The sequence below is a fragment of the Nicotiana tabacum genome, chromosome 10, assembly GCF_000715075.1.
Source record: "Nicotiana tabacum cultivar K326 chromosome 10, ASM71507v2, whole genome shotgun sequence".
NCBI lineage: Eukaryota > Viridiplantae > Streptophyta > Magnoliopsida > Solanales > Solanaceae > Nicotiana > Nicotiana tabacum.
The window spans coordinates 133,614,196-133,686,284 of record NC_134089.1 but is presented as its reverse complement, the minus strand read 5'-3'; the positions used below and the strand labels follow the sequence as shown (position 1 = coordinate 133,686,284).

General features: G+C 35.8%; 2 protein-coding genes and 1 long non-coding RNA gene across 6 annotated transcripts; 1 reads left to right on the top strand and 2 right to left on the bottom strand.

The window, feature by feature from the left end:
• Nucleotides 1-33,783: 33,783 nt before the first annotated feature.
• LOC107806833 (putative galacturonosyltransferase 15) lies at nucleotides 33,784-40,063 on the top strand. 3 transcript variants are annotated; one of them, XM_075223318.1, is made up of 7 exons: nucleotides 33,784-33,967; nucleotides 34,232-34,606; nucleotides 34,708-34,751; nucleotides 36,244-36,414; nucleotides 38,163-38,744; nucleotides 38,845-39,147; nucleotides 39,504-40,063. In XM_075223318.1, the coding sequence occupies exons 2-7, from the start codon at nucleotides 34,348-34,350 to the stop codon at nucleotides 39,789-39,791; spliced, it is 1,647 nt and encodes a 548-aa protein (XP_075079419.1). In that variant the 5' UTR covers nucleotides 33,784-33,967; nucleotides 34,232-34,347; the 3' UTR covers nucleotides 39,792-40,063. The 3 variants fall into 3 exon arrangements, with proteins under 3 accessions (XP_075079419.1, XP_075079421.1, XP_075079420.1); XM_075223320.1 differs by having other exon boundaries at nucleotides 33,786-33,967; nucleotides 36,249-36,414; XM_075223319.1 differs by lacking the exon at nucleotides 33,784-33,967 and having other exon boundaries at nucleotides 33,974-34,606.
• Nucleotides 40,064-40,518: 455 nt separating this feature from the next.
• LOC107806821 (agamous-like MADS-box protein MADS1) lies at nucleotides 40,519-52,701 on the bottom strand. Of its 2 annotated transcripts, none has more exons than XM_016631071.2 (9): nucleotides 52,356-52,701; nucleotides 51,900-52,142; nucleotides 45,498-45,579; nucleotides 44,694-44,755; nucleotides 44,509-44,608; nucleotides 44,389-44,430; nucleotides 44,114-44,155; nucleotides 42,233-42,429; nucleotides 40,519-40,929 (listed from the first exon to the last, which is right to left on the bottom strand). In XM_016631071.2, the coding sequence occupies exons 2-9, from the start codon at nucleotides 52,127-52,129 to the stop codon at nucleotides 40,926-40,928; spliced, it is 759 nt and encodes a 252-aa protein (XP_016486557.1). In that variant the 5' UTR covers nucleotides 52,130-52,142; nucleotides 52,356-52,701; the 3' UTR covers nucleotides 40,519-40,925. The 2 variants fall into 2 exon arrangements, with proteins under 2 accessions (XP_016486557.1, XP_016486565.1); XM_016631079.2 differs by having other exon boundaries at nucleotides 42,233-42,420; nucleotides 52,356-52,700.
• Nucleotides 52,702-53,852: 1,151 nt separating this feature from the next.
• LOC142164913 (uncharacterized) lies at nucleotides 53,853-54,783 on the bottom strand. Its single transcript, XR_012696000.1, has 3 exons — nucleotides 54,318-54,783; nucleotides 54,188-54,222; nucleotides 53,853-54,055 (listed from the first exon to the last, which is right to left on the bottom strand). It is a non-coding gene; the product is annotated as an uncharacterized LOC142164913 (long non-coding RNA).
• Between the last annotated feature and the right edge of the window lie 17,306 nt (nucleotides 54,784-72,089).

Genomic DNA, 72,089 nt, shown 5'->3' with positions numbered 1-72,089 from the left:
GCATCAGATTCTGACATTTGTTTGATAAGTAATATCTTAAAAGGGCTTAATTAGTTGCCTAATCATCACAATCGTGGCATGGTCACGAGGTGGATGTAGATCCGAAGATAGTTGGTGGTATTAGAGATAATGTGGTTTGTATGGGATTTCTATTTGGCGGAGGGTACATATTATCAAGCCAAGACACTGGAGGAAGCGAGTTTAATTGTCACGAGGATGACATGCGCCAAATAAATAGCTTGAGGTGTCGTATGACCGGTGTCGTACGAGCGATAAAGGTTAGTATTGTGAATCATCGGAATGTTTCATATGGCCTCGTGCTAAGTGAAGGGAGTCCACTATCAACGATCAAATTGTGGGGGTCATGTGTCATATCAGTTTTGGCCTGAGATGTATTTAGGTGGTATTCAAAGGTTCTCTGAAACTTGTATATGAGTAAGAGCTGAGATTTGTATAGGAAGATGTTGGGACTTTCGATATTCCTGTGTCCATAATAATTCTACATTTCGGTATTAGCAGGGACATGGAAACAATTTCAGAATACTCGTAGTGCTCCAATTAATCAGGGCACTCTCATGGGACAGTCATCTTTTAATGCACCACTGGCATATGATTCCTTCAATGGTTATCCTAGTTATCCGACACAGACTCAGAATGAGCAGCCGAACTGTAGATGAGTTGTTATGAATGTGGTGATACTAGGAACATCATGAAAAGTTGTCCCAGACTTAGGAGAAACCTACTTTAGTAGAACAGTCAATCCACACACTCCATTATAGTTATTAATCTACATACACTACAAGTTAGAGATAGAGGACGAGCGGGTAGATGGCGCCTAAGAGGTGGAGGCTCGACCCATTGATATAATTGCTATGGTGTGGCTGAGGCCACTACACCAGATGGTGTCGTTACAGGTACGATTCCGATTGTTATAAAAAGTATATTTTTCCTTAATTTGATTTGGTTATAAAAATTGAGGCGAGTCCTCCTATTATGCTCCGTTTATGGGTGAGCTTCATAATTTTGTGACTCACCTTTAAGTTTATCCCTATTGGGAGATTTGATGATGTTGGCACGTGTATATCATTTTATTTTGTACACTATTAAGGGCTATAAGTCCAAAAAAAAAATTACATTCTATTACTCACTACAGTGGATTTGATGTGATTTCGGAATAATTGATTTCAATTTTTATGAATTGTATGCCCTATTGGTATGGGGGTTCATTATGTATTGTGATGTTTGTCGGAATTTATGAGAGGAAAGAAAAGAAATGGAAAGAATTCAGTTGGCACAATGTGCAATTACTCGTGTTGCAGAGTTGAGGACGAGATCCTCACAATTTTTTTTATGATGTGAAATATTTAAAACGGGCTACAAGCCACGGTGGAAGTTATATAAGGACGAGGTCCTTGTGGTGAACAATTTATATGTTTAAATTCTCCCTTTGTGAAATTTAAATTTGTACTATAGTATTAACAGGTAGTCATGCCTGTTAGGCTTATTTGATAAATTTTTCTTATGTGATTCTGTGCATATTTAGCCATATTTGTGTTGTAACTATTGAGTTTTGACCTACGAGGTGAGTGCCCAGGTGGCGTTAAATGTGATTCGTTGATTTGGGTAAATAATGATGAGGTTTTCATGCCTCGTGGTTGGTTGTCAGTGTTGTGGAAAAAAAATGAAATGAGATTTTGGTTAACATGAGGTTAATTGACGATTTTGTAATTGATTGTGAAAAACTAATGAGATCAGAGATGTGGTTAAGGTCATACATATGATGCGTTTTATGTCAAGATATCATTGTGATAATGTCATGTTTGTAATGCTGAGATTAGTGTTATTGATATATACATTGTGGTGCCTTGTTGGGTTGTAGATGTATTGTTAGGAGTTGTTTTGGTGTTACTCTGACAGGTGGATATGCCCAATTATAGGGGAGGCTCTGCCAAAATTTCTGAAAATTTTGGGAGTTAGAAACATTTGGGACATTAAGATATGCGAAGAAAGGGATAAGTTACATTATGTGTTTGAGAGCGGACTCTACTTCTTATTTGAGGGTGAATGACCCGAAGTGGGGGAGTGTGGAACAACCGTTAAGTGCTATTAAAAGGTTGATGCGTGCGTAGGCACGAGTTGCTATAGCCAGGTGAGACTAAGATCATGTGATGATGTGAAAAAAAATCGGACCTTTTTGGAAATGTTCGGAAGGTAAGAAATTTGCTCTTAAATTTTACAAATACGGGTAAGAGAAATAGCCTCAATTGAAATGGTATTGTCAAACTTATTTGAATGTGGTAATGTGGTATCAACAACGAGCATATGTGTAAAAGTAGAAACATCAATTTAATGTCCTCAGAATAATTCTTGGCACGTTCGAGGACGAACGGTTGTTTTAAAGGTGGAGAACCCGAAGGGTCATCACCGTAGTTCTTCCTTGTTCCGCGCTTTCGAGGCCTTGAAAACCTCGCTTTTAGTTGCCTCGATTGGCGTGCATAGTTCGGGCGCGTAGCCGGAAAGTTTTTTTATGTTAGAATATGTGAATTATGTGAAACATTTGATGAATTTTGGTATTAATATGCATAATGTTGACATCAGTCAACATTTTGGGTAAACGGACCCGGACCTGTGATTCGACGATCCCGGAGGGTCCATAGAAAAATATGGGACTTGGGCATGTGCCCGGAATCAAATTCTGAGGTACCAAGCCCGAGAAATGAATTTTTGAAAGAAATTGTTTTTCTGAAATTTGATATGAAAATTTGAAATGAAAAGGAGTTAGAAAATACATAAATATGTGTTAAGCACTATCTGTAAAGTTTGGCTAAAAACGGACGTCATATGACGTGTTTCGGACTAAAAATGGAGAATTTGAGTTATGAAAGTTGAAGAAAAGAAAATCATGTGTTTGAGGCTTGATCCTATGTATATGATGATATTTTGGCGACTTGATCGCACGAGTAAGTCCGAAAGATATTTTTAAGGTTGTGTGCATGTTTGGTTTGGAGCCCCGAGGGCTCGGGTGAGTTTTGAATGGGGCCCAGGAGGTCTTGGACTTAAGAAAATGCAGGTTTAGGTGTTGCAGACACCAGCGCGGCCGCGGTCATTTCCGCGCAGTCCGCGCTGGAGACGCGCGGCCGCGATGCCTTTCTGTGCGGTCCGCGTGGCTGAGTCTGAGGGCTAGGGTTTCAGGTCAACCAGCGCGGCCGCACACCAAAATAGTGCGGTCCGCGCTGGAAGGGTTCAGAGAAGCCCCAATTTTTCTCCCACTAGGCGCGGCCGCAACACATTTTTGTGCGGTCCGCGCCAGGTCCTCAGAAAGGTATACAAGTTCGGAAATCTCAGTCATTTTTCACTTTTCAAAAACCCAAAACCTAAGAGGCGATTTTCCAAACAACTTTTCTTCTCCAAAACGATTGGTAAGTGATTTCTAACTTAATTTCTTTATCCCTTAACATCTTTTAATATAATTTCAACTTCAAATCAAAGATTTTCATGGGGAAAATTGGGTGTTTTGGGTAAAACCTAGGTTTTCTACAAATTGAGAAGTTGGACCTCAATTTGGGGTCCGATTTAAAAACAAATCATATATTTGGATTCATGGGGGAATGGGTAACCGGGTTTTGGTCCGAACCTCGAGTTTTGACCACGTGGGTCCGGGGGTATTTTTGACCTTTTTGGGAAAAACCTTGAAAAAATCTATTTTCATGCATTGGGGATGATTCATTTAGTAATTATTAATGTGATTAAGTAACTTATGACTAGATCCGAGCGGATTGGTGGTGGAATCAAGAGGTAAAGCTATACTAGAAGCGTGAGTTGAGTTTGGAGCATTCGAGGTAAGTGTTTGGTCTACCCTAGCTTGAGGGAATAGGAGTTGAGTATATTTGCTACTTGTTATGTGATGTGTCCGACGTATAGGCATGGTGACGAGTATTTATACGTTGGGTGTCGAACATGCCCGTGAGTCTTGTATTATAATTGTTGTGACTCTGTTATAGTTTATTGCGCTTCATGTGTTATTATTATTATTGTTCCCTTGTTGGAATGTTTGTTTTGATAGTATTGTTCCCTTGTCGAGATGTTTGTTTTGATAAGTATTGTTCCCTTGTTGGGATGGTTGTTTTGATAGTATTGTTCCCTTGCCGGGAAAGTTAATGAAGTAATTGTGGTTCTTGAACTTCGAGGAGCAATGACTCAAGTTATAATACGAATTGTGAAAGTTTATGAGATAATTGCATACTTTGGAGCATTGGCTCAAGTGGTAGAGTGAGTTATGAAATGAAAGTGAAAGAAAGAGAAAGAGGCATCAATTGTTCTGTTGCCGGGAAATTTATATTATTAATGTTGTCCCCTTGCCGGGATCTAAATTGTTTACTAATTGTTGCCTTGCCGGGATTCCTATTTTAGCCTTGTCTATTCCCTCGCCCCGTTGTTTGTGATTGTTGCTTGGGTGAGGAAGAGTGATAAAAGCACGAAGGGTGATGCCGTGTATTGTTGTTTGTGAGGAAAGAGTGTAAAGCACGAAGGGTCATTCCGTGCCATGATATAAATGTTAATGCACGAAGGGTCATTCCGTGCCATGATATAAATGTTAATGCACGAAGGGTCATTCCGTGCCATGATATAAATGTTAATGCACGAAGGATCATTCCGTACCATCGTTATGTGAGGTAAAGCACGAAGGAAAATGTCGTGTACTTTATATGATTGATTTGGTGAGAACGAGAGTAAAAGCACGAAGGATGATGTCGTGCAACTGTTGTTTTCCTACTCACTGTTGATGTGTTTACTTGTTATTAACAATTCAAGTGTATTAACTAGTTAGGTCCCTTTACTGTTGTGACCCATTGTGTTCGAATCTATAGTGTTTACGATACCTCGCCTTATTTATTTGTTTGTGTTCAAAACTCCAAATTTCAAAAAAATTGTCACATTTTTAACTCAATTGATTTCTCGTATTAAAGGTACTAATTCATTCGATATTGTACAGTAATTGAAAAGGGTATTTTCTTTATCAAATGATTTCAGAAATAAATAAATAATAACGTCATCTTTTCTTGTTGATTTCCTAATTGGGTTGGGAGATGTACTCTACTTTATGTTAAGTGAATGAGGCTCCTTGAACATTCTTAATTGTATTAGGTTATGGAACCTATGAGCTGAGTAACATGAGAATATTGTTGTGCAATGTGAGACAGAAATATGTGGGCACAAGGTGCCGGGGAAAATATTATGGTTTTATTTAATGGCACGTGAGTTGTCCGTGCGGTTGTGACATAAATGTGGGCACGAGGTGCTGTGAATTTTCGAAAGTGGGCTGAGACCTATATTATTTATGATTATGATATGAGGTGTCACAAGGTGACCTTTACTCGAAGGAATTATATTCGAAAGATGCTTATATGAAAGATATCTATTTGAAGAAAATATATTCAAAATATATTTATTGAAAAACATATTATCTTAGAGATTATTACTTGAAGGATTTATGAGCGAAAGATTATATTTGAAAGACTTGATTAATTGATTGCACTTGTATTTGTTATTTGTTGAGAAGCAATTTTGGTATTCTGGTTGCCAGCTATTTATATCATTGGTTGATCATCGTTGCCATTATTATTATTTGCTTCATATTATTTTGTACACTATAAACTGCACAGGTTTATGTGAGTGTCTGGTCCTAGCCTTGTCACTACTTCGCCGGGGTAGGCTAGACACTTACAAGCACATGGGGTCGGTTGTGCTGATACTACACTTCTGTACATTTTTGTGTACAGATCCATGCCTTTGATCGACGGTAGCTATTCGTTGCGGTGGAGACTCAAGGTAAACCTGCTATAGCATTCGCAGTTCTCAGAGTCACCTTCAATTGTACTTAATTCTATTTGTTCCCTTTGCTTCGGAACAGTGATGTAATCATATTGTATAACTACTCTTAGAAAGGCTTGTGACTTGTACTACCGATTTTGGGAATTGTATTTTGTTCAGATTAATTTAATTTAAAGTTAGTGAATACCCATATTATTACAGTAAATCTTAGGCTTACCTAGTTTAGAAACTAGGTGCCACCACGACTTCTTTGGAGGGATTTTTGGGTCGTGACAAGGTTGATAAAGATGTTGTGGAGGAACCTAGTTCCTTAGTGAAAAGATCTACAAAAGGTTGTGGCTAAGAAAGATTTGTTTGAGGGTGACATTGTGGCTGTTGCAAGCAGGAATGGGAAGTTTATTGAAATATTTAAAAAAAAAAGTGGCAAACTGTGGGAGGACCTGGTTCAATGAAGACCATTCTAAATGTCAGTGGCCTTGGGCAGAAAAGTTAACTTAGAAAAAGTCTTGTGGAGTCGCACGCTTGCCCGACAATCTAGGAGATGGCAGGTATGAGACAAGTTCTGGACTTAGGCAACTAGTGGAGAACCTGCGGGAGAAACTGCTTGACTAATAGTTGTCTGCAACTACCCGCATGGACCTAGCTCTCAAAACCATTGCTGCCTCCTCTTCCAAGCCCCCCCCCCCCTTCTAGTGCCCCTAGGATCCTCTCTGTGGCCAGTTATCTTTTGCTCTGATAATTTTATTGCTGTTGTTTTTCTTTTTGTTTGTCTTTTTGTGATGGCATGTTGGATTTCACCGTGCTGCTCCTGTTGAAACAGCCAAATTTCTTATCAATAAAACAGCTCTTCTTTTGCTTGTACAATGCTTGTTTTCCCTTTTGCGTCTATTTTCTATCATGATTGTGTACACATATGTGGCATGAGTTAGCTTTGTTGGACTTCTTTATGCCTTTTTTGTCTGACTGTGTCTTTTTGTTGATGCCAAAAGGGAGAAGAATAGAGTCAAGGGGAACATATGTCAGGGAGAAAAATAGAATCAGGGGAACATATGTAGACATATATCAAGGGGAATAATGGAGTCAGGGGGAACATATGTAATTGCTGGTACCTTATCTGGTTAAGTCAAATAGTCATCAATATTAAAAGTTTGTCATTATCAAAAAGGGGGAAATTGATGAGTTTAAGGTCTTTTAATCTATGTTTTGATGATCTAACAAACTTTTTGTATGGAACGAAATAAAAGACCAAGAACGATAGTAAAAAGTCAGGGGGAACATTGGGGAAACATGTGTAAGTAAGGGCATAAAGTCAGGGGGAACCTGTGGTCTCCTGTTATTCAATCTGGTTCTCTAAACTCTAACTCCTCGTTTTCAATGCTAAATTTGTAATCATCAAAAAGGGGAAAATTGATAGGTTTTCAATATCTTTGCCTTGTGTTTTGATGATCTAACAAACTTAATGTCAAGAACCAGATAGGGAACCTGACTCACTTGGATTACATTGCATCTAATGGATTCTAGCCAAATGTGAACTTGCTATAGCTTCAGGAGGTAGGAACCCAGACAAGGACCTGATACTCTTGTGGGTTCCTCACGGTAGTACAAAGTCAATTGGACATAGCTGGAAATGAAGATTCTGCTGCACTACACTGTTTCCACGCCCACTCATTCACTGATCAACTAAAGTACAATGATTCAAGTTACTCAACTCAAGACAATCTGGGCAGTGTGCACAAGTACCAGATCAGGAACCTGATCTCCTAGTGCTCCCCTGACAGAAGTACAAGTCAACTATACAGCTGGATCGCAACTGCAGAAAGTGATTGTCCGTAACTGTACAAAGAGGAACACAATAGGGACTTGATCCCTTAGGGTTCTCTAATAGAAGTACAAGTCAAGTATACAGCTGGAACACAACTAAGTGACTGTCCGCAACTGTACAAAGAGGAACACAATAGGGCCCTGGTCCCTTAGGGTTCTCTTATAGAAGTACAAAGTCAACTACAGCTGGAAAACAATTGCAGAAAGTGACTGCCTGCAACAGTACATCAGACAATGCATCGGTCACTTTCCATTGAGATTGGACATCACCATTGTGAATTGACATCACTAAGGTAATGTCTTGTGTAGTATAAACCTCATGCAAGACACAAGATTCTGGTTCAAGACTTGCAAATACAAAAATGAAAATTCTCTCAAGTGCTTAAGAACCTCTCTCAAGAACAAAGCTGCTTCAACTTTAAGGACCTGATCCAAGATCGAAGACATCTTAAGTCCTTAGGTTGTTGAGTCTTTGTTATGTGTTCTTCATTGTAACTCCTATCCGACTTTCTAAGAAACGTTGATTAGGTTGAGTCATAAACAAAATCCTTTGTTACCATAGTGTGACAAAGTGGCTTGTGGTGAAAACATCACAAGTTAGTCAAAGCCTTTGTAACCGTAGTGTGACAAAGTGGCTTGTGGTGGAAATACCACAAGTTAGTCAAATTCTTTGTAACTATGATAGTTATAGAGTGGCTTGTGATGAGAGTATCACAAGTTAGTTGAAGTCTTTGCAATAGGTTTATTGTAAAGTGGCTTGTAATAGGGAGATTGCAGGTTAGTGAAGTTAAAAGCCTACAGGTGTAGGTCATGGTTTTTTGATCCCCTTGTGTGGGATTTTTCCACGTAAAAATCCTCGGCCTTATTTACATACAGCTTTACTAGCATTTACAGCAGAACCCTACAAAGGACCAGGCACTCTACTATTTGGTGGACTCACAGAAACTTAGCACTGTACCAAACTGATATAGGACCAGATCCCTATACAGTTTGGTTCATCAATACTTTCAGAGGAAATACATAGAGAACCTGATTCTCTATACAGTCTGGTGATTTGGCCCGGGAAATATCCCACTAGCACATATGGGACGATTTGGCCCGTGATTTCGTCAGACAGTTTCAGTATAATGTTGACATAGCCTTGGACATGAACTCCTTTTCTAACTTGAAGAAAAAAACCACTAAGAGCTTTCGCGAATATGCTATTACATCATACGAGCAGACTGCCAGAGTAAAGCCACCCATGGACGAGACCGAAATGGTTACGGTCTTCTTGCAAGCCCAAGAGGCTGATTATTTTCAGAATATGATGTCCGTCATGGGCAAAACTTTTACAGAGGCAATAAAAATCAGAGAAATGGTAGAAAATGGTCTGAAAACTAGCCGAATATTAAGTTAATCTGCTTTGAGAGCCACCTCCCAAGCCATCCAGAACGACTCGGGGGGTTTGGCCAATCGAAAGAAGATGGAGGAAGGAGCCATGATGGCTTCAGGTTCAAGAGGGCCCTATCGATCATATGATCACTCCTACATGATGCCCAGACCCCCGCAACACTACTATCCCCAAAACGATGCAGGCTATGCCGTGGCACCGCCTCATTATGCGGTGATGAATGCCCAACCCTATGCACGGCAACAACAACACTATAACCAAGCCCGATCTCCACCTCCTAGAAATAACCATCCTCACCAAGCTCCATATAACCCCCTTCCACCACAAAACAACTACCAACATAATTCACACCCTCGTGAGCCTCCAAGAGAAATAATTTCAACCGTATTAGTGCATCCTACTCCAGCCTTTTTCCGAAGCTAATCCAGATGGGTCTTTTGCAACATGTACCCCCAAATCGGCAAAATCCTGAATCCTCATCATACTGGCCCGGTACCAGGTGTGCCTACCATTCGGGAGCAGAGGGTCATGATATGGAGGACTGTTGGACCCTGAAGAGGGAAGTTGAAAAATAGAACAAAAATGAGTGGTGTTGAAGGACGAGAAAGTCCCTAATGTGACTAACATTCTATTACCGGCTCACAACAATGGGCTAGTCATTGGAATGATTTGTGATAACAAGGAATTTAATCCAGCCTTGAAAGCCATTATCGCCATTGCCAATCCAGAAGTAAGGCCCAAAGCGGTGGTAAAACAATTCAGAACTGAGAAGAAAATCACTCCAATTCCTCAAGCTGTAGAAAAAGTTATAGAAACAAAAACTAGGGTAGAATCTGCTAAGAATGAGATTTTTTATGTCCCTAAGGCCCCAAGAAAAGAATAGCTCATTTTGAACACTCCCAAAAGATTCGAGCAAAGGAAAGTCGCATTGAATATGCTGAAGTTATATGTGCCAAAAGGGACCTATGTGGCGCGGGGGGCGGTAATTCCATCAAGGCTGACTGAGCCCGTGGTTATCATCCGCGCACTACAAAGCTCTATGAGAGACTCCACCACAGTCCCGTGGAATTACAACAAAATAGTAGTTACTTACAAGGGGAAAGAGGTCATATGAGAGGTGAATGAAATGAATCAATCTGGGAAGTATCACAACCCAGAAGAGTTACAGTAATCAAAACTGAACAAGGAGAAATGGTTTCCACCCAAGAAGCATGTGAGCGTTCAGGAAGAAGAAGAGTACTTCCGAAAAATCAAAACTTCGGAATATGCAATAGTTGACCAACTCCGGAAGACTCCTTCCCAGGTCTCGCTCTTATCTCTATTGTTGAGCTTGAATGAACATCAGAAGGTACTATTGAAAACATTGAATGAGGCATATGTCCTGGTTGACACTTCAGTTGAACAATTGGAAAGAATGGTTGAATGATTCTTCGATGTCAATAGGATTTCTTTCAGCCGCGACGATTTGCCCCCAGAGGGAGCTGCCCACAACAAAGCCCTTCACCTGACTGTTGAATGTGAGGGCTATTATGTAAAGAGAGTCATGCTAGATGGTGGTTCCGTTGTCAAAATTTATCCTCTCTCAATGCTCCAGAGGATGGAGATTGGAACAGAAAAAATCCGACCAAACAATGTCTATGTGCGCGCTTTTGATGGAGTCAAGAGATACACAATAGGGGAAATCGATTTGATTTTGACCATTGGACCCGTGGATTTAGAAGTGACTTTCTAGGTTCTGGATATGGATACCTCATACAATTTTCTCCTAGGAAGACCATGGATTCATGCTGCAGGAGTTATGCCCTCCACTCTCCACCAAATGGTCAAATTTGAATATGAAAACCAAGAAATTGTTGTCCATAGGTAGGATGAATAGTCCATTTATAGGGACCCTTCAGTCCCGTGTCTCGAAGCTAGGGAAGGAAGAGAGCACATTGTATACCAAGCCTTCAAAATTGTGGTCGCCGACCAATGCGAAGAAGGGACCCCGTTCCCTCAACCTTTCCTATCTAATGCCTCTGTCATCATTGCCACTGAAATGATTAGACATGGGTACAAGCCCGAAAAGGGGCTCAAGGTATCTTTACAAGGCATCACAGAGCCTATCACTTCGATCGCCAATGAGAAGTTCTTCGGCGTAGATTTCCAAGCTACAAAGGCCAATAGAAAATGGCTGATGAGCACAAAGAAAATGGGTGGGTCCTTCCCCAGTCCATTCCACATCTCGCCCGGTCATTTGTCAAACCCACATATGCGGAAGAACAAGAAGAAGAGGATGTCTTCACGGCCGAAGAGATTGATGATATTTGTGAAGCCATGAAACAAATGTTATATGAGTCTCACATGGTTCAGCCCGGGGAAGGCACGAGTAGTGCCGAGGTTCTGTACATGGGACTAGATGCCAATCTTCAGAATTGGAAAGCTACCCCATTCCCTATCAGACGGGAGTCCCGGTAGTCCAGTCTTGCCAACTCTTCTACATTACGAGTTATTCCAGGGTGTAACTTGAATGTTTTTTTATTGTCTTTGATTTTGATGTAAACCCTCATATTTTCAAATTCAATAAAATGGAATCAATATTTCATTGTCAATGGATTGTCTCCTTTTTCTTTATTCTGATTTTTGCTATTTTTCTTATCTTTTTCTTTTCAGTTCTAATAATGCAGACTTAAATAACATGACATGCTTGCAGACTTCATGCCCAAATCCTAAAATACTGTCTAACTGTGAAGTAATGAATCAAGAACCACACTATGATGAAGATGAGAATTTTAAGGAAATAAATCAAGAATTGGAACAATTTGAGAATAAGCCTAAGCCAAACTTAAATGAAATCGAGCCAGTTAATTTGGGTAGTCCAGAAGAGGTCCGGGAAACCATGATAAGCATTCACGTCGATGAAAAAACTAGAGATGCATTGATCCAACTTTTGTTTGAATTCAAAGACGTGTTTACATGGTCTTATGATGATATGTTAGGGATGAGCGTTGATTTGGTGGTACATAAATTTACAACTTATCCCGGTTATCCACCCCTCCAACAAAAGCAGAGAAAGTTTAAAATGGATATTAGCGATAAGATCAAAGAAGAAGTCATCAAAGAAGAAGTCACCAAACAATTGAAAGCTAGTGTGATCCAAGTGGTCCGATACACCACATGGTTGGCTAATATGGTCATAGTGCTGAAGAAAGACGGGAAAACTCGAGTGTATGTTGATTATCGGGATTTGAACAAAGCAAGCACCAAGGATAATTTTCCGTTGCCAAGCATCCACATTCTCGTTGACAACTATGCCAAACATGAGATACAATCTTTCTTGGATTGTTATGCTAGGTATTACCAGGTCCTGATAGATAAAGAAGACACAAAAAAGACGGCTTTCACCACACCGTGGGGCACTTAATGTTATAAGGTCATGCCATTCAGTCTGAAAAATACCGGGGCAACCTATATGAGAGTTATGACTGCCATCTTCCATGACATGATGCACCAGGAAATTGAGGTGTATGTGGATGATGTGAACATTAAATCCAGAACGCAAGAAAACCATGTGTAAGATCTGAGGAAGTTCCTTGAGCGTCTGTACATGTATGATTTAAAATTAAATCCAGCTAAATGTGCATTCGGAGTTCCATCTGGGAAACTTCTGGGGTTTATAGTCAGTTGGAGGGGTATCGAGTTAGATCCAACAAAGATAAAGTCTATTCGGAATTTGCCACCTCCGAGAACCAAGAAAGAGGTCATGAGTTTGTTAGGGAGGTTGAATTACATCAGCAGATTCATTGTTCAGCTTACTACCATGTGCGAGACCATATTTAAGTTGCTGAAGAAAGACGCGGAGATCAAATGGACATATGAGTGTCAAGAAGTTTTTGATAAAATCAAAGAATATCTATCGAATCCGCCAGTGTTGGTTCCACCTGAGCCGGGGAGACCTTTGTTCTTGTACTTAACAGTCTTGGAAAATTCTTTTGGCTATGTCCTAGGGAAATAAGACGTGAATGGGAAGAGATAGCAAGCCATATACTACCTGAGCAAGAAGTTCACTAGTTATGTAGCCAAATACACTCTGCTAGAAAGAACTTGTTGCGCCCTAACTTGGGTCGCCTAGAAGCTCAAACATTATCTTTTGGCCTACACCACATATCTCATAACCAGAATGGATCCTCTGAAATACATATTCCAAAAACCAATGCCCATGGGAAGGTTAGCAAAATGGCAACTCCTTCTCACTGAGTTCAATATTATCTATGTCACTCACACGATGATGAAAGCCCAAGCCTTTGCGGATCATCTGGGGGGAAACCCGGTCGATGAGGAATATCAACCCCTAAGCACTTATTTCCCAGACGAGGAAGTAAATTCAGTTAAAGTAATTCTAGAGGACCCCAATGCTTGGAAAATATTCTTTAATGGAGCTATAAATGCAAAAGATGTCGGGATTAGATCAATTCTGATTTCGCCCATAAGTCAACATTATCCAGCCACAGCCTAGCTTCGGTTCTTCTATACAAACAAAACCGCTGAGTATGAAGCCTGTTTTATGGGCATGAATATGGAGTTGATATGGATGTGGAGAATTGTTAATCATGGGAGATTCTGATTTGATCATTTGGCAAGCCTAAGGTGAATGGGAAACTCGAGCCATCAAACTCATCCCATACAGGCAACATGTGGAAGATCTTAGCAAACGGTTCAAGTCAGTCGAGTTCAGGTATATTTCTCGATTCCACAATGAGCTAGCTGATGCACTAGCTACTTTGGCCTCAATGTTGCCGTATCTGGGCAATGTCCATATTGACCCGCTAGAAATCTAAATTCGAGAAAGGCATGGTTATTGTAATGCAATTGAAATAGATCCAGATGTTCAGCCATGGTAGCATGATATCAAAAGGTTTTTGAAAATAAAGGAATATCCCAAGCAGGCCAGTGGAGATCATAAGAGAACGATCAGAAGACTTGCCAGCAGTTTCTTTTTGAGTGGAGAGGTCTTGTACAAAGTAACTCCAGATTTGAATCTTTTGAGGTGCGTAAATGCCCGAGAAGCTAAAAAGATCATGAACAAATTCCATTCGCGAGTATATGGGCCTCACATGAACGGATATGTCCTTGCAAAGAAAATCCTCCGGGCAGGTTATTACTGGATGACCATGGAAAAGGATTGCTTCAATTTCGTCCGGAAGTGCCATCAGTGCCTGATACACGGTGACCTGATCCATGCACTACCTTCAGAGTTACATCTTATGTTAGCACCTTGGACATTCGTTTCCTAGGGTATGGATGTTATTGGTCTGATTGAGCCGAAAGCTTCAAATGGGCACAAATTCATCCTAGTTTCTATTGATTATTTCACAAAGTGGATTGAAGCAGTCACTTTCAAAGTCGTCACTAAGAAAGCAGTGGTGGACTTTGTGCATTCCAACATTACTTTTTCATTTTGGTATTCCTAAGACTATCACTACGGACAATGCTACAAATCTGAACAACCACTTGATGAGGGAGATATGCGAATAGTTTAAAATTACACATCATAACTCTACCCCTTATCGGCCTAAAGCTAATGGCGATGTTGAAGATGCAAACAAGAATATCAAGAAGATCCTCAGGAAAATAATTCAAAGTTCTAGACAATGGCATAAAAAGTTGTCTTTTGCACTACTGGGATATCACACAACCGTGTGCACATCAGTTGGGGCCATGCACTATTTATTGGTTTATGGCACGGAAGCTATAATACTTGTAGAAGTTGAGATTCCCTCTCTTCGAATCATTTTTGAAGCCGAGATCAAAGATAATGAATGGGTCAAGATCCAGGTGGAACAATTAACTATGAGTGATGAAAAGCGGACGACCGCAGTTTGCCACGGGCAGTTGTACCAACAAAGCATGGCCCGTGCCTACAACAAGAAGGTGCAGCCTAGAAAATTTGAAGTGGGGCAACCCGTTCTGAGATTACTCTCCCGCATCATGAAGAAGCCAAAGGAAAATTTGTTTCAAATTGGAAAGGTCCTTACATTGTAAGAAGAGTATTGCCAAAGGGAGCACTATATTTGGGAGATGTCGAAGGAAATGATCCCGAGACACTTGTCAATGTAGATGCGGTCAAAAGGTATTACATTTGACTACTTTCACAGCTTTTAACATGCTTCAATTGGGATGACTAAGTCTTTCTTTATCACTATCCAAACACTACCAATCCTTTGTAAACCCTATGAGCCGGTTCCCTTTTTTTTGATTACCCTCTTTGGAACCTGGAAGTTATTATGGAAAAAAAAAAGAAAATGATGATGAAAAATGAATGAACAAAAAAAGACGAAAAAGGAAAGGAAAAAAGAAAGACCAAAGCAGAAGAAAAAGAAAACTAAAGAAAATAAAAAACAAAGTTCCTTGAACTACGTTCGACTTAATTCCGAAAGGATACGTAGGCAGCCTCTCTCCGGGGTTCAGTCACACCAAAACAAAAATCCAAATTCCCCCAAAAAGTAAAATCGGGGCAGATGTTATAATGGTTTGGTGATGGTTTCGCCTAAAAGGTTCCAAAGTTGTAATTCAATCCAAATCCTTTTCAAGTCCTTCCGATCAATCGGCGAGAATGTTCAAAAAGTGGAGGATATGATTACTTGGATGTGATACAACCAAAATGAAAGAAATGAAATGAGAGAGTCATATTGGTGAAACACTCACGGGCACCATAAGACGATGGTAAATAGAGAAATTGAAAATGAGAGAGTCTATTAGTGAAAACTCACGAAGAGCACTATAAAGCGAAGGTGAGAAGAGAAACGAGAGAGGTCAGATGGTGAAAACTCGCAAACGGCACCATTGATCAAAAAGAGGATTCTCATATCCAATGGCCCAACACGACCTTAGGCAAGGTTTCTCGGTTTCGAGGTAAAAGTTGTGGTGAATTTCTGAGAGTCAGACGATTTACATAGATAAGGAATTAAGTCCAAAAGGCATGTCATGTTCATTGAAGCCCGCATGTATTCCAGATAAGTCCTTCTTTCCTTTCCCCGAAAGGGACACTTCTTGTTTAAACTCATTCTCCATCACACTGTTTGTTTTCTTTGAACCCCTTTCGGTCTAACTTTGTTCCAAAGACTAAGACAAAGAAGGGATGGCAAGACTGATTTACAGGATTCTCGCTTGATACGAGCTAATATGCAAAGAAGTCACCCAACCTCGGTAGTGGTATTAAGACATAGTGGCTGATGCTTCAAAGTCAAAAACTCTTGAAAGAAGAAAATCAGAGTCAAATGCCCATAAAGGCAAAGATAAATTTGAAAAGGTTAAGTCCCACGTGACTAACTATCATGGTAAAGTTTTGGAAAAGCCAAGGGTTCTCCGAGGCCAGAAATCGACATTCAGGACACAAGCAGTTGCAAATGAAAGTATCATCAAAGAAGCCGTCCAAGATCAAGTGACTGAAACACTCAAGGCCACAAAACAAACCATCGTTTCAAACTGACAAATTGTTCTTTGTTTGAACCACAGGAAACAGGTGTAATCCACAGCAACCTTGCAAGAAGCAGGTGCAACCAAAAAGAAACCGCGCAGAGACTAAAATAGCTCTGCAACAGCGACAATTCCAAAAAATGGATGTTTTCTTCAAATTCTTTCCCATATTTTACTCATTCTCTTAAATAAAAGAAAAGGAAAAGAAAGAAAGTTCCAAAGCATGGTAGTATAGGGTCTCCAATCCCTAGCTGCGTTTTTCAACATATGGTCTCCGCTACCTAGTTGAACTTTTTTTTAGACATAGGGTCTCCACTCCTTACTCTCATTTTTCAGCATAGGGTCTCCACTCCCTAGTTGATGTTTTTTTAGACATAGGGCCTCCACTTCCTAGTCTCCTTTTCCAATATAGGGTCTCCACTCCCTAGTTGATTTTATTTTAAACATAGGGTTTCCACTCTCTAGTCTCCTTGTCCAACATAGAGTCTCCACTCCCTAGTTGATGATTTTGTTTTAGGCATTGGGTCTTCATTCTCTAGTTTCCAACATAGGGTCTCCACTCCCTAGTTGATATTGTTTTAGGCATAGGGTCTCCACTCCCTAGTCGCTTTTCCAACATAGGGTCTTCACTCCCTAGTTGAAGTTATTTTAGACATAGGGTCTCCATTCCTTAGTCTCTTTTACAACATAGAATATCAAGTCCTTAATTGATTTTTTTAGGACATAGGGTCTCCACTCCCTAGTCTATTTTTCCAACATAGGGTCTCCATTCCCTATTTGAAGTTATTTTAGACATAGAGTCTCCACTCCCTAGTCGCTTTTCCAACATAGGGTCTCCACTCATAGTTGATTTCTTTTAGGACATAAGTTCTCCACTCCTAGTCGCTTTTCCAACATAGGGTCTACACTCCCTAGTTGAAGTTATTTTAGACATAGGGTCTCCACTCCCTAGTTTCTTTTCCAACATAGGGTCTCCACTCCCTAGTTAATTTTTTTTAGGACATAGGATCTTCACTCCCTAGTCTGCTTTTCTAACATAGGGTCTCCACTCTCTAGTTGAAGTTATCTTAGACATAGGGTCTTCATTTCCTAGTCTCTTTTCTAACACATGGTCTCCACTCCCAAGTTGCTTTCATTTTAGACATAGGTCTCCACTCCCTAGTCTCTATTTTCTCAGGGTACGCCAATCCCGACTTTTATTGCTTTCAATAATGAAGTAGGATTTTGTTACAAATAACTCACGATATTTTTCTAGTGAAAACCGGGGCAGAAAAATTTTGTTTGTTTGTGTGTTTTGGTGTTTGAGCAGGTTTTTACCTCAAGGCACAGGGTTCGAGATGACTAAAAAGAAGTCTCAATCCAAAATAACGAAAAAAAAAAGAAAAAGAAATGAATCCAAAATACAGAAGCGGAGAAAAGATGTGGACTACTCAAGACATGACTGAAGTCCCGAGCTTTGCATGTCCTATTTTGATCCGAAGAAACCATAGAAGAATAAACTAGCACCTGCAGTTAGCAAGCATCAATATTCAGATCAGAGTCTGCGTGAAGAACCAGCCAAGACCCAAGATCAAGCTTCAAAAGACTTATAGATAGGAATCTTGTAACTGGTAGCTGATAGGCTTTTTAGTTTTTTTCTTTTGATTTTGGTGTAATAAGGAGCTCAGCAAGCAGTATCAGCAGCAAGCAGTATCAGCAGCAACAGTAGTGAAATCACAAATACCCAGTAGCCTAGCTACCAAAATTTCCAGAACTACACTAACATGATTCCTTTATAGCCAAGGATATGTAGGCAACCTCTGAAGCAAGGTTCAGTCAAACATTTTAAAATGCTTCCCATGGAGTGTCAAACAGGCAAAAATTGCTCGTAATAGCTCACTTTATCTTTGCCCTACAAAATATTCCTACAAAATCCACAAAAATAAACCTTTTCTTATTGTTTTTGATTTTTATAGAATTTTTAGGAATTATTTTTAATTGTTTCCATTTAGTTGTATTTTTGTGCATATTAAAACCATAAAAATCACAAAAAAATATTTAATTCTTTATTGCATAGCATTTTAGATCTTAATTGAATTTAGGATTTAATTATATTAATTGAATGAATAAATAGATGAAAATCACAAAAAGAATACAATGGTCATTTTTATATTTTTAGCTCTTAGTTTTAAATTGATTAGAATCAAGTTAATTAATTATTTAAATATTAAAAAATAGTAAAATAAGTCAATTTTTACAAAATGGTTTAATTTGGATTATTGAGTTGTAGTGTCTAATTTTGCAACATTTAAAGCATAAAAAGAAAAGAAGGCTGCTAAGGTTAAAATCGGACTTGGACCAGCAATCAGGCCCAGTCCTTTACCAAAAGGAATTTTTACATCCCTATGCCATATAGGAAACTATATTACCCTCAATGTTTAAGATTTGATATAATTACATTTAGTATACCTAATTACCAATTCTATACCATAAGATGTTTTAACTATACATTAATTGTACCTTATATCACTCCTTAATTTATGGTACTGTATATTCCTTCATATCCCCAACCCCACGTTTCTCTCTCCTAAACCCACGCTCTCACCCACGTATCACCACAGTGTAATTACACCAAATTACTTCACAAGTTAGTTTCGCTTCAAAATGATTCAACATTATTATCAGATACAAATCTTGAACATATTGTATTTAGTATTGCATCTAACGAGAAAGCATGGTCTACTAGGAAAGAATTAGTTAAAATGTGGTGGAAGGCTGGTTCAAAAATGTGGGGTTGTATTTTTCTTGAAAAAATGCCATCCAATTACACATATAATACTACAGAAAATGATTCTTTACCTCCGATTTGCATTTTTGGGGACACATCAAGATTTAAATATACGTTTAAAGGTGGAACCCCATCAACAATTCGTGTTGCACGAGTTGTGACTGAGACGGTGGCATTAAATCATCCAAATGTTATGTGGTATGTTTTTGGATTGGGTGTTGTTGTAAATAATTGGGAATATGGTCTGGAGTTTATATCTCAATTTTGAGGGGTTTTGGAGAAGATTAGACTGGGTTTTGGCTGAATTTCAGATTGGAGAAGAAGAAGAAGAAGACATGACATACATTATATTGCAGAAATTGTAGATAAATTGTAGAATGTTATTTATTTATTTTTGAGCTTTGTGTTTTTGTGTTAAAAGTTTTAATGAGAGCTTGTTATTCCACTTCGTTTGTTTTGGAGCTAACTTGTGCAGAGGAGAAGATGTTTTTTAAGTTATATATAATGCTATACCTTTAAATTTAAGGAAGTATGGTTTTATTGTATTTAAAGAGGCGTGAATTTGTAGAATAGGTTGAATGTGAGGAATGAGTCAAATGAGACTCACAATGGCTTGTTTTCTACATTTAATCTACAACAAAACTACATATCATTTGAAAAATTAATATGAAAATACAGAATTTTAATATTTCCACAAATTATCTACAAAATTTATTAGGAAAATCTATCCCTTCATTATGTTTTTTTGGATTCCATATTTTGCATAGCAGTTTTATAAGGAGTAACAAGAGCATATAGGAGAATCACAGAATTGTAGCATAATTGGGATTTTTGACATAATTGCGTTTTTTCAGAAGATTTGTAGAAGTTTTAGTGGTTTTTTGTTTGTGAAAACAAAAAATAAAGCATCTACAATTAGAATACAAATAATCTACAATTTATCTACAAAATATCTACAAACTAGGTACATATTTGGAAGCGACATGCTTCCTCTGAAATATATGTTTCATATTTTTTATACATATTTTCGTCCAAAACAGTACTAAATCATCCACTTTAATACAATTTTTATACAATGTTGTTCAACTTTCATACAATAGGTAAATGAATAAAATAAAAATAAATAAACAATAGTCTATAAATTTTTCTACAATTTCTGCAATATAATGTATGTCATGTCTTCTTCTTCTTCTTCGAGTTTTAATCTGAAATTCAGTCAAAACCAAGTCTAATCTTCACCAAAACCCCTCAAAATTGAGATATAAACTCTAAACCATATTCCCAATTATTTTCAACAACACCCAATCCAAACAAATAATGATTTTTGAAAACCCAAATTTGAATTCAAAGCTTTCAAGCTTTTTAATGGTTGTCAATGGTGGAATTGCTGCTCTCTTTTCATTTTGCTTTGTATTACTGTAATTTGGGATTGAGAGATAGAGAGAGATGTAGAGAGAATTCTGGAAACAGAGTGTATCGCAAAAACAGAGCATGAAAAATCTTGTCCTGCGTTGTGGAAGATCAGAGTGAAGCCGACGATAATTATGGAATGTGCGTGATCTGCGTTTGTGGAAGATCTTTAAGAATATTTAATTCCCCAATTTTAGCGCGCCTAAATAAGGAATCCTACAGCTACAATGATTCCTTATTTAATGCATTGTCTATATTTTGTAGGAATACTATTAGCATGAAGGGTAATATGCAAAATATGAACATATTTGGTAATATAGTTTCATATATGGTATAGGAACGAAAATTTCCCATAAAATTATGCGTGGAGTAGGAGAGATAGGAAATGAATGTAGATTAATTGAGTAAATTTTATGGATTACCACATAACCTTCCAAACGGCGTCGTTCCATCATCCCTCTCTGTAAATGACCTAACCCTCACCCTAATTGAAAATTTAGAATCTCCCTATTTGAGGATAAAACCCTAGCGTCGCCCCTCCCTCCTCTCAAACACTCCCCTCACACCTAAGAACCCTAGCCGCCGACCCCTCTTCCTTTTATCTCTATCACACAAGCCCATTCTCACCTCACTATCATTCGGATACAGATACGAGATAGTGAGGAACAAATCCCCAGATTCAAAGCTAGGAAAAACTGAGGTCTGAGAATGAAATTTTAGGAGCTTTTGTTGGATTATGAAGCCGCCGAAGGTTCATTTGGTCTGGGATTACACAGTTTCTGCTGCTGCTTCGCTCTCAACTGCCTTTAAATTCCATCTGCTATTTATGACCTTTATTTGGCAATTGGATTTATTAAATTAGTTCTTGCGCGTTAGGTCTGTACTGAAATTCTATTTTTCTTCCAGATCTGTTCTAATATAAAAACGTGTTTGTCTTCTATTGTATCTGCTATTTGTTTGGATCTATTGACTTCGATTTTAGTTTAGACTTGAAAAAAATGATATCTAGTCTACTGTGAAGTCATAGCTGTTCTATGAATTTTGTTTTTATTTTTTTATGTTATTATTTTATTATTATAATTGTTTGGAGTTATTAACTTTGACCTAGTTTTAGCATAAGAAATAAAATGCTTGTGGAATCAGTAGAACCCATTTACAGATTGGGTATGACTTTTGAATCAGTAAAATGCTCGAGATCTGGCATTTAGCGTAAATGGTGTAAAGCGGTCATATTGTTGTAGTTGATTATAGAATAAGTTGCGTATTTAAATTGAATTCTAATTTAAACCTGTATTTCTCTGTTTTAAGTTCATTGTGGCTGTATTTGAAAGTTGATGCATGATGCATGCTCAATGCTTTAAACGAATACGAGCGGTTTAATCGAATTGAACGTACTAAATCCCACAACTGTTTAATCGAATTAAATGTACTAAATCCCACAACTGTTCATAATAGTTGAATCCTACATACACCATTTCTCTTTTCCATAATCTATGCCCTTTTACCATCATCTCAAATTTAGGAAAAGGAAACAAATCATGAATATCCATATAATGCTTTACGTGCGTTCTTTAATTCATTATCGTGATTATATATACATTCGCGTGATATAATTTTGATTTCTAAAAATAAATCAAAGTACGCGTTCACGCGACTTTGGACATAACAATCTTAATAATTAATAAAGCTTGACAAATTGTGTACACGTACGCGTGACATGATTTTAACGCCCCAAATAAAGCGGATTTACACACATGTAATCCGTTTCAAAGATAAATCCATAAACGTCATAATTAAAAGCGGTAAAAAGGTAAATGTACATAGGTTCTAAAATAAGTATTTAAATAATTTAATTAAGCCAGGTATGATTAAAGCCGTGCTAAAATCACAGAATCCTAGAAGGCCTAACACCTTCTCCCGGGTTAATAGAATTTCTTACCCGGTCTTCTGATTTTTGCACATTTTAAACAGAGTCAAATTTCCTCGATTTGAAATTTTAAAATAAACCGGTGATTTGGGAAACCATAGAATTATCCCAAGTGGTGACTCTGAATTAAATAACTAATCCCATTTCATTTAATGTCACTTTAATGGGAAAAACTCCCCGATCTCTCGGAAAAAAGAAGGTGTGACAATAATTAAGGTATTCATAGTCTTCGAGAATAATTAAAATTAAGGGTAGACAAGAAAAGAAAAATTAATTTCTCTTGAACTTCTCAAATGATAAAATAATTTGAGACAACTATTTTTAGAAATCTAGGATAATACTAATTCTTTCATAATTTGCTTCTAAACCAAACGACCCTACGACTTTGAAAAGTGTCTGAAAGTGGCAAAAGAATCGCAGCACACCCATTGTCTCAAAATCCATTACTCAAATGGTCACTCAACTATCCCACATTATCTCCTAAAGTTACTTTACTTTCGTTTGTAACAACAAAGTCACTGAACTATGTTTATTGCACTCAGAAGGTCACTCAACTAGATTTTCCAAATTTTGGATTGCCAAATACCTATTTTACCCTCTAAATTATAAACATTTATCTTCTTTTTTTAAAAAAAACTTTTTAATATTATAATTTTCTCTTTTAATTTATATTATGGACTTACCTATAAAATAAATAAATATTATTTATAAATTAAAAAAATAGAAAGTATTTAAGCATATATAATGCTGGATAACAAAATAATGAGCATAGTAAAAAAATAATTAGAATAATATGTTGGTAATAATAACTTTAGTATTAACAACAAAAATTCAAAATTTATTTACACAATTCAGATGAATAAAAATAAAGGTTGTAAAATATATATTCCATGCACATAATATAAAAATAATTATTTAAATAAAGGTATTTTTATAATATACATTATATATTCTTGAAAATTATGCTCAATTATATTATTATATTTCTACCAACTTTTCGACACACAAAGTTATATCACCGGAAAGCAGATGAACTATCTGTATATGGTAAAATATGCTATGTTAAGTCGTGCATGGGTTTGTCAATTACTCCTCCCCTTATCTAACCTAATTTATTGGTCTCTTCTCCATGTTATTTTTTCATTGATCCCAATAATCAACTACATTGAACAATGTGACAATAAAAGCAGTAAAAGAAAAAAAATCTGGTATGGAAAAAGAAGAAACTGAAACAACAACCCAACACATACCACCAAAGCCACCAGATATTACTACCATATATACCACATCTACCACTATCACACCCAAAACTACTAATGGCACAAGTGCAGGCCTCCAAACAACCTTCAAGGAAAAACTACTGGCACCAGAATTCATGATACATATTAACATGCCAGAAGATGAACAAACAATGGAAGAGCAACAATTAACAGAGGACCAAATACCACAAACATCAAACGACTTGCAGGAAGGTATAAGAACAATCCATCTAACAGAAGAAGATAAAAATAGAATGTATCTACCATGGAGATACTCTCTGATCATTAAGCTACTAGGCAAACGAATACAACATCAATACCTAAAGAAGAAATTGCAGAAAATGTGGAAACCATCGGATAACTTCCCACTAATAGATCTGGGATCCGACTATTTCATAGTCAAGTTCAACAAAGAAGAAAATATGGTCAGTGCACTCCAAAATGGACCCCGGTTCATCAATGGTTTCTTCCTATCCCTCAAAAAATGGGAACCAAATTTTGTAGCAAGCCATGCTACCCAAGAGAGGTCGGCAATTTGGATACGTCTTCCTCAGTTGCCCACCGAGTTCTATGATGCAATTATACTTAAGAAAATAGGCAACACCATAGGAAACCTACTGAAGATTGATGCCTGTACAAGTGCAGCACTAAGAGGAAGATACGCACGACTATGCATTGAAATGAAACTTGAAGAGCCAGTCCAATCTTGTATACTCATAGGCAATTACAAACAAGAAATCATATATGAAGGAGAGCACATCCTCTGCAAAGCCTGTGGAAGACTAGAACATACTATCCACCACTGCCCTCACACCAAACTTACACCAGCATCTCCAGACCTATAACACACGTCGGTTACCCCCAACACCCCAACTAACCGGTGGCAAACAATTGCGTTCCATAAGAAGAATAAAACACATGCAAACACACCACACCCAGTAGCAACAAGGAGTAGCATAGCACCACAGAGACCTCTTCACCAAGGCATTCAAAACAGACACACAGGTATTAAGGTCAAAATCTTTGAAGCAACCACAGGTAAGTATCTCCACACTCAAAAACTTTCCTATAGATTGAAAGAAACTGATGAATCCCAATCTTTAAGAAACACCCCAACACACTCTGTCAAAAATCGAAAAATTATGCACTCAACTGGGAACTCAACTAGAATAACAGACCATCACATCCCCAGCCAATCCCAACCTCTCAATAACAAATTCAAATCTCTTCAGGAACTTGAGGAAGACGAAGAGATGGAAATTTCGACAAATATTCCTCTGAAACAACAAAACCCTTCCTCTCCCTCATACAAGGACTCTTCGATACATCCAAGAAACCAAGCCACACCTGAAATGCCATGTGTCTATTAGGTGGCCTCAACCAATAACCATGCAGTACACTTGCATGACAAGTTGTCATTATGTCTAGAAGCTATTGATAACCATGCAGTACACTTGTATCACTCCATGCATGCACTCAACCCTCAATATCCAGGTGACAAATCGGACACCATGAATTACACATGCACACACTTGTCAATGGACACTGTCCAAATGGCAAAACCTATGGACACAACTAACCAAACGGATGTTATATACTCACACACGCCAACCCCACCCAATCAAACCCATCTTGAATCTAATACAAAAGATACACAATCATTCCCCTCACCTTTTCAGCAGCCCTCCAAAAACCTTTTAATAATTAACTCCCAACAATCAAATGCCAAATCTTCTACTACCACTGAACAAAAGGTCTCGACTGACACTATTAACTCACAAAGTGCCCAGACACTCCTTCCACATTCCAACAGTGAATTCCAACAATCCAAACAATCCCATGCACAACCCGAATCTAGTTTATGCAACTCAACCACAACACCCGGATCATCAACCTACCTCATGGATCGAGCAGGGACTCCAAGGTCAAGCCCTTTTCTTCTCAATGATGATAGAGGGGCAGGAAGTCATGATAATCATACAAAACCCAAACTTCTTAGCACAAGTAGTGGCGGAGGGGATTAGAATGGCCATGTACAATTACATGAATCATATGTGGATGGCAAACATTCTCGACCCTCTAGCCCCAACAGTAGCCCCTGCCCTTTACCACACAATGCACAACTATTGGAATCTCCCACAACACTTCAATTCCCTCCTGAACATGAACTAAATGTTCGACCTCCCTTTTTTCCCATCACAGGAGGTGACAGAGATGAACCCTTTATTCTTCCCTTGGACACCACAACAAACACAACCTCCCACTCATATGGACCCTCCAATGGAACAAGGTCCAAACGGGGACCAGGAAATTCCAAAGGCAGAAAAAATAGTGATACCTCCCCCTCTAGGAAGAAGCTCTTTCACAGAAATATCAACAATAAGAGATATAGACCTTATGATCTTTTCGGAGAGGGAGGACAGGAAATACATACTACGCTGTCCAGTGTCACTCCAAAATGCTCAATAAAGATAACTCCACCAATCAACACCATGACAGTAAAATATGCAGTGCTACTGAATCCAACACTGAGGGGCAGCCCCCTCATGAAGGGAAAATTATGTCCCTACCCTCCAAAATCACTCTCATCTCATGAATACACCTACTAGCATAATCATTTGGAATGTAAGGGGTGCAAACAATGCAGAATTCAGACGCAACTTTAGGGAACTTGTCAACAACCACAATCCATGCATGGTGACACTATTGGAGACAAAAATGGACAACCATGCAAGCCTTAGGGAAGATTTCAACTTCTTTGACTATATAGAAAATCCAGCTGTAGGACGAGCTGGAGGAATGGTGATCATGTGGGTTGACACATTGATAGCTGTGGAGAGAGTTAGGCAAACTGACCAGGAGCTTCATGCACTAGTCCAGGTATTGCCAAATCATAATCCTTGACTTTTTAGTTCTATTTATGCTAGCAACTCCTTGGTAAATAGATTAGACTTATGGAATAACCTTAAAAATATTTTTGCAAATTATAAAGGACCCTGGATGATGGGTGGTGATTTCAACGATGTACTAAATCAAAATGAGAAATGGGGAGGCATAAGTGTTAACAGAAATAGATCTTCAAATTTTAGGTCTTGTGTCAACCACTGTAACTTAATTGATCTAGGTTTTAAAGGCACTAGATACACATGGTCCAACCATATGAGGCAAGGTCTCATACTAGAAAGACAAGATCGATGCCTTGCAAATGAGTCCTGTCTAGAACAATACCCGTCAGTGCTAGTTACTCATCTCCTAAAAACATACTCAGATCATAACCCTTTACTATTTAGACTTACAAACACTAGGACATTTACCAAAAAAACCTTTTAGATTAGAAAAATATTGGCTAAGCCACCTGGAGTTTAGTAAAATTGTTGAGAAAAGTTGGAATAATAGAAACCTTAATGATACCCAAGCTTGCTTCAAAGATAATGTTAGTGAATGGAGTGCCCAAAATTTTGGTAATATCTTTGCTAATAAGAAGAGATTACTTGATAGAATTAAGGGTATCCAAAACTCACCTAGATACACCTTTAGCACCTACCTTAGAAACTTAGAACATACTCTTATTATTGAGTATAACAATATCCTCCGACTAGAGGAAGATTATTGGAAAATTAGATCTCGGATAAACTGGCTCAATGAGGGGGACGCAAATACAAATTTTTTTCACATATCTGTCCTTAACAGGCGAAGGCATAATAGTATCTCCTTTTTCAAAGATAATTCAGATAACTGGATCACAAATCGCCAAAAAATCATTGAACATACACACCTCTACTTCAAAGACATATTCGCCACCAACCATACACTATCGGAATGGAATACTATCAATAGTGCCTACAAAAGTTTCTCCAATATAAATCTCTCATCCTTAGATAGACCTCTAACCACTCATGAAATTATTTCTGCAGTATACTCCTTCAAGTCACACAAGGCCCCGGGGACGGATGGCATGCACCCAATATTCTATCAACGTCACTGGAATATTGTGGGTCCTTCTGTCATACGACTATGCAAAGAAGCTTTCTCCCTATCCAGAATCCCTAAGGAAATAAACCAAACTCTCCTCTGCCTCATTCCCAAATTTAAACATGCAAACAATCTCAATAATTTTAGATCAATAGGCCTTTGCAACACCACTTACGAAATAATCACCAAAATAATTGTCAACAGGATCAAGCCTTTTCTTCCTGAACTAATCAGTCCTTGTCAAGCAAGTTTCTTAAAAGATAGGAGGGCTTGTGATAATGGAATTATTATACAAGAAGTGATCAACCAATTCAAAAAATAAAAAGGGGAGAAATGGTCAATTAATTATTAAAATAGACCTTGAAAAAGCTTTTGATAGGTTAGAATGGTCTTTTGTGTACAAAGCCCTCATTTTCTTTAAATTCCCACCAAAAATCACATCCCTGATCATGAACTGCATAACCACTAGTCAAATAGCCGTCTTAGTCAATGGGGGACAAACAAATTACTTTGAACCATCGAGAGGGATCATACAAGGGGATCTACTATCCCCCTATCTGTTCATCCTTACCATGGAATTGCTATCAGTTTACATACATTACCAAGTCGATATTTCCCTATGGAACCCAATCAAAATTGGACCAAAAAGACCCCTAGTATCACATATCTTTTACGCAGACGATTTAACATTCACGACCCAAGCAAATAGGAAAACAATCAATTCTATTCATCATTCTCTAACAATCTTTTGCTCCCTCTCAGGCCACAAAATCAATAACAATAAATCAAAAATTCTATTCTCTGGATTGCTCCACTACCCTAAAAGACTACATAATCAACCTTTTTAACATTAAACAGACCACCCAGTTTGAAAAATATTTGAGCTTCCCAATTATCAATAATAGGCCCAAACCATTGGATTTTCAATTTGTAATTGACAACTTGAGAAATAAGCTCTCTAGCTGGAAAACAAACTTTCTGACACTTGCAGGACGAGCAACCCTTGCAAAAGCATCCCTCAATGCTATCCCTAACCATAACATGCAATACATATCCCTCCCAAAGAAAACCCTTCACCAAATTGACAAAATCCAGCTGGATTTTATTTGGGGGACAACCGCTACTAAAAGAAAGATCCACTACGTTTCGTGGGATATTTTAACCCTCCAAAGGACCTAAGTGGCCTAGGGATACCAAAAGCATGGCATAAAAACCAAGCCATCCTAGCAGGTCTGGTTTGGAGACTATTTACCAACTCATCCACACTGTGGGCAGATACTCTAATCCAGAACAACTGTAACAGGACCAATATCAAGGTCACCTCCTTCATTTGGCAAAATGTCATGAAAGGGTGGGAAACCATCAGCAAGGGACTTGCTTGGGATATTGGAAATGAAAAATCCATAAACTTCTACTACGGCTGCTGGGCCCCAAACAAAACGAATATCCGCTCAATCATTCATGGTCCTCTAACCAAAAATGAGAGCAACTTGACTCTTGATCAGGTCTAGGTAAATAATCGGTGGGACTGGTCAAAAATATCATTTGAACTACCCACCAATGTTACCTCAGACATCACTGCCAGCCCCCTCACACAAAACCCCTATGCAGTGGACACACCCCTGTGGATGCCAAACACAAATGGCACCTTTACCACCCACTCAGTCTACAAAGTACTGCACCAACACATCCTAAAAACAACTGATTATGATTGGATCTGGAAACTACACACCCTAAATAAAATCAAATTTTTCCTATGGCAGTGTTTTAAAAATAGGCTGCCCACAAACTCCTACCTTCAGCAAATCGGAGTTACAATGGAGAATACTTGCGCAATTTGTAAGAGAGCAGAAGAAACCATAACTCACATCTTCCTAGAATGTTCCGTAGCCCAGATATTTTGGGAGACTGTAAGCATGAACACTAACAACATCCCTCACAACAAATACTGGCTTTTAGCTATTAAAAACCTCCAAATACCAGTTAACCATAGCTTCATAACCTGGGAGGATGTATTTTCTTTTGCAATATGACACCTCTAGCTAAATAGAAACAATAGTTGCTTTCATAATTCTTCAAACACCATAAACTATCACATGGTTAATACACGAGCCATTGAATTTAAGTTATTAGCATCCAACTATAAAGGCACAACACACAAAACTCCGGTATACATCAAGTGGTACCCACCACCATCTCACAAGTATAAACTAAATATTGATGCCTCCATGGATAAACATAATACGGGAGGCATTGGGGGTGTAATTAGAAACAGTGGTGGAGACTGGATTATAGGCTTCTTCAACAGGATCAAAGCCTATAACTCCACACATGCAGAATTGCAAGCACTCCAGGCAGGTTTGAATTTGGCATATGAACAATGACTAGCACCACTGGAGATTGACACTGATTCAACGGATATAATTAAACTGCTTCAACACAATATATCCCCCGCCTATATTAACACTATCTTAGAATGCAGGTACTTGTTGAAAAAACTGGGAAATCCAGTGATCCGGCATAGTTTCCGCGAAGGCAACAAGGTGGCACACGTGTTGTGTAAATGGGGTTCCAAGCATCACCTAAGCTCTACAACTACTATTTGCACTCACCTCCGGACGCAGCAAAGAAGGCAATCCAAGATGACAAAAATGAAGTTTTAACTACTAGACTAATATCAAGCTCTATATGTAATATATAAGCAGTACTTGGGAACCGTAGTATTATCCCTGCTATTACTAACAGCGATGTAATGCCCCCCTAACCTTTTATGAATGAATCTATCCCTATTTAAGTCGTGCATGACTGCATGGAATATAAATAATATAATTGAGCATAATTTTCAAGAATATATAATGTATATTATAAAAATACCTTCATTTAAATAATTATTTTTATATTACGTGCATGGAATATATATTTTACAATATTTATTTTCTCTTCATTCTGAATTGTGCAAATAAATTTGTGAATTTTTGTTGTTAATACTAAAATTATTATTACTAACATATTATTCTAATTATTTTTTTACTATGCTCATTATTTTGTTATTCCAGCATTATATATGCTTAAATACTTTCTATTTTTTAATTTATAAATAATATTTATTTATTCTATAGGTAAGTCCATAATATAAATTAAAAGAGAAAATCATAATATTAAAAAGTTGTTTTTAAAAAAAGAAGATAAATATTTATAATTTAGAGGGTAAAATAGGTATTTGACAATCTAAAATTTGGAAAATCTAGTTGAGTGACCTTCTGAGTGCAATAGGCATAATTCAGTGACTTTGTTGTTACAAACAAAAGTAAAGTAATTTTAGGAGATAATTAAGATAATTGAATGATCATTTGAGTAATTGACTTCAGTGTCTCGTACTGAACATTTCTAAGGTTGAAATACAACTTTAAAATATCTTTGGTCGGTCAATCTACACAAGGATCACGAACTTGTGTTCCTTTGCAGAATACAGAAGTCAGATGAAAACAGCACATGAGCTGAAAATTCTCAGATTTCGATTTGTTATAGGGAATTGGAATTTCATACGGTATTTTTCCCTCTTTAAGCAAATATTAATGACAAGTCTGCTCCATTAATTAGTTAAATTATTACCTAATTAAATAAGGTACTTTCCTTTTTAGTATGTTTCAAAATAAATGATACATTTTTAAATTTGGAAATAATTCAACTTTAAACTCTTTCATTTTATCCATTTACCCTTCATGAGAAACTTTTATAGCCACACAAATGTCATGGTCTCACAAACTTTTTACCCCTTAAGCTTCTAAGACCACAAGTTTCAAAAGTCTTCTTCTTTTTTCTTAAACTCCTAGATCTATCTATCTATACTATATTAAAAGCACGAAAGCCCTATCGAAATGTTAATCGTCTTTTTTACCCTTCGTAAGTGAATTCTACATTGGATAAAATTGTAATTGTAGTAATTAATTTTTTTATTTTAAGAAAAAATATAATAGCGTGTGATTTCCTTTTGGTTCATGTTTGTTTAGGATTCTTTCCGTATTTTTTTGTATATTTTTTGTTTCGCTTAGGTTTAGGATTCTAGACTAGAATAGATTTTCTTACTTTATAGTAATGCTTTACTTACATTGTATCTTTACTTTGTTTAATTAGGTTGAGGATTTCGTTTAGGTTCAGATTATCAATAGTAGGTTTTATGTCTTCTCTTTAGGATTTTAGAATTTTAGGACCAAAATAGTTTAGAATAAGGTGGTCAATAAGGAGCTGACCACATCTATAAGAGGAACCACAATTTTTATATTTTTTATCATAAGCTCTTCGTAGTATAGACATCTATATAGATAAATTTACGTGTGATTTTGAGGTAAATTTTCTAACCTATAACATGTTCTCAAGATTAAGCAAATAACTGCAAATTGAAAAGTTGTCAATTGTAATTTTTGTTTATAATATCTGATATATATGATCATTAGTTTAAAATTGACTTATTTACACATATTGTACATGTTGTTTCAATCATTGCATTCATAACATAAAATTGGTTAGGTATTCTAAGTCATAACAATTGAAGATTTTATCAATAGAAGATTATTTTTGTTCTATGTTTATAGTTAAAATTACTACTTGTTATGCCAGCCCAAGCTGCTCGTATTTGGTATGAAAAAGTTAATTTGATTACCTCTTTTACTTTACTATATTATAATTTTAAATTTGTGTTCTTCAAGAGTAGCCTTTGGTAATTAGCATCCCTGTGTACGAAATTATGACAGTTTTATTGATTCAGGTAAATAATTTTTCTTATCTCATAAATTTTATTTTATGTAATCTCTTTTATGCGGTGTCTAATTTTCGTACGTCTTGAAAGGTATTGCCTTTGTTGCAGTTCAACTATATATATATATATATATATATATATATATATATATATATATATATATATTATTTTTACTCCTCGAGCCTTGAGATTGAGATATTGTGTAATACCAATTTACTTAAATTATAGGCTAATTTAATATATTATTGTTGGAGGACTATCGTTCTCCAGAAGAAAACTGCAACATTGGAGGAGTCTAACTCGTTCAAACGTGATGACAAAATAAAAAGTTACTGGCTTGGCTTAATATTTTGTTAGTACGCTCATTCCGATTGGATCAAAATATATCAGTGCATTATCAAATAATTCGTTTTAATATGTTCAATCCTTATTATGGGTTCAAGTATTTCCTTTAAATTTTCTTTTAAAAAAATTACTAAATATTTTCATTGGCTTGTATGACTTTACTACCATGTTGGTATTAGAACACTTGTGGCACATGATTTCAAGGATTGAATTTACAAACGAATATGTGCTAATTAACATTTTAAGAATACAACAATTTTAAAAAAAAAATACAGGTAGATATATAATAAATTTCTAAAAGATTATTTATATATAATGTAACAAATTTAAGTGTAGTATACTGATTGACATAATTTGAGAATTTTTATGTGAAAGTTTTTTCCTTTATTGAGTTAACCCAATAAGATCAATATCGTAATTTTCAGAAATTTATATTTTTTTTCTTTTACTTTTACTATATAACTTAATTATAACTTTTAATATAATAATTATATGATTTAAAAACTTTACTTATTCTGACGGGGTACACGCGTAGAGCGCTTTAGTAATATGAAACTTAGGGAGTATTACACTATTTCATTCCTCTCGTATTCATTCGGGGATCCATTTGAACACGTGGCATAATCTGATTGATTCGATTACTATTGCTTGGAAGAAAAGTTCGTACATTGGGTTATTTGTCGACAAATGGCGGAGGAGGGAGAAAAATCATAACGTCCCCATGTGTCGGTGATGTAAAAGGGCAAAATCGTAAACTAAGAGAAAATATAAAGGGTAAAAGAGGAATTAAAATAATTTATCCCGTGTACGTAGAAAAATTGTTGTAGATGTAGGACTCTGTAGTCCAAATCTATCATCTAATTTCTCTCTCAGCATTTAACGCGGCTATCAGTTTTGGCTTTTCGGCTTTGGCACTCTTTCTGTCCCCACCCCCTATGAAACCTTTACACTGCCCAAAGAGTGTGATCACCACCTTCTATTTTCATTATTAAGCTGCTGAAGATCAATGAGCAACCAGATTCTGTGCTAGGTAAAGTTTCTCTTCCAATGCTTTTTCGGTTATTACATAGAAAGAGAAACGATTGACTGTTGGATATTAGATTGAAACTATAACATATTGATTTTGACTATTTTTGGACTGACGCTCGTAGTTTTTGTGGCTTTTGGATCATTCACTGTTTTGAACAATTATTTGAAATTTCTCGATAGCTGTGATTGTGTCCGTGATATTCGCTGTCTCTAACTCTCTCTCTGTGTATATGTGCGTGCTTGCGATGTATGCTGGCTGAAGCAGAGGATGGGTGCGTAATGAAGGATCAATTGAAAAAACGGATCTGAAGCTGGAGATGAGAAGAGATGATTCTTTTTGTATGGAAGAAGAAGCGGAAACTGAAGTTTTGTATTGATTAGATGATGAAGTTGTACATATCGGCGACAGGAATTAAAAAACTGACAATATCGAGTTCCGCCGCCGTCACGAGCGGCGGAGGTGGTTTAGGATTGCTGGTTGGCATGAAAGGGAAGGGATCATCGCCGGGGATTCGCCGGATATCTTACCGGACGTTATTATTGCCGGCTATTTTGGTTCTCGGTTTACTTTTATCGTTACTCTTTTTCAGAATTACCTTTATCATGCTCGAATCAGCCGCTTTTTGCTCTTCCTCTATCGGTAAACTATTTTCCGATTGTATTTAATATATTTCTTTTGCTTCTTAATGTGTTTTTCGTTTTTTGGTTAATAATTTTTATTTCAATTGTTTTGAATTACAGGTTGTTTGGGATGGAGGATTTTCGGCGGGAGTGACTCGGCTGTGGTAAATCATTTTCCTCTTTCTGATAATTTAAAATATAATCTACTCAATGTCATTATCCTTGCGGTGATTAAAATATCGAAATATTAGATGTAACAATTTTTTGGTTGCCTCATTTTTTGGGAGTTTTTCAGTATCACGTGCTAGTTTTACTATTGTCCACGTGGAAGCACCTTCAGAATTTGGATAAAATTTGTTTTTCTTTTTTATTCCAGAGTTAAAATTGTTTGCATGCCAGAAAGTGTTTTCTTTATATAAAAAATATACATTGGGTGAGGGAAGGAAGGGGAATAGGAGAAGATTACGAAGTGAAAGTATTTTGATTTTTCGACTCTATTTGGTCAGAATGCCAAATTCATACATGTTTGATAGTGTAGGAGCAGCAGTGGAGCCAAGCGTGGGTGTCAAAATATAAAAATAAAAAGAGTCAACATATAATAAAAACAAAATTTTAACCTAGCTAAATAGTCTAATAATTTTTCAACGGCTCCTTAGCATAAGGTGGCACCCCCACTGGTAGGGGGTGTACACATGAAAAATTTTACTTTCATATTTTGGAATATAAATTTTATGCTCATCCATATTGACAAAATATAATCAAAAAGTAAATTGTCGCCATTGTTTTTCATTATAACTACACTTAAAAAGTTTCAATTCCTTACTACTTAATTTAGGTCTCCCAATGTTGCAGAGGATGACACTAGAGAAGTGTAGGAAAAAAATTATTTCAAGGGAACACGAGTCTACTGAACTTGGTTTCACTCCTATACTATAATTCCTACTACTATATAATTTTTAGCTAACCGATAGAGTTCTAGGATTTGTATGCAAAAGAGTAAATATCAAACTAGGTCCTTGCCCATATCTACTATACGTAAGTACAACTCAAGTATTATTCTTATTTAGTTCCAAGGATAACCGGATTTAAAGGAATTGTCGGTAATTGACATCCACTTGTTGGTTTCTGTACAGATATCTTGTCACTAGTAAGCCACATCATGATTCATGTTTTAACCTATTATCCTGACTAGGATTAAGTAATGTTGTTCCATTTTTATTCTTGACTTTCTAGTCCCACTTGATCTTTAATGCTAGAGAGCTAGTATAGTAATTAAGAAAAAGTGGGAGACACTGCTTCAGTACAAGTCAAAATTGCTCTTAGAAAAATCACTTTCAGTAATCAGTAGGATGCCCACTTGACGTAATTATTTAAGAGATTGGTTGGCCTTTCACATCGCTATTGCCCATTGATAGAATAACTTTACATTAATCCAATAACTACGTAATAACTGTCTTTATATCCATTATTATTAAGTAGTACTATTACTTACCAATAGTTAATTAATAAGTACATATTTTTATATCAATTTTGGTCACTTAATTTCATTAAAAATGTGGTTTGGTCTAAGTGAGTCTTTATCAACATGATTCCCCAACTTTTGTCGTTACTATTTCTGATGCTAATTTTCCTCCTTTTGACCGTACGGTGAAAAAGCTCAGAGAAGAGTTGATGCTGGCATTGCTGGAGGCAACAAGTGATGGTGAGGATGGAAAAGGAGGGATAGAGAGTTCAACTTCATTACCATCCTCATTCAATGATCTTGTGAAGGACATGACCTCTAGTGGACAAGACATCAAAGCTTTCGCTTTCAAAACTAAAGCTATGGTAACAAGCAACCTTTTACTCCCTGCTTTCCACTTTACATTTAGTTCGCTTTTCTTGAATGTCATTTCTTCTTATTTCTGAACTGCAGCCATAATTCGCATATACCTAACCTTGTACTTTAGTTTCTATGTAGCTGGACAATAAATTTTTTTTCCCCAATCTTTTTATCCGTTCCTCTTTGGTTGGAGAATCTTGAATAGAAAATGCACAAGTAGGCCACTTTGTCACATGAATAATCAGACTGCCTGCAATGCTCCATCACTCAAGCAGTGCCGCATGTTTGTTTTGGAATGCGTAATGGGCCCAATCTACTTGTTGGCCTTGGCCCTCTGTGTAAAAGTATTCTCTTTACCTACCAATAATACGAGCTAAGACAATCCTATGATTGCAAATGTTCTGTAGTTACAACTTTAGCAGACAGCTACATTAAGCAATTAAATTATTGGGCACTAAAGTCTGAGCCAGAGATTCTAAAAAATGTCAATTTTCAGTTAACTTATAGGAGTAGATATTATCGATCATGCCATTTCGGAAAATCTTCCTACTTAATTTTCAGGTCTGTCAAAGCTCTGCTTAATGTCTGAAAAATGGAAACTTCACATAGAAACTGTTTTCCACCTTCGTGGAACCAGCATTTGCATTGTCAGGGTATCAATATTTTTGTCCTCATCTGGCTCCACTAGCCAAGAAAACCCAAATTTCAAAATCTTATCGTTTCCTTGTTCAACTACATGTCAGGAGACTATCAAATTTAATCAAACTACTAATTTTAGAAGCTTAGATGGCAGTTCTAATAGCTTATTTGCATCGTCTTTCTAAGTAAGGGTATTGTATCAATGTAGGCCTGGTTCAAGGGACTCTGGAGAGTTATCCCGGTATAGATTTTGGAATTAAATTTATCCTGTATTATTTTTATACAAAAATTGTTAATATAACTTATTAAATATAGAAGGTGTGATAGTTGTCAAGGTTATAGTCCTGGTTTTAATCCCGGGATTATATATCCTGGTTGTGAACCAAACAACCACACCATACCCTGCTTCTATATCCTGAAGCCGAGTCTGAAATGCTGAGAAGTCCAAATCTTTCTTTACCTGTGAAGGAATAAGCATCTTACGGAAGATTTTTGGCAGTTTGGACCCAAAGCTATTTAAGCCAGTTTTTGGTTATGTTTAAAGTATATTGAACTAGGAATTGAGTCAATGCTGATGAACAGAGTGAGTCCTTACTCTGATTCCTTGCAAGTAGCGAGATTCACAGATATATAGGACTAATAGAGGAAATTAAAGAGAAGAAATTCTTATCAACCTGAAACCAGAATTTCATTTAGGTTCTTCTCTAAAGGGCAGCCCGGTGCACTAAGCTCCTGCTATGCACGGGGTCCGGGGAAGGGCTGGACCACAAGAGTCTATCGTACGCAGTCATTCTAGGATGTTAGAAACTCAATGTTGGCCTTTCCTGAGCTTCTCTTCCAAATTCTACTTGCATTTTTAATTGAAAATACATACTTGGGACCATGTTCGTTCCGGACACTTAACAATCAGTTCACTACCTTATAAATACATACTTGGGACCGTGTTCTTTCCGGACACTTAACAATCAGTTCACTACCTTATAAGTGACATGACTTCTTTTTTTAACTCGCTGAAAATTTCTCGATTATAGAGTAGGTCATAGCAAATTAAATGTAGCACCGTTGGATTGTTATAAATATTTGAAAAAGTTGTATGCGTCTTTCCTTTGTTTAGATAGTGAAGATGGAGCAATTGGTAGAATCAGCTAGACAACGTGAGTCTATTTTCTGGCATTTAGCTTCTCACGGTGTACCAAAGGGCATACATTGCCTATCTCTCAAGTTAGCTGAAGAATATGCTGAAAATGCTGCTGCACGTTCTCGCTTGCCTCCCCCTCAATATGTTTCACGCCTCACTGACCCTTCCTTCCATCACGTAGTTCTTTTAACAGACAATGTACTTGTTGCGTCTGTTGTAGTTTCCTCAACCATCAAAAGCTCAAGTATCCCAGAAAGATTGGTATTTCATATAGTTACTGATAAGAAGACATACACCGCGATGCATGCATGGTTTGCCGTGAGCTCAGTTAATTCAGCTGTCCTGGAAGTAAGAGGATTGCATCAGTATGATTGGTCTCATGAGGTGAATATCGGGATTAAGGAGATGATAGAGATCCATCGATTAATCTGTAGACACAAATTTGACCGCATGAAGAGGGAAACTTTGGCAAACGAGTATGAAAATGATAAGGATTTGCAGTATCTACGGCCTAGCTGTGCATCCCTTTTGAATCATCTGCGCATCTATATCCCCGAGGTAATTGCTTAATTTAACATTGTTTTCACCAACAAAATGATCTTCAATAAGGACATTCAATGAATAATTGATTTTCTCATATAATTTCATGGGTTCACAGCTCTTTCCAGATCTGAACAAGATTATATTTTTGGACGATGATACTGTAGTACAGCATGATTTATCATCTCTATGGGAACTGGATCTCAACGGGAAAGTTGTTGGTGCAGCTTTTGACTCGGGCTGTGGAGATGGCTGTTGCCCCGGAAGAAAGTACAAGGATTACTTCAACTTTACGAGCCCTGTTATATCATCTAAGCTGGATTATGATCGTTGTGGATGGCTTTATGGAATGAATGTCTTTGATCTTCAAGCTTGGAGAAAGACTAACATCACTGCGACTTACCATCACTGGCTTAAACTTGTAAGTATAGATCAACCTGAATATGTTGAATCAAAATTATAACTTGCCTTGTTATTATTAGTTCTAAATGCCTATTACAAGGGTCTCACGAATACTTGGGATGTGCGTTATGCATAGCTGCTGCTGCAGAATGTTTGAAAGTAGAGCATTTTGTGTCGATTATCATGTGAAACTACACAACTGCTAGCTTATATCTCTTCAGACAGGTTTTCCAGCTTTCTGTTCATAAATAAAAGAGGAACGATCAATCTTATGGAAATCTAGTGGACTTGTCCATTCTTATTTATTTTAAGAAGCTGCTTTAACAGTGTGTTTTGACGATATCATGACTTTGAAATCTTAATTCTATTTTGCAGAGTCTCAACTCTGGTTTTGAACTGTGGAATCCTGGAGCACTTCCACCTTCCCTGATTGCTTTTGAGGGTCATGTGCATAGGATTGATCCTTCGTGGCACATTGCTGGTTTAGGTTATCGATCTATTATGAATGTTACAGAGTCTATACTGGAAAACGTAGCTGTTGTACATTTCAGTGGACCAGCCAAGCCATGGCTTGAGATTGGAAGCCCTGAGATACGAAGCTTATGGAGTCGCCATGTAAATTTCTCAAACGAATACGTTAGGAAATGTGGAATCGTGGGGTGAAAGTGAATGGAAGGGGACTCAGTCTCACTCTCAACGTGAAATATGTCGTAATTTAGTCTTAAGATATATTCTGAGTTGGAGGGAAGAAGGTACAGCCTTCAGTCTCCGATCACACCACTGTAGTCACTGTATAGACTAAGCTAGCGTGCCATACACTACACAGCCTAGATGTTTGACAACTTTCGTGTATTAGGTTGATAGATATAAAGCTATTGTAAAGTCTTTTTTCCACGTTTCCGTACCTATAATAATATCTTAATTATTCTACTCCTTGAAAACTCTTCATCTTTCTATATATTGTACTCATATGTAGCTTAGTTTCGACATTCGACTAAGCTAGGAAGTTGTCTAAAACAACAACATTCTTAAAGTGGATAAGTATAATTATCCTGGGCAGGTGATTGTCAACAACTAAGAAAACTCAGAAGTAGACAATTTATTTTATTTGGGAGCAATTGATTCGTTAAGATATACACGGTATCGTGGTTATTGTTAATTTACTTTAAATTGAGGATGACTATTTTAATGTTAGTAAGGGCACTATCAGTTGTACAAACATTAAGAAAAATAAAGAATCAGATGTCCACTTTTACTAATTTTGAAAAAGCAATCGAAATGAAGAACAAAAACGTGTATGGCATCACATTTCAGATAAACTATCAACTGAGGTGAAATGGCTATTATAACTGACCATGTTACTTTTCTAAACACAGACACAAATCCAAATAACAGAAAGTTAAGTATAAGATTTCTTCAGTTAAATGACTAAGCCTTTCCTTGTCTAAAATATCATGTACTTTCATGTAATGACAACCAGTTTAAATATCATGTATCTTCATCTCTACGATAAAGATGAAGAGATTAATAGCTGGTTTTAAAAATTATCACTAGGCTGCCATACAACATTGTTTATAGCATTTATAGGAAGCCTGTAAGAGTAAAAGGCAACATCAAACAAGATTTCATTCCTTAATTAACAGATGACTGAATGCTTGAAAATAAACAGTTAAAATCTCAGTGGTAATAGTTCTGATGATTTACAACTATAGGTTAAAATTGGAGTGACGTTTCTGAAGATGAAGGAAGACCCCTGACCCAAATTCAGAAAACTTGATAGTAGAACCCTCCAATATATCAGCTGCAGAAATAACATCAGGCAGGACAAAAAGGGGAAATAATCAGTTAGAGATTATTGTAGCATTACTTTTAAATATGTCCATTAAGATATAGAAAAATATACAATAATCTTGCATACAAGGGCTCAGCTTCAACATTATTTCAAGTAAGCTAAGAGGATGACATATTGTTGGCTAGCTATATATGAGACATACAAGCTTCTCAAAATTTTGCCAACTTCAGAAATTTCCCACCATAGCCTTAGGTCCTTCTTAGATTAGACAAAGCATCTTGTCCTTCATTAAGATTTTGACCAACTATATAAATGATAGATAAAAATACATAAAGTATCTTGGGGTGCGGCCCTTCCCCGGATCATGAACCATGCGTGAACGCGAGATGCGTTGTACACCGAGCTGCCTTTTTTTTTTTTTTTATGAACATAGATGAGGATAAGTATTTGACCAGTCAACCCAAAACAACTAAGGTAATGGATGGAGTAGTCTATCACTTTTTATTATAAACTCATTTGGAAGTCATTACACAATCTGATTACTATCTAACTCAATACCTTTATATCAGACTTCTTAGGGACAAATTTCACTAGAAATGTTCCTATATGTAATATGTTTCATCAATATTAATACTTTTGCCTTTGAAGAAATAAACTCAATACCAGCCAACATGTGTAACCCGATTTTAAAGTTCATACATAAGCCTCAATGCAGACAGATATAAACTAGTGTGAGAATGGACTTACACCAATGGTTAGCTTTGATATCATGTTCGAAAAAAATCTAAGCATCCTACTTAAAACCTTAAGATCACAGGTGCGATAGTTCAGAACTTATAAATTTATTTAAAATTCCTTATGCAATCCATGTGAGACACTTAGGTAACTCAACCGGTTACAACAACAACAACGACACAGTAAAATCCCACTAATGTCGTCTGAGGAGGGTAGTGTGTACGCAAACCTTACCCCTACCCTAAGGAAGTAGATAGACTGTTTCCGAAAGACCTTCGATTCAAGAAGACGAAAAGAGACAATATCAGTACCACCAACCGGTCACAATTGATTCAAAATATAATGAAATGGGTTATACTCATTCTTCCTAAAATATAGTGGAGTTAAGTTATCCCATTCCACTTAGTATTTTCAGTCCTATGTGGCAAGAATTTTCGAAAATGCAGTCGCACCAGTGTCGGATCTTCAAAAAATACATTATTTTTAGAGGATCCGACACGCAACGAAAGACATTCTCGGAGAGTCCGAGCAACAAGCTGGAGAGTAATTAAGTAGGTGGGGGTGAAGAGAAGCTTACACAAGCTGGAGAGCAGTTTGGTCGTCGTGACGAGAGTAATGGTGATTAGGTTCCAGCAGATTTACAGGCAGGAAGTTACGAGCATCGTTATAATTCTGAGAAGTACTCATTGGCTGCTGCTGATGATTGTATTCAGATCCTCCTGGCATCAAGTTCATTTGCTGTTGTGCTCTCTCTACCTCCGCTATCTGCAACATCTTTGAAAGATTAATTTTTAAGTTAAAGAAATGTTCTTTTTATAATAATAGTTATCATATAAATATGGACATAAGGAGTACATATACCAAATGTTTGGTTTTTTAAAGGACGTGACAGCAAAAAGATTATAAGTATTGATTGAAAATATTTTTCAATTTTTTTTATTAAGCATAGAAGTCTTTAAATAATCAAATTGAAAACAAAATCTGCAGAATAAATATTCAAAATTTAAAAACCTAAAATAACTCAACTAACTTATCCAACTAAATTTAAGTTTAAACATAGACTCCTCCTACGACTACTACTTATTATTCTAGTAAATTATAAATCAGCAATAACATAAGCAAATATTCAACACTCTTTCTTTGCTTAAGTTGCTGCAATCTAAAAAAAATTATTTCTTCTGCTTCTGCTGTTTATGCTTGAATAGCTTTTGATCTTTGAACTTTCATATTTTTGTAACATGACTTTCTTCTTCTTCTACTACTTCTTTCTTTTTCTGATTTTGATTTTGTGCATAAAAAACAACCTCAAAATTTTTATCACACAAGGAACAAGTCGAAAGATCTCAACTTGGTAACTAGGTGCTGATTTTTCTCCAGATCTTGGCTTGGTAGTGAAGAATATTTTTAGAAAAAAAAAAAAATCCATGCCTTTCAAAGTTATGTAATACATACTAGCAGTAGTAGGTTCAAAACTAACATGTAAAATGCTCAACAATTTTAATCTTGCATTGTCTAATTTTTCATTGTGTTTATCTGTTGCAAAGGTTACTACTTTCTTTGATTTTTCAAAAGCTTCAAAATAAGATTGCATCTTCACATCAAATCTGATAGTTTTCACCAATAAAAATTTCTGAGAGATTAAAAAAGAGATGACTGCTTGCCATGGTTGAAAATATTGTTAAAAGTTGATATTATTAAAAATGGACATGAGTTCAAATGTCTAAAAATTGGTATGGTTTTAAAAATGGATATGAGTTAAAATGGTTTTAAAATGGTTGGAAGTTGTTCTTTAGAACGAACTCATCACATATCCCACAGGACCAATGAGGTTCTTGATATCACTGTTGAATTTTTTAAAATGATAGATAAGCAAGAAGATTAAGGGGTCGTTTGATATGAGGTATAAGAAGGTATAGGGGTGGTATAAAAATTTAATATCATCTTAATACTCTGTTTGGTTAGCAAACCAGGTATAAGTTATTCCGGTGTTAATTTTAACACCGGGATAACTTATACCTTATAGAGGGTGCTGTATTAGCACTGGTATAACTTATACCTTCTTCTTAGAAATTATACAATTGTAATTCTTAATACAACATACCAAACAGTGAATAAACAACAATCCCAGCATAACTAATCCCAGCATAACTTATCCCAACATAATTTATACCGGCACAACTTATACCGGCATAAGCCCTGTTTCAACCAAACGACCACTTAAAGTATTGGTTGAAAATATCTTTCAATTTTTTTTATTAAGCATAGAAGACTTTAAATAGCCAACTTGAAAACTGCAGAAAAATATTCAAAATTCAAAAGCCTAAAATATCTCAACAAATTTATCCAACTAAATTTAAAGTTAAACACAGACTCCTCCTCCTCCGAGGAATCATAAATCAGCAGTAACAGAAGCAAATATTCAACACAAAAGCATTACTATTAAGGAAAAAAATAGAACCTTTGCTCGTAGATACATGTTGGCATTCTGCATCTCAATCTCCTGCAAGAAGTTATTTGGCATTCTTTAAAGATGAAAAAAGAACTCCATATAATCACTACCACCTTTGGCATCAAGGTCTATTGAAAACATAATCTTTATCTTTCTAGGGTGGGGTAAGGTTGTGTTCCAGATCGCACTTGTGAAAATACATTGTGTTTGTTGCTGTTGTAGTTGTATACAGGGTTTAATAAAAAAGGTTTTAGTATGTAAAGTACAGGAATGAGTGGTTTTACCCTCTTTTGCATGAGCTCAATTTCTGAGAAGAGCAATTCATTCTGGAAAATCATAAGAAGGTGTCAATTAGGATAATCGGAAAACTAGTGGAATAAGCTAAAGATACAATTGGAATTTACCTTTTTGGAACGGACTCTACCAATGGCCTTCTCAAGTTTCCCTTCCAAATTCTTCAAGTCCCTAGGGCTTAAACTGCTCAGTGCCTCTCCAACTATTTGCCTAATTAAACAAAAAGCATAATCGTAATTAAGTCTCATCATTAATTACAACTGTTCTAATTCATATCTCTTTAATTTGCACCGACCTGTTATAAGTCTGTATATCTCGTATTTGTCGTCGCAGTTTGGCTGCTTCTTGCTGGTAATACTGAGGAAAATTTGCATCTATTTAATCAACTCTATTATGATATTCACTTGAATAGGAAGATCAAATGCAGATGCATGCCAGAAATACTTCTTTTAACATACCATTTCCCATTTGTATTTTTCTGTGATGGAAAACACCATCTATATAAGCAATACCAATTAGTTAATTAGGATAAATTTTAGTTATGTTCGTATATTCACTTTGTGCTATAAGTCTTTTCTTTTGTCAAAGACTTATATGCCAGTAGACAATGTTCAAGCTTCTAGTGTTAGAGCAAGATGAGCTGGGACATGAAGTTCTACTAAAGATATTTGCGTATAAGAATAGTACTGAGTTGGATGCCTTAGTAATATTGGGATTAGTAATATTCCGATATTTTTTTATTGACGGTTTCGTTTGGTATATTAAAAATAACATACATTGCATAAGTTTTTCTAAAAATTGTTTGTTTATGAAAATACCGTCCATGATTTGGAAAAGATTTTGAAAGGGCAATTCTATCTTAATCCATGTATTAAAATTGCCATGGTTTGCTATGTAATAGAAGTAGTAAATACTGTGTATAACTAACACCCAAACTAATGCATGTATACTATTATTACATCCTAGTGCCAAACAGAAATGCTCTGCAATATCAAAGAGCTAAAAATTGGAAACCCTATGCGAATACATAAAAAGATACTTATGTTTTACTGTTGTTCATGAGTGAGGATCGAAGAATAACGAGGATAAAAAAGTATACCTGAGTGTTAGCTTCAGAAACAGACCCTTGACTGGTGGAATCAGCATGGTGTTTCTTGTACCTATCAATGGTCGCCCTTACACTGCACATACACAATTAGAATATTTGATATACAACTTAAGGCTTTAACAGCACTCCAATTTAAACCGCAAAATTTTCTCTTAATTTCCCTCAAAATAACTAAAGCTCAAATTAATTAAAATACATGCATTGGAAGAAATATCTCCTCTATTACTGTGTCAAATGTACCAAAAACCCTCGAAATTTTACTCTCTATATAGTTTGAGAATTTAGACTTTTTGTCAACCTGCATCACAAGAAAAGTCTCCCAGCCACCAAGCCCTTGGTTGAAAATTAAAAGAAATTTTCAAAGAAATCAATATAAAACCAGCATTCTCAGCTTAAATAGTTACGAACAACCAAGTCACATCATTCGGCACATCAGCTTAAGTGGTTATTTTGTCCAATTTCATTAGCATATATTTGGGCGGGGGTGAGCCAAATGGTTTTTGCGTCTTACAAACTTGTTTTTAGTTTTATAACCATATATTTTTTTTATACATGAGAAATTTATTTTTACATATAAGAGACCTAAAAAGAATACTTTATTAATTTTAACATTGTAAATGGCTATGAAGGCCCAATACCTCAAATTTTTCACCTCTTACCAAAAGAAACTAAATTAGGTAATAAGAACTTTTTTTGGGAGGCTATTTTGTTGGGCTAAAATGGCCAAAAAATGCTCTTAATATGGTGTGATATTGTCTGCTGTTTTCCTCAAAAGGCCTCACACCATTAAGAGTATCCAACTCCTTCTAAGTAGCTTGTTTTTTTTTTCTACTTTCCATATGGGACTTTGTTCATACACCCGAGATATTTGTCAGTTGTGTCGTAGCAGTGTAAGTAGAATTTTAACACAATCAAGCATTTATATTTTTTATGCAAGCAGAATGGTAACCTGATGATGGTAAGTGAGCTGTTAGAATATGTAAAATATATTGATAGAGTAAAAGTCTATATATTACATAGTTTAATCTTTTACTATTAGATTATTGCATGTTTGGCATTGTTCTTCAGGATTGGAACATAAGTACTAGAGGACGCCAAAAGGAAAATGATGAAAGCTCTCACTATTCCATTGGGCAGAAGAAGCAGTTTCTCGGCAGAAGAAACAGCCCTAAGCAATATATGCATTCTTTATATATATATATTTTTTTTGCAGGCTAAAGGAATATTCACAATTCAAGAAAGAATATCGCACTCAATGGCACATCCAATAGGAAATAAAGATTCAGGAATTGATGATGATACAGACAAGAGCTAGACCCCAACATCGGTTTGCGGAAGCAAATATTTTAAATGCTACGCACATATGCGCAAAATATATATTCTTTCATTTTATAGTCAATTCTAATGATATTTCCTTCCACAATAACATGGCTTCTAAAACTGAACAAAACGTCTTATCATTCCTTTAGATTTAGACACCTAGAAGAACACAAGCGCATATACAAGCATAATTTAATTAGCTGATGACTCACGTAATACAATTGGGTAAAGTCATCCACTTATGCAACACGAGGAAGTAAAATATCACACTCTCTCTTGTTAGTATATCTACTAAGTAATGGGTAGGCATCTGCTTAACCCTCCTAGGAATAAAATCATTTTTTTAAAAGAATCTTCTCCCAGAGATAGAATAAGAAAGAAACATTGTAAGAATATATTTGGGATCAACATAATATGGTGCCGTACTAAAAGACTGTACTATAGTTAGTTTATTTTATTTTTGAATTCAATTGTTCCCATGACTGGGTTGCATTCTGTAGGGAAGTCAAACCAACAATAAAAGAGAGGTGGATGCCTTACTAGTAGCAAAATTACAGGTTACAGTCTTGCTTACAAAAACAATAACTAGAAAAAGAAAAAAAAAATACTTGCATAGAATCACAAAAAACTGAATTTTCTGTGTTTATGTCTGGAGAAAATTATTAATTCAATTAACTTACATATGAATAATTCAATAAAATAAAAAAGAGAGCCTGAGAATATTGAGAGCAAAATTCTCTCCCTATAAATAAAACTGTCAAAACCTAAGGGTTGTGTTATTGTGAGAAGGAAGCCTGATTAATTTATAGAATTGCAAAACTCTCCTCCAAGAAAAGTATAAATGTGAATGAGTTCTTTTCCACCAAACAAATCTTTTTCTTTTCAACCGAAAAAAATAATTTTAATTATGATAAAAAATCAGGGCAAACTAACAGAAGGAAGGTTTCTTTAATCTTATACTTCAAACAGTTTTGTATTTTCTCCTCAAGACAATTATGCATAAGCAGTGCACACTATTAGAGGCCTTCTCAATCGCCAAAAAGAATTTGATATTAAGATCTTCCACACATTATTAGAGGCCTTCTACGACTAGACAAAATACAAAGGCAGTCTCTTGGAGTTAGACTTCTTAACTCTCGATGAAGTGATATTTTCTTTGTATGCTAAGTTAGGGAATGCTCATTCATCATCTAAAAAATCATGGAGGCAATGCATTTTTATTTATAAAAGAAGTAGTATATAATATATGAATCTATTTTGCCGTGACAACAACAACAACATACCCGGTATAATTTCACATTGTGGGGTCTGGAAAAGGTAGCGTATACGCAAACCATACCTCTATCTTATGGAGATAGAGATGCCGTTTCCAATAGACTTTCTTGTGAAAAATGATATAATTATCTTTCTATATGTGGTTAAGAAGCAACATACGGCGTATCAAATTTTTGAAGTATAAACCTTTCAAAATTTTAATAGCTTGAAGGTGATCTTTGACGTGGTTAAAAAGTGGATCGAGTACAAAGAGATGCTTAGCTTATCATAGAAGTACTAATTAAGAAGTTGTCGAGACAAATACAAAGAGGTGCTTATTTGTCCTCAATTTGTCAATTGTACTATATGTTGCTATCCCATCTTCTAGGAAGGTGTTTAACTAGAAATTGTTAATTTGGTTAATGTGTTATATTAGTGACAATAGAAGAAACTATTAAAAATGACTAAATCATTAATTTGAGAGAGAAAGAATCACATCAAACTTTATAATTTAATTCATTAAACTAATTAAAATTTCGAGAGTTGTAAATTTGTATAGTAAAAGATGTTTATCATAGGATTGTCTCCCATTTTTTGAAAAGAAAGATTATGATACAAAATTGTCAACCTAAAACTGAGGCTAGTTGATTTATTCCGCCAATATTATGTTGGCTCCTTATGAACAATGTAAAATGTTCGTAATATATCTCTCAAAATCATCTAAACAATTTTTGCCTTATCCTTTTGAATATACTATTGAAAATTCATTGACTGCAACCAGACCACAGGAGCCAAAAATTAAATTTCAAAATTGCAAAATAAATTGCCCAACTTACAGGACATAGTCTGGCACAAAATCTCTGGTATTGAGTGACAATGAGAAAAGAAAGAACATCAAAAGGGTTGATGTTGCACACATCGCCTATATATTTTTAGATCAACTGAGGAGTTTCTCAAGTTTTTTGCGTTGTCAAGTTAAAATTTTTCTTTCAGTTACCTTGTATAATCAACTCTTTGTTTTAGTAAAACGAATGTTACCATTTTAGCACTTTAAAAGAAGAGAAAACAGATAGTTCAACTGGATTTTTAAAGCTAACTCATTCGGTTTTAATTTATATTATCCTATTTCTGTTTTAGTCTTTTACAAAAAGAATGGCCTTCATAAATTTGAAAAACGAGTAATTTAAACTTTTAATTGTACTTTCAATAACAAATGATTACTGTCACACAAATATTATGACATATTGAGGAGTACACTTTTTTTTTTCGATTCTAACTCGTGCCAGTGTGAGGCTAGGCTGATAGGATTTAATCTTAGACTGCTAGTGGTCAATGTTGTGTTCACGCTACTCTTCTGTTTTCATAGTATTGGTCCTTATTTACTGGTTATTATTTTTGTTTTTCATCTATTTATTGGTTCTTGTGATGTTGTCACTATTTCTATGATTTTTTGTTAATAGTCGAGGGTTTATCCGAAACAGCCTCTTTACCCGGGGTAGAGGTAAGGTCTGGGTTCCCAGACGCGTGCTTATGAGATTTTACGGGGTGTTTGTTGTTTTGTCGTAGAGTAAATTTATTTCGATTCTTATAAATTGAAGCAAAAGGAGTGATTGAGTAGCTTTCTGCCATATGCCTCGAGATTAGTAGGTCAAACGAAAACCATTTTTTTTAAAGGGACATTGGTTTTGGAAATTGTTAGTCCTCTTTTAAAGTTTCCAAGTATTATTCACTGGGTTAAGGATGAACTTAATTAGCTTTTATGGTGAAGACCTGCAACTTACAGTGAGGGGAGAAACCTTAATTTCGTCGAGGCAGTGATTGGTTGTCCCCTGCCACGCTAGCCCAAGATCCCACAACATGATTGGCTCGAATTCATGTCTCTATCTCTCTCCTTTTTACCCAAGGAATAATACCCTCAAGTTTACTCTTTTACCCACCTCGAGATCTCTCCCCATTCCCAAACATCTAAAAATTTATCTTTCCTTTCTTCGTCCTTGCAGTTTCCTCCATTATTTTATACTCTCCTTGTGTTTTTTAGTGTGTGTGTGAGGCTTTTAGTGAAGTCTTTCTTTTCTGTAAAGTGTTTTGAGTGTAGCAGATGAGAAGCAGTCAGTTCAAAGAGCAGCCATTCTATGGTTGCACGCTCTTCCCTATGCACGAAAGACATCACACATAAAAGTGCAGTCACTCTTTCTCTTTTTCCGTACCCCTCTCTCCCCCCTCCCCCAACAATTAAATGGTGAAAAAAAGGAGCAAAATCTGATGATATTGTGACCCTATGATAGTTTGACTAGGTCTTCATACATATACTCTCCGTTTTCTTGTTCATTTTAGTGGGCATTAGTTAAAGAAAAGAATATCAAAAGTATTCTTAAAAGTTATACTCCCAAACCTTTTTATAAGAATATGTAAAATGAGGTAAAGGAACCTGCTATACGCGGGACCCATGAAAGGACAATAGTCTTAACTTGTATTTCTACGAGAGACTATTTCCATGAATATGTAAAATAAGATATTTAAAGTTAATATATTTTCGATTATAGAAAGATGTAATTTAGGAAAGAGATCAAGAGTATATGGAATTGCTTATGGCCCTGTTTAAGGAATTTCCCACCAGGTTAGCTGTTTAAGCTTGAAATTCAAATCAAAGTGTTGAAGATAAAACGCAAGAAAGATCTAAGTATAGAAAGAAATACCGTAATACAGAGTAAAATTTTACCCTTTGAGATAAAAAGTTTTTTTTTTAATGAAGTGAGTAGTGATGAAAGCAACCAACCGAGAAAAGGAATATATGACAAAACCTTGTTGTTTAGCTCAGAACTGAAAATTCGTATCTGACGTGACCAAATATTCGTGTCTAACTCCCGTATGATATGATGTCTATGGTCCTAATCACATCAAACCCTAACCCCATACTTCAATCTTTCATTTCAAGAAATTACTGAAGGTAACAAACCGATTTGCTAAGATCACTCAAACTTAAGTTTTGACTATCCTGAAATTGGAAGTTGAAAGAGTTCTATATCAGGCCCTTTCAAGATTATGGAAACCCTAGAAATAGAAATGAGTAATAGATTTGGGACTGTAGAGGGGTAGAATGGCAAAGAGAAGGGCAGAATCTAATTGCCTTTCTTAAATAACCCCAATTCAACTTTTGACTGGCTGAAAGAGGGAACTTGATCTGAAACCCTAATCTGTAAGTTGATAGGCTATGACCTCTGTGATTTATGAAATGACATGTTATTAAGGAAACGTCAATTGGAGAAGTAAAGAACAAATCAGAACATGACAGCTTAGAGAGAGAGAGAAAAATACACTAAAGGAAGTGGCAAAGATCAGATGCCAAGAAAATGGAGATAGAGAAGGTAAAGCTAAAATTTTCATTGTACTTTCTCATATATATCTCTTAACCTTACAATAAGTTTATTTATACAACCGTTTTTCAACAGATCTATCTTTAAAATCAAAGAAGCAACTGAGAATAAGCAACATAAGAAAAGGATGGTGTTCTAAACCTTACAAAGGAAAAGAAACAAAAAAAACAAAAGAAACAATTAGATAAGCAAATCTTTGTGACGAAGAAACACAATCTTTTAACTGAACACCATATTTACTTTCTTAAGTCAAGAAATCCACACACAAAATCTAGACTGACATAAGGCAATCAATCTGCATCTATTTATTCATAACAATAGAAAAGAAAGGAAAAAAAATTGACACACACAACAGAAAAAAAAATTATATGGAAAATCAGTTAGCTGAATTTTTTTAGGTTAAAAGCAGATCTTGGCATGAAATTGAGAGTAATAAATATTGAACCTGTTGTTGGCATATTCATAGAGGCGACCACGGCTGGAGAAGACAATAAGGGCAACTTCAGCATCACAAAGTACAGAAAGCTCATAGGCTTTTTTAAGGAGGCCATTTCTACGCTTACAAAAAGTAACTTGTCGATTTGTAGTATTTTCAATCCTCTTGATTTCAATCTTTCCTCTTCCTGATTTTCTCTGAGAATTAGATGACTCAAATTCTTCATTAGGAAACTCCATTTCCTTTCTAAAGCTGAAAAAAGCAAAACCAATATCACGATCTCGTTAGCTACATTATTTCCTCAATCGGGGAAATTAAATATATATTTTATGTGCATCCAAAACAAGCAAAACAACAATTTTTCTTAGACTTGCGTATGTTTGTAGTTACTTCTTGATACTTTTATTATGATGTTTTGATCAGGAAATATAGCAAGGATAAGGTAAAGAAATAAAGAAAGTCTACCTTGCAGAAAATTCTATTTTGTATAGCTTTGAACAGAAGAGCTTGCAGAAAATGGAAGTGAGTTGCACAAGCAGAAGGGTAGTTATAGATAGGAAAAAATTGGACCGTCCAACCGCAATACTACTTTTTGCGTGTATGTCTACACTAAACTACAAATTATTTTTTTGATGGAGTGTAGGTAAGTGGTATTGAAGGAAAGTAACAAAAGAGGATGTAAAATTTTAGGTGTACTCTTTGATTAAACTCCATATCAACCATCCATTTTCTCAGAGTATGGGAAAAAGGAGAGTGAGAGACAGTGAGGGGCTCTTTTGAAAAGTGACAATTAATGGGGTTGAATTATAAGTTTGTTGTAAGTGCAGTCAACACACAGTTTAAATAGAGTAGAGAAAAGAAACGAGTAAACCCTTTATGCATTTTTTTTAAAAAAATTTCAGCTGTAGCCTGTTAAAGATTTCTTTTTATTGAATTCTGACCTCATCTTTGTTTAAGAAAATATTCATAGCTCCATGTCACGTCATTAGTCTTAAACTAAGCGCACGTGCGACACTTGGCAACTCGATCAAGATCTTGCACAACTTGCTCACATTCTTGTTATGTCAAGTCAGCCTTACTACACTCAAGTTCGCTAAAGAATGTTAGAATACAGGAGAATTACCGAAGGAGGCTTTTGTATTAAAGAAAACTTGATTGTTTTGCTTGGTGAACTACAAATGAATGACCCCGGCACTACAACAAATTTGATTATCAATGACGAACTATTTTGTCATTTAAAAGTCATATTTTGTCACAAAAAAATCTTTTGAGACAAAAAATAATTCGTCAATTATTCGTCCCAAAAACACCGTCACCAAAAGTATACAAAGACAATTTGGTGGTTCGTCACTAAATCAAGTTATATTAGGGACGAAAATATTTTTCGTTCCCAAATGCCTAGTATTTGTGACGAACTTGTTCGTCAAAAAAAGTATAAAATATTTGTCGTTAATAGCGTGCTTTTGTCACTAAAAAGATTATCAATGCCGACGAAACTACCTTGTCGCTAACTATTTAGTTTAATTAGTGACAATATCAAATGTCTCTAAAGTTATATATATTTCGTAGTTAAATCAACGTTATTTTGTCATTAAAGACTACCTTTTATGTACAAAAAATATTTCGTCCCTAAATATATAAAATAGTGACAGCTTTGCTTTTACAAGAATAATTTACAATTTGTAGTTAAAAACTATTATGTAGTCATTAAAAATAATATTTTTTTACAAAATTATTTAAAATTAAAATAATCATAAAATACAAATTACTAAAAAGATGATTCTCGGACAAATAATATCTTTGTCACTAGAATTTGATGAATATTTGATGACATTAAAATCCGCAGTGCTATTATTTATAAGTAGTATTTATCTAATTTCCCATTAATTCCAGAATTTATCATTTACTAAATGGAAATAACATAGTAAAAATGGAAGGTAATAACAAAAATTTTCACCGACGATCACATAATTAAGAACTAATACTACATTGAGATAATATTCATTACAAACTCTGTAAACTAAAACACTGAAATAAAATAAAATTTATTCAACAACATGAGGTCGAATCGAAATACAAATAATTTTAGTAACTGCTTCCTCAAACACTAATGTAACCACTCGTCTGGTAAAGTTGCTCTTGAATAAATTTACACTTTCATGTACCTGTTGAAGAAAAAAAACAATTTTAGTACATACTTTTTGATGAACAAGATTTAGCCAAAAAAATGACATCATATTTTAATTAGTGAAACAAATAATAGAATGACAAATTAGTACTGGTAGAAAGATGCTCACTCGAAGTTAGACAATAAATATTAATTCTTCTTTAACTGCAAATAACCACAAGAATTAAGAAGAAGAAATATAAAATTAAGAGTACTTAATCTCTCAAAAAATAAAGAATAATAGATAAATTTCTTCATACCTCTACAATAAAATTAAATCAATAAGAACTCACAAATACATACACGTAATATGTCATCTGGAGAAACCCAAAATTTTTATTGCCCAACAACTGAAAGAAAAAGAATTCCGTATGAGAGATGCAACAGAAAAAAAAATTGAAGTACAAATAATATTTCTTAACTTAGCTTGAGGATTTGTATCAAAGCAAAGGAGGCATCAGAAGTGGCTTTGCGTCTTAAAATACCCATCACGCGGATTTGATCTTTTATGCTATTAAATCAATAAAAGATATTAGAGAAAATTAAGCATTATTGAATAAGAGGATCTATGTGTGTGAAAGAAAAAAAAATATTAATGAAAGCAATATAGTAGATTTAACTGATGCAATAATTTGATGGCGAAATGAATGTCACAAAGAATTAAGAGAGGAATGGAGGAGAATTGAGAAATGGGAGGCGGCATTACTCAACTAAAAAGAGGGACTTGGGAACACAAAAAAGAAAAGGAGGGAAAATTGCCGCTACATACAACTTTGAAATAGAATAAAACCGAAAATACCAAAATACAACTTGCCGCTCTTCAATTGTTGTCAATTTATTTTCACTTTAAATTTTTTATGTTACCAAAATACCATAAGATTAATTTTTAGCTGACAAACAAAAACTACTAATTAAAATTTTATTATGTTTATCAACAGTTAAACCAAATTATTTCCATTTATAATGACCAGTACTATGGTTGTTGATTAAAAAATATCGTCAATTTTATAATTGTTATAGTGAAAATAAAAAAAAATTAATTGATTTATTTAATTAAATTAAAGGCATTTTAATTATTTTAAAAAATATATTTTATTGTTACACCAACTGTTTGTTACAGTTATGCCAATTTTGTCTTGATTTCATATTTATTATTCATATTTATTCTAGGTTTGGGGCTGCATGTCCAAACCTAGGTAGATGGTGATAGGGTTTTTTTGTTATATTTGTAAATAGTTTTCCTGGAAATAAAAATTAATTACCAAAAAAAATCATCTTTGGCGCTTAAAATATTTTTCAACACTTGACCCTGTAATTTAATTATATGAAATAGTGGAGCTAAAAGTATTGAAGAGCAATTCAAGTGAATCTCATTCGTCGAAAAATTACATTGTACAAATATGTTAAAATAATCTCTTTATACGTGCATATATATATATGTGTGTGTGTGTGTATGTGTGTGTGTGAATTGTCAAATACCCTTGATAGCTTAGTGTATTCAATCACTAAGCTAGTTTACATTTTTCTAAATCCATTTGTTAAATTTTCTGATTTCGCCACTACTTATAATTGCGTTCTATTAGTTACAATATATATTATTTTTAATTTAATTTGTGAAATTAATATAAAGAACTTGAAATTTTTTAAGAAAATCTAATTCTTTTCAAATACTATCAACAACAACAATAATGTACTCATATTACCACAAGTAAGGTTTAAAGAAGGTGGGGTATATATAGACTTTACGTGAATGTCACGACCCGGAATTCCCACCCTCGGGAGTCGTGATGGCGCCTACTAATGTGAGCTAGGCAAGACAATCCTTAACAGCTTACTTCATTAACAAATCACTTCTTTTAACGATTATCAGTGATAGCATGAAAACAACGGAATTTAATGAATATACGAAAGACTTAAATTAAAGAAACTGAACAATAATACGGAAATCAACATATGTCTCTACCCAAGAACTGGTGTCACATTACTCACGAACTTCTAAGAGTACTAAATACAACCGTTTGAAAGAAAAATATAAATTGTTTGTCTCGAATACATGAGATAACAGACTGAAATAAAGATAGAGGAGACGTCGGGCCTGCGGACGCTTTGCAAGGCTACCTCGGTGTCTCATTGGACTGAAAGCTGACTCCCGCTCTACTGCTGTTGTCCAAGACCTAGATCTGTGCAAAAGAGCACAGAGTGTAGTATCAGCACAACCGACCCTCATGTGCTGGTAAGTGTCTGGCCTAACCTCTGTGTGGTAGTGACGAGGCTAGGACCAAACTCCAGATAAACCTGTGCAGTTATATACTATATGGCGGAAAAGTAAACAGGTAATAAGCAATCAAAGCTAGGAAAGGGAAACATGCTCCGAAGGTAGCAGATAAAACAGAATATCAAAGAATAGTAAGGAAACTATAATTTAACTTCTAACACGGATAAAGAGAAATAAGGCAACTTTCAGTTTCATCTTGTTGCAGGCGTGCAACCCGATCCCATTTCTCATATCTTGTGGTAGGCGTACCACCCGCTACCATTTCAGTATATCTTGTGGTAGGCGTACCACCCGCTCTCATTTCAGTATATCTTGTGGTAGGCGTATCGCCCGCTCCCATTTCATCATATCTCGTGGTAGGCGTATCACCCGCTCCCATTTCATTATATCTCATAGTAGGTGTACCACCCGCTCCCATTTCATTATATCTTGTGGTAGGCATACCACACGCTCCCTTTTACATTTCATCACACAATCACAAGAAATCCTGGCAAGGGAACATAAATAATATAATAAATTCACGGCAAGGGAACACAACAATATTATAATTTTTCCGGCAAGGGAACAACAATATTGAATTAGTCATCCCGGCAAGGGAGAATCAGCTATAACCAATCTCAACTCAACTTGTACTCAGTTCAATTTTTGAAAATGCTCAGTCATCAAAGATCATTAAGTAAAGCACTCAAGTGTCATTTAAGAACACAACAACTTTCCATTTAAGACTCACGGTCATGCTTGAAACCAACGTATAGATACTCGTCACCATGCCTATACGTCGTACTCAATAAGAAGCAAGTAGCAAGTATGACTCAACTCCTAATCCCTTAAGCTAGGGTTAGACCAAACACTTACCTCGATGCCTTGATCACCACTCAAGTCTCAACTATAGCTTTACCCCTTGATTCCACCACCAATCAGCTCGAATCTAGTCACAAGTTACTTAATTACATCAATAAGTGCTAAATGAATCAACCCCAATACATGAAAATGAGTTTTCTAAAGTTTTACCCAAATCAGAAATCACCCCGGGCTCACGTGGTCGAAACCCGAGGTCCGGACCGAAACCTGATTACCCATTCTCCACGAATCCAAATTTATAATTTGTTTTAAAATCGGACCTCAATTGAGGTCCAAATCCCCAATTTTAGAAAAACCTAGGTTCTACCCAAAACATCCAATTTCCCCCATAAAAATCTTTGATTTGAAGTTGAAATCATGTTAAAAGATGTCAAGGAGTGAAGAAAATGAGTTAGAAATCACTTACCAACGTTTTGGAGAAGAAAGGTTGTTTGAAAAATCGCCTCTCATGTTTTTGGGGTTTTGAAAAGTGAAAAATAGCTGAAATTCCCATTTATTTATACCCCCATCAGACCCCCAGTGCGGACCGCATCAAATGGACTGCGGCCGCACAGCCTCAACCGCGAACCGCATAAAGGCGACCGCGGCCGCGCTGGCCCCTCCCTGAAAACCTGCAGTTGAGCACCTTGTGTGGACCGCACAGCTTCCACCGCGGACTGCACAAAGGTGACCGCGGACGATGCTAGCCCCTCCGCAGTCGCACGCGATTTCTCACGGACCGCACTAGAGGGTTCAAAGACTGTGGCTTCCTGAACCTGCAACACCTGACTTTCTAAGCCTAAGGCATCCTAGAATTTACTCAAAACTTACCCGAGCCCTCGAAACTCCAACCCAAGTATACACACAACCTCAAAAACATCCTACGGACATATTCGTGTAATAAAATTACCAAAATAACATCACGAGCATCGAATTAAACCTCGAGATTACTAAAATTTCTCACAACTCTTTTAAACATCAAATTTTTCAATTAAGGTCCAGATCACGTCAAACGATGTCCGTTTTTAACCAAATTTCACAGGAATGACTCAAGTCATATATAAGACATGTACCGAGCGTCGGAACCAAAATACGGACCCGATACCCTTGCTTTCTAATCAGTTTTCATTTCAAATTTCCCTAATCAATTTCTAAAAATAATTTCACTTAAAAATTTTTTTCTCGGGCTTGGGACCTCAGAATTCGATTCCGGGCATACGCCCAAGTCCCATATTTTCCTACGGACCCTCCGGGACCGTTGGATCACGGATCCGGGTCCGTTTACCCAAAATATTGACCGAAGTCAAGATTATTCCTTTTAACATCAAAACATAGCATTTTTTTCCACAGAGTTTCATATTTAAGCTTTTTTGCTACGTGTCAGGACTGCGCACGCAATTCGAGGCGACTCTAATGAGATTTTCAAGGCCTCGGAGACACATAAATCAACTGAAAGCAAGTGATAACCCTTTGGGTCGTCACAGCGAAGCAGAGAGACTATTTCTAATATCACCATACAATGAAATTAAAGTTTATAAATTTACTAAAAAATCAAATAATAAATACAAGGAAAAATGAGGCTTTTAAAAAATTGATTGTAAGTACAACTTTATCCAGCATAGAATGTATTTGTGAAAGATTAAAAAAATTAATTATAATTTTGTATTAAAATTTGAGCTTTTATAATAATATTAGCTTTTATGTGCATACATTTGCGTGTATTATTTTATATTTGAATTAAATAAACTTGACACTTTTTGATAAGGAATTAAATTGCGTTCAAAGTTTTTTAAACATCCCCAAAATTCTATATATAAATAAATAAAAGAAACATTCTTAAAATAAACGTAGGTTAAAAAAAAAAATTCAAGAAGGAATTGGATTGTCCCAATTCCTAAAATGTAACAATAACAAAAAAGGAAAATACATTTCCGAGAAGGAATATTACTTTAAAAATTACAGAGAAAGAACCTTTCAAGGAGCAATCATTTTGTCCTCTAGTCCCAAAAAGACACCTAAACTTAAAAGAGAAAATGAAAGTAATATTGCCTTGAAAGAATTTATATTTTTTATATTGTATTAAAAGCACGAAGGTTCTTAGCGAATTATCGTTCACCTTTTTTACCAACTTTTAAAAATAGAGTTCCCACTAGATAAAATAGTCATATAATTATTTTTTTGATTTTTAAGTATATAAAATCTACTAAGTTTTATTTACCAAATCCTTCCTTATTTGCACTACGTACGAAATTCTAATATTTAGAACTTAAAAATCTATTCAGATTTCACCATTTCAATTAAATACAAAGGTATAATAAACACATAAAATTAGTCATTAACCTAAAAATCTTAACTTTTATGCAAATTACCTTACACATATAAAGAAATTGACGATGGAGTAATCATTAAAAGATAATGAATACTTATGTATGCATACTTATATAATTAAATAAAGAAACATATATAAATATTATAGCTATATATGTATATAGGAGTACTGAAATAAAATACGCTCATATACAAATTAAAAATAGGGAAATATTGCATATATATAAGAAAATATCAGATTACTTTAGGGCAGAGTGTGTTACTTTATTGTGTAATAAATGTTGTTTCCATTAGCTAGCTAAATAAATAAAGATATCATATACCACAAAAGTTTTCAAATGTCTTATTTGTGATTAAAAAAGGACTTATATTAGAATTTGAAAATTAAAAAATCTTTTGGTCTTCTAGAAATTGTGTTGACCCAAAAGGTCATCACTTGTTTTAAAAGTCCATTCTGTGTTTCCAAACCTTAAAACCTTCTTTTGTCTCACCTCGACTTGCGTGCGCGGTCCGAGAGTATATCTGGAACGCTTTTATGTGAAAATTGGATAAAATGTTAATTTTGCCTTTAAAATTGAATTTAAGTTGGCTTCGGTCAATATTTTAGGTAAACGAACCCGGACCCATGATTTGACGGTCCCGATGGGGCCGTAGGAAAATATGGGACTTGGGCGTATGCCCAGAATTGAATTCCGAGAAATGAATTTTTGAAGAAAATTGTTTAACTGAAATTATGAGAGGTTTGGAAATTTAAAGATGTTTGAATTTGATGGTATCGGGCTCGTATTTCGGTTCCGGATCCCGGTACAGGTCTAATATGGTATTTAAGTTGTGCCTGTAAAATTTGGTTAAAAACGGACTTCATATGACGTGAATCGGACCCTCGGTTGTGAAAATTTGAACTTAAGAGGTCTTGAGATTTTTCTAAGATTTCGTGCTAAATTCTTTGTTAAAGATGTTATTTTGACGATTTGATCGCACGAATAAGTCCGTAAAATGTTTTTAATAAAATATAAAAAGAAACATATTAATTAGAAATATAATTTGATGCAATATTGCAGGCATATATTTTAAATTGATATATAATGTGCAATTTTCTAGAATAAAAATTGTGTTCCCTTCTAATCAAACAAACAACAATCATCTTGCAATATTAAAGTTTAGTAAGACAAAATAAAAAGAAAGGTACATTAATTTGAAACTTAAGGCAAATTCACGGCATAAATTGTTTACTTGAAATTATTCATGTCTTACTTGAAATTAAATAAACTTATACTTCCCAACAAGAAATTGAACTGTGCTAGAACGAAAAATACTCCTAAAATTTCTAACATAAGTAAAAAATGGAGTTCTAGTTTCTCGAACTTGATAATTGTCAAAGATGATTATTTCAATTTCAATTTCAAGTAGTCTTAAAGTAATTATATGTATGTTACACGAACAAAATTTTAGAATTACAGTTATCTACGAAGTGTGATCTTTTAGTTTTTACTAAAAAAAATAATTCGTAGCCAATAATCTCACAATTCAACTACAAAAGTCGTAGCAAATTAAAAATGGTATTCTGTGACAAAAAGTTTTGGTGACTAAATTGTATGTTCAATAGCGACAATTAAATAATTGTCACTAATTATTTGCAGGATCAGCGATAAATTTTAAGGTCACAAATAAATATAAAATTTTGTGGCTAAAGTTTACGTTGTTTAGCTACAAATTCTAATTCGTCACTATTGTAATAACATATTTTTTGTGACGAAACTTTTTCGTATCCAAAATTTAATTACTTTTAAGACAAATAATGCTTCGCCAATTAATTGGGTACATCATTAGTGACAAAATAATGTGTCACTGATAATTTTAAATTCGTGGTTAATATTATTTAATAATTGGCGCCAACTCAATTTTTGGTGGGAAACTTTAGTGGACCTACAAAATATTGTGTTTCGTCACTAAAAGTATGTGGCTTATGTATTTAAAGACGAAATGTAATTTTTGTCACGAAAAGTAAACTATTAGTGACGAATTTTATGTCGTAGCTAATAATTTCGTAGCTAAATATCAGTTTTGTTGTAGTGCCCCTTTATATACAAGTCTCCTAGGGGCTACAAGTCCTTCCGTATTTACAAATAAGTCCTTCTCTAGAATATTCTACATAGCTAGAATCTTCTAAGGACTTTCCTAACAATTCTATAGGGTTCTAGGGTCTTCCTAAGGAAACCTCTATATTTCTCTAGAACCTTCCTACAAGTGAATAAATATCTAGAACATTTCCAAGGAAATTCTCCATAGTTCTAGAATATTCCACCAAGATCTAGTCCCTAACTTATGTAACCATTCCATATGACAAAAATATATGCCAACCGACACCTACTTGACATGATGATATGGCGGGTCATGACACTCCCCCCCACCTAATTTTGTGCCGCCCTCGGCACAAAGCATCGATACGTACGCGCGCACCTCGCCTTGGCGTCGTCGGAAATCTTTGTCCATTAACCATGATGCCCTACGAAGTGGTTCGCCTTTCCATGTCACAAGGTACTGGTGACTTTTCTTCTTGCCCTGTTTTTACTTTGGATGGCTAGCAATGATGGCCTCAATCCTCCGATCATCAAATGCCTCTCCTTGCTCTTGGCCCGAATCTCCCCTTGAGTTAACCAAGTCTAGCAGCTTCTCAAGCATCGGGTCTATGCTTGCACTCCCTCTTTGGCTGCCCTCCGTAGTCACAACCTTGCTATCAAACTTGACCCCTCTGCTTGGTGCATCGTCGAAGTCCGATAGCGTGCCATCACTTTGTAACTCGCTATCCTCTTCGACTATGTCCGCCCAACTTTTGTTGTTGCCACCATGCTCCATTTGCATGGTGCTAAGATAGGTTTTAGAATCCTCTACATTCAGTTTAGATTCCAAGCGCATCCCCCCTAATACAGGCGGTCCTTCCTGTGTGGCCCTTGTGTGCTTGAGCAAAGCTCCAGATCATTTTTACAAGCTTCCCCAACTCTGGGCATTCACTTGCCCGATATGATCCTTCATAGAAGTAGCACCTTTCCTTAGGCACGTACTCGCTACCGTTTTCCGGTCCCCTGCCGTTTCTCTTGGACCCCTATCCGTTATGGAATGGCCCCTTGTCATTGCCCTTGTAAACTTCGGCTATGCCTTTCCCGTTGTCCTCATCATGATCTCCCTCATCTCTCTCAGCGTTGCCTTCTTTGGGCTTTGCAAGCTCCATCTTGAAGTCAACAAGTGACTTGGCTACTCCTATGGCCTCATTTACGTTTTTACATTGGCTACTTGATGTCTTCTTAACTCCTGCTTTGCCTAATTTCGCAACTCATCCATGAAGTAGAAGAGGGAATTTTCTTCGTACAATGACGAGATTTACAACATTAAGGTAGTGACTCGTGCACATACTCCCAAATTGTGGCCGTTTGTCGGAGCTCCCTTAGCTTCCGCCGAGCCTCATACACCACATTCATCGGGTAGAATTGCTTCTTCAACCCCTTATTGAAATGCTCCCACGTCTTAACCTTGCATAGACCTTTTTTTCCATGTTGGCACACTTTTGATGCCACCCCAGCACGACAACCTCGGCAAGTACATTGAGTTGTTTGCGTACCTTAACAACTTCATCATCCTCCTTGACTACCTCAAAGTACTTGTCTATCCTCCAAGTAAGTCGTCCACCTCACGTGCATCCCGTGCACCGCCATACTCCTTTTGCTTAGGGACCTTCACATTTGTCCCTTTTGCAAGTACCACGCCCTTGGTAATTGATGATAGGCTATAATTACATATTTTAGTCGATTATTACATTCCAATTCAATGCACTTCAGTTGAGTTTGCGCTTTAATCGCTAGTATTTTGCACTAATTGTGTGTTTTATGCCTTGTAGGAGTGATTATGAGCTATGTAGATGTTATTGAATGAATTCAAGTGATTTGGAGCTTTGAAGTCTGAGTAAAAGCCCAAGGAATTAAGCCGGGTTGTTAAGAACGAACGAAGAATCGAGTAGGCATATTATGCGCTGTCTAGTAAAATCCACATAACCTTTCGCTCAGAACTTCATTTGGGCTCCACAATATATGGTTGGAAAGATAATTCAAAGGACTACAACTTTTATGTTTTACATTTTTCCAAATTCCAAACAGTCCGCGGTCAGGTACGTAGTCGGGAGAGAATTACGACACTCAGAGTGCTCATGATCGGTAGAGAATACTTAGACAAAATTATAGAAGACGTAGCGGGAAGGATTCCGACAATTGGGAAAATCATAATTCTAGACCTCCTTAATCTTTTCTCCAACCCGTAGTATCTTTAGTTGTTAATCTACTAATTTAATTTGTTAGTTATTTAGATACAAGAACTTTAATATTTATAACTTAGGAATCGTTCGAGCTTATCTTCTTAGTGATAGTCAACAACTGTAGCTAAGCCTTAGTTCTCTGTGGATTTCGATTCCGGACTTATAAACTAGATTATATTTGCAACGACTGCTTAGTCCTTTTTATAAGGCATAGTTGGGCGTGATCAGTAATCCCGACTATGGTTCCCTACAAAGCTTCCTTCTAGCAATCTCTTGTGTTCTTTCTAACATTCCTTTAGTCATAACTTTTGCTTTGACACCATGTGTCACGTCCTTAGTCTTAAACTAAACGCACGTGCGGCACTTGGCAACTCGCTCACGATCTTGCGCAACTTGCTCACGTTCTTGCTATGCCAAGTCAGCCTTACTACACTCAAGATCGCTAAGGAATATTAGAATACAGGAGAATTACCGAAGGAGGCTTTTGTATTAAAGAAAACTTGATTGTTTTGCTTGGTGAATTACATATGAATGACTCCCTTTATATACTAGTCTCCTAGGGGCTAGTATGTAAGTATTAATTGTTGCATAAGTCCCTTATTTTTTACAAGTAAGTTCTTTCTCTAGAATATTCTACATAACTAGAATCTTTTAAGGACTTTCCTAGCAATTACATAGGGTTCTAGGGTCTTTCTAATGAAACCTCTATATTTTTCTAGAACCTTCCTACAAGTGCATAAATATCAAGAGCTTTCCCAAGGAAATTCTCTATAGTTCTAGAATATTCCACCAAGATCTAGTCCCTATATCACGACCCAAAACAATGGTCCTCGACGAGTACCCGGTGCCTTACTCAACCGAGTACCAACATAACATATCTTTCTTATTACATCAATATGGGTAAATGGGCTAGGAGGGCCGTATGAGGTAACAAGAATAAATCATGAGGGAACACTCGACATAAAACGATCCAACTTGATATACTGACTTATACATATGACGTGCGGGCCTATAAGGCCAAAATGATCATTCGTACACTGAACATAGGCCGACAAGGCCATACAATCTTTCATATACATGACATAGGTCTACAAGCCTCTAAGAGTACATAAACGTCATAAGGCAGGGACAGGGGCTCGACATACCAATCAATACATGTCTAAATCATACTGACCAAATATGCAACTCCGAAGCAAATGGAGCACACCAACATCTTCCGCTGAGCTAATAGCCTACTTGGAGGACTTTCAACCTGTCTATCGGGACCTGCAGGCGTGAAACGCAGCGTTCCTAGGCAAAAGGGACATCAGTACAAATAATGTACTGAGCATGTAAAGAATGAAAATCACCAAACAATAGACATGAGAGAAACATGGAGTAAAAGACTCAACATGTATATCTGAATATTTCTGTGAATCATTTAATATAATAATGTCATGCATATGCGCATAAATGTCATACCATGTATGGGTATATGCATTCATAACATCATCAAGCCTCTGAGGGCATCCCATCATATCATTTCGGCCACTGTGGGCAAATCATCAACGTATACCAGTTGATCAGGTGGTGGTGCGTATATAACGCCATAACCTTTTCCCATATCCCATATACATATAATATACACGTATATAACATATATATATGTATATATATATATATATACCCGTATATAACACCATCTGGTCATGGGTCAATGTAAATGAATGTAATGCATGAGAAATACATCAATAAAATCTTTCGGAATGTCATAAGATTTTATGCCTTTGATTAATATCATGAAGTAAACTTTATGAATTTACGTATTTTTTGAGACCCATGAACAGATGATAGAATAATATGACACATGGGAATCAAGAACATAAGCATCTCTAATATTTATATGAATAGAGTCATTTATGAAAATTGTGCATTTGCTCGTTTCGTTTGTATCATATAGATCATGCCAAAAGAAAGAAGAGATAGCCTTAATATACGTGAACTGATTCTGTTAATAATCCCTCTAACACACGTCTTTTGTGAAGAACATGTAACGATGAATCGAATTAGGAAAAAATCTGTATGATATTCTTGAGAAAGATTGTACCATACTTCCTTAGAATCACGATATCATGCTGCTGCATTTTCATACGAATTGTTGAGCATTCATCCGTTACCTTTTGTTGAGGATCTCATATAATCTCCTTGGTTGAGATATCATTCATTAGCTTAGCAAGCATAATAATCTCACTATTAATATTATGGGAAAGTCTCTTAAATTTGGGGGGTTGTGTGCCCCACTTTTGTGGATGACTTGGCCACAAAGACTCCTCCAATCTTGCCACCTTATTAAATGAACTTAAGAGTCACTTAACTTGGCCTAAATCTTGCTGCCACGTTGGGGAGCCTTTTAGGCTTATCCACAATATTTTAATTAATTACCAATTTCTTAATTAACTTGGTAATTTTCCACTAATCCAATAATTAATCAATTACCCACATAATTAAGAATTATCTCAAATTACTTAAAATACTACTCACTTTTAACACAATTTGTGCACCTTACTATTATGGTCACGTGGTACCTTGTATCGCACTAGTCCATAAATACCGGGTAGTACAGCTTGGACCGTATTTTATCCCAAATTGCCAAACTTCGACGAAACTCATTTTCTTCGATTTGCTTACCCTCTCTCCTTCACGAATTTACTCATCACGTTTTTGAAATAGCATAATGCTTATAATAATAACCTCATTCCCGATTTTATGTCGATTAGCTTAAGACGAAACTTTAACATACGAAAATGCGGGATGTAACATCTCATTTTCCGAGCTTCCATCAATTTACTTATGGCGTATTTTCACGTATGAAAACATAGGGTGAACACCCTAACTTATATACCCTTTCATATGGCAAAAATATATGCCAAGTGACACCTACTTAGCATGATGATGTGGCGGGTTATGACATCCAGTTCACACCTCCTCCCTGAATTTTTAGATGATTGAAGGAAGAAAACGAGGAACAATAATAATAGTAACAACAAACTCAGCGTAATCCCATAAGTGGGGTCTGGGAAGGCCGGTAGTGTATAAGCAAACCATACCCCTACCTTGTAAAGGTAGAGAGACCGTTTTCGATAGACCCTCACCTCAAGGAACAGTAAAAACAAAACAACAAACAATAGTAACATCAATGTAATAGTATACGGAAGCAAATGACACAACATGTAATAATAAAGAACCAAGAATAAGAAAATACAAAAGTAGTACTAGCACTACTGGTAAGCCTAGGAGAAACTCACAGCTGCCTGTCGATCTTCAACCCTAATTCTCGACCTCCACACCTTCCTATCGTGGGTCATGTCCTCAGTAAGCTGAAGCAATGACATGTCATGTCTAATTACCTTTTCCTAATACTTCTTTGGCCTATCACCAAGGAGTGCGAAATAGGTTAGAAACTCTTCACTATTAACCAGAAATTTTGAATTTAAATTTCAGAAATAAAAAACTTTTTGGTAGATAGTGTTTTACCTCTCTTAAAATGTTTCTTCTGATTTAGTGAATTTCAAGTATCAAATGGATAAATTAAAAAAAAAACTGTCTCTCGATATCCAAAAGTACTTCTCTCTCTTGAATTATTAGAATTTATTTTTTCGCGTCTCTTGAAGTTGTGACGCCTAGGAACAAGACTCCCATGTGATGTCCTATTCACCATCACCCATTACTCAATTCGTTTATGGTAAGGGTAGGGGAAACCTCATGATACACTTTACTACATTTGGTTGTCATCTATCAGTCTAAGGCCATATGCTGTGTGGTAGCTTTTCATCTTGTGCAGCCAAAATTTACTCCCACTAACTTTACATTGCATTAACGAATTCACCAAGTTGCCTCAGATGTCCGATGTTCAGAAATATCTACCAATAACATATAAAAGATATGGTAACAAAGATAACAATAACAATGACTCAATCTCAAATTAGTTAGCATAAAATTTTTTCTTCCAATAACTATTCCCTTTTAACTTGGATATAGTTTTTATTCCAATACTAGATAATTTCTCGTAGGGATTTTCTAAAAATTTATGGACTTACTAAAAAGACACATGGCAATTACATGTAACATCCCAAGGATCAGCGAAAATTAAACATGAAAGAGGTGCGCATGCATGCTATGAATCTTGTTTTACACAAATCTCACATAAGACGTGAGGATAAAGTAGGAGCAGAAAAGGGTGAATTAAGAAATTCAACTGGAGAGACGCCTTTTGGGTTAAAGCAACTAAAATGTGAGGCAATTAGGTCTCGACCATTACAAGCTAATTAGTGATCTAGTATGATGGTTGGACAAATTCCTCTAAGGAAGGGTGGTGTAATAGGCTATGAGCCGCAAATGGTTGAACTTCAAATGAGTGAGATTCGCAATGAAACTTGCCTTAGAAAATCCCATCGGAATGAAAAGGAAAAGTTAGGGGCCATATATTCAGGAATTCAATCGTAGATATGCCTTTTGGGTTAAACCCCAACCAAAAAAAGTTACTAAATTAGAATACTTTTTTGGGTGCTCCTCAACTTTTGAGTCCCCATTGGCAAAACTTTAAGGTTAACAGTTAAAAATGTTGCCGACAGGGCAAGTGAGGAGCACCACATGTGACACTTGAAGTTCTATCCAAGAGCCCAAAAGTTGGGTTAAAGTGGACAATACATGGGGTAATGCACAAATAGCCATTTTTAAGACCCTTATTTAAATAATAGTCAAAGTTTATAAGGTTTCAATCACAGGTCTGAAGTTTCAAACTTTATACTGTCGAGTGTGAAAACCTCAGTTCTAAATTTTGAATGCAATTCAAATGTAGATGATCTAATTTAGGCTTTCGCAGATTTTTGAGTGTGAAGTTTGGTTATGGCAGTTCAAAAATTTAGATCATCGTGTATGAAGTTAGGTTATGTCAGTTAAACTTCAGGCTTGAAGTTTTGAAAAAAAATAAGAAGAAACAACAACAATAACAATAGGAGCTATATGACATTTGCCGAAACTGACTATAATTTAGTAGGTTTTAAAAACTGAATATAAAATATTGGTGCTAAAAGCGGTTGCCTGGTGCCATAACTGTACAATACATGGCAATTGGGCTTGAACCATTAAATTATATTCAAAATTACAAATGTAAAAGAAAAAAGAGATTTTTACCTAGTCATACTAAATACTAAACTTATTTGCTACCACCAGGGAGGTTTTATCAAAGAACATTTTGGTATAAAATTTGTTAAACTATATACAAATTAGTGATAAATAAGTATTCCTTAATATTAGGGCTTTAATTGGTAACCTAATCTCACGCCTGATACACATATATCTTTCTATCTTTCTATCTCTCCCTCTATTCTATTTTTCTTCTTTCATCTTATATGCTTCTCTTCTCTCATCTCCTTTCCTTTTTCTTCTACAGAGAATTCAATAATGGTTTTCAATTATTTGGATATGGGTTTTAGCTTAACAATTTTTTTTCTGTTGCCAGTAGTGGGATTTCACCGGGTCGTTATTATTGCTTGTTGTATCAATTACCAGGAAATACGAATATCTTTTAGCAGAAATTGTGGAAAACAGACAATTCTGATAGTCACTTCCTCTCCTACATTTTCGGGTTTATAACTGTTAGACCTGTTCTGTTGTTGGGAAAACGGAAAGTAAAGAATGAATTACCGTAACATTAAAGAGCCAAAAAGTAAAGGTGCACTTGAATTACAAAACTACATATCAAAGAGAAATTCTCATAACTTCATCAGAAATCAAAACAACCTTTTAAACCTTTAACTCTATATTCAGTCACATCTGAACTTAACCCTCTTCCTAACCATCAAAATTTAGCAAAATCAATTTAAACAAAAATAAATAACCGTTATTAAACAATGAATTGAGAATATGGTATGTTTCGAAATTTGTATTAAATATATACGAATTTTGTATTTAATTTATCAACTGTTATATCATTTTTTTTTCTCTCGCTCGATTTGCTAAAGAAGAAAAAACAGAGAATGATGCTATTGTCATTGTTTTCCGACGAGTCGATATATGTGGTGTTTGAAACGGCTTTCTTACTGCTTTGGATAAAAAATGGGAGAAAGTTAAAAGACTAGGGGTTTGTTTGGCCGGATATCAGCTGGCGGCGAGAGGGATTAGGGGAATAGGAGGGATAAAATATGCCATGAACTTTGTGAATAATAAAGCGTTGACATGAATTTATATTTTATCTTATTTTTTTCGATGTTTAATATTGATTTTCATTTAAAACGAAGGAGGTTTTTAGCAGGAATTTTCGTTCACTTTCTCTCTCTAGGATGAGGTTTTCTCTCAGCAACAGCAAACGCTGAACATGATAAGAAAATTGAAAATTGGAGGGGGAAGCCAGCAATCTAAAGGGGTAGATAAACATATATAACTTAGAAGGGAAGAGGGGAATTCCCCAATAAGTAGATGCAAAAAAGATGAAAGTGTGAATGTCCTGCAACAGATAACTACAATTGATGTGAGTCAGAAATCAATATGACCACACAAGGGAAAACACCAAGCGTGTACACACAAAACACACCAACGATGGCCGTGAGATCAGTAACCAGTAAAACACAAACCGTAGGCCCTACTTTGCCTAATTCGTGAAGACTAGAAAATGTCAAATGTCCAACCATCAAATTCGTTGGAAATCTCTTATTTTCGACGGATTTCAAGTGGTCGGGAAAATGATGGTCATAAAATATTTACAACGGAATCGGTCGCAATAGGGAAATGTATAGTTGACCGGATAAAATGAAGATTTGCAACTACTTTGGTCGGCAATTTTGTGATCGGATCTGTCGCACAATTAATAATAAAAATAAATTATATAATTAATGTTCCGACCGATTTGGCCGGTAACTTAAATCGTTATTTATTCTTGTATGTAAATGTTCTGACCTGTCACGACCCCAAAAACCCACCTTAGGTAGTCGCAATGACACCTAGTCACTGGGACTAGGCAAGCCTAACACATGCTGAGAATTAACGAAATTTAACTAACTTAACTGCAATATATTAATTAATAACAGAAACAACATAACTGAACCAATATCAATCATACAATCCCAAAACCGATAGTACAAGTCATAAGCTTTTATAAGAGTAACTAGGAATAATAAAGTACATCACTGTACCGAAATAATAGTAAACAGTGAAAATGAAAGACAATAGAAGGTGACTAGGGGGCCTGCGAACGTCAAGCATGTATACTTTGAAGTCTCCAGCTGCGCAGACATAAGTCTCAAAGCCAACTCGATCAAAAGTACCTGGATTTACACAAAAATATGCAGTAGCGTAGTATGAGTATACCACAATGGTACCCGGTAAGTATCAAGCCTAACATCGGTAGAATAGTGACGAGGCCAGGTCAAGACACCTACTAGACATATAAACATGTGCAAGATATAACATAAATCTAATAATGGAAAGAACATCAATGTGAGACTAATAGTGGAAGAATTATTGATTTACAACCAACAATGAAAATAATGGAAACACAAGTAACAACGAGTAGTAGACGGGAATAAAGTAGCAACATAATTTGAACACCGAGGAGATATGAATGAACTCAAACAAGCAAAACAGATGGCAACTCAATTAATCAAATCGTTCCCAACGCATGGACTGGCAACAAGAATTACCCTGAGGCACCACACCTCGTAACCACAAATCATAAGTCCATTTATAAATCATCACGTCTAGCACCTTGTGCTCATAATAACAATCACTTTCGCACGACAAGGCCCCTGTGCTACCATGTACATTATCCGTGTCAAATATCAATTAAAGTGATCGAGAAATATATATTTAAAGCCAAATAACCGTAAATAATCTGTAAAATAAAATAAGGGGTCAAATGAGATAATAAGTTTATTTTAGAAATTAAATAAAGTGAAATAAGAACAAGTTGTGCAAAATGGAGTATCAGATAGGTTTAGTTTAGAAATGACACGATCCGGATTTTTCACCCTCGGGAGTCGTGATGGCGCCTACTAGTGAAAGCTAAGCAAGCCAATCATTCCAAATATTTTACCTTTTCCATTTTAATCTTTTAACAGTTGTAAATTAACATTATATAAACAACGGAAATAATAAAGTGGAAGAAGGAAATATAACAGTTTAATAATAATACCGATACCAATCCATAAACATAAGCTACCTAGAATTGGTGTCACAATCTCACAGATTATAAAGAAATACTACAAATAGGGTCCAAACAAAATAGTTACATGTCTGTCTCTGAAATAGTAA

Bases quoted from the DNA above. Each gene is read 5' to 3' on its own strand.
- LOC107806833 (XM_075223318.1), top strand. From the start codon at position 34,348: ATGATGAAGTTGTACATATCGGCGACAGGAATTAAAAAACTGACAATA. The intron at 36,415-38,162 runs GTAACAAGCAAC...TCCTTTGTTTAG, and splicing joins CTTTCAAAACTAAAGCTATG to ATAGTGAAGATGGAGCAATT. The intron at 39,148-39,503 runs GTAAGTATAGAT...TCTATTTTGCAG, and splicing joins ACCATCACTGGCTTAAACTT to AGTCTCAACTCTGGTTTTGA.
- LOC107806821 (XM_016631071.2), bottom strand. From the start codon at position 52,129: ATGGAGTTTCCTAATGAAGAATTTGAGTCATCTAATTCTCAGAGAAAA. The intron at 45,580-51,899 runs GTTCAATATTTA...GTGTATGTGCAG, and splicing joins TATGAATATGCCAACAACAG to TGTAAGGGCGACCATTGATA. The intron at 44,756-45,497 runs GTATACTTTTTT...AATTTTCCTCAG, and splicing joins TTTCTGAAGCTAACACTCAG to TATTACCAGCAAGAAGCAGC.